Source organism: Pezoporus wallicus, unplaced genomic scaffold (genome assembly GCF_028554395.1).
Source record: "Pezoporus wallicus isolate ANWC-B61680 ecotype Strahan unplaced genomic scaffold, APGP_CSIRO_Pwel_v1 contig_13850, whole genome shotgun sequence".
Lineage (NCBI taxonomy): Eukaryota > Metazoa > Chordata > Aves > Psittaciformes > Psittacidae > Pezoporus > Pezoporus wallicus.
The window spans coordinates 1,556,536-1,627,852 of NW_026635243.1; the positions used below are offsets into that span (position 1 = coordinate 1,556,536).

Genomic DNA, 71,317 nt, shown 5'->3' on the forward strand with positions numbered 1-71,317 from the left:
TGCTCTACTTTCATGTATGTTGAAGTGCAGTTTAAACAACTCGTTACACAATCCTTACACCAGACCACAAACATGCTCCATGTCCAGCAGTGCTGGGGAGCTGGATCTCCATAGCTGTGGGCTGCACACGATCCACAAGCAGCCATCACCTGAAGGCCCTTTCCTTCCACCAGCCAGGCAGCAGCTCAGGGACCAGGAAAGCAACACCCCCCCCCAGCACATCATCACAGCCCCCCACGTCACCCAGTGCCAGCCTAGACCTTCATTGCCCACCCTCCTGGCAGGCTCTGGGCCATCAGCACCCAGACCTCAGGCAAAGGGAAGGCCTCCTGGAAACGCCTGCTTGTGCCAAGGATCATCACCAAATCCAGACATTACCCACAACCTGCACGACAAATAACACATCCTATGTACTTCCTTGCAGGCTGTGAACTCCTTGCCCAGAGACTCTGAAGGCGTCTCAGCTTCCTGTGCCAGCAGCATCCCACACACACCTCACACACGTTTGTTTCTTTCAGGTCAATCCGTATTCCCACCCATGAACAAGTGACAAGGGTCTCATTTGCCACCTTCACCCGACCGAGTCGGCCAAATCCCCAGTCAAAAGCCACATCACAGATTCAGTTATTTAGGATTCCTGACCAGCGCTGTTAGCTAAATCCCCAGCACAGTTAGTTATGTTTCCTATCGCCAATTTACAAAGCAACGCTATTGATCTTGCCCCCACTCTGCAAATTACAAAGAAATGACCAGAATTAAACACTAAACATGCAGGACAGAGATTTTCCCCCAGCAGAGAGGAGGCTGGCTCCTTTGCACAGAGCACCACGGCCAGGTCTGTCTGCAGACACCAGCTCCCACAGAGGCTGTCCCACCAGCAATGCAGAGCCAAGGAAGAGGCTGTGAAACTAAGCTGAGGCCAGCCAAGGAAACCTTTTATTTCCAACAAAAGGACTGCCCAGAAGAAACACAACCACTATTCCTGCTCCATGGAGGCTCCAGCCAGGCTCAGGACTGACACCTCAGCACCGCTGCTCTGCCGTAAGTCTCCCTGCAAGAACGGCTGCATGCTGCCATGTTCTATTCAGGCAATGAAGCAGAGGTCTAAAGAGCAATATATTTCTTAGCTGTGGTTATAGCTCGGAATTAATGATCTGCCCACAAGCACAAAGCTAACCTGAGCTAGAAGCCACATTTTCCATTATCTCATTGAGAGAAATACCACAGAAAACATCACTATAAATACCGGTGCAGGCAGGGAGCCTGGGAATACTGGGAAAATTAGAATGTTCAGACAAGTGTAAGAGTTTAATTTGAAAGTGGGAGATTTCCTCACTCCTCAAATGGGCAAATCCCCACAGCAATCTCCCCATGGCCCTTTAGGGACGCAGCAACACCCCCCGGGCAGGCAACGGGCTGCATGGCCAAGGTCAGCACCACTTCTGCTCCACTTCATGCCAGTCACAGCTCCATGCAGGACCAGGGCTGCAGACCTGGCTCTCACCAGCTCTGACCTAGGGCTGAGGCCAGCCCTAAAATCTATCACTTGCTCTGGTAGGAAAAGGCATTCTTTGTCATTAGCTCTATCAAACCCTCATGCATATCAATCTTATTACAGCCAGAAAGCTCATTTAGATCCTTAACACAGGGAATGAGCAGTGATTCTGAGCACAGCCCACCAGCAAATTACAAATCCTCTTACACTGAGGATACAGTTCCTGTTGCATCCAAGCAAGAAATCTAACAAGTCACTTCAATTCTCCTTCAAAACACTTGTGAGCAGACTGGAAAGGTTGCATCCCCTGCAGCAAAGGTGGCCAGTGGTGGTCACCAGCCTCAGGCAAAGCACTGCCAGCAGGCTGAGGGACAGCACTGCCATGTGGCTCACATTGCATCCCTGACAGGCAGCTGCTGGGCACATGGGCACATTCACACCTTGGTCTGTCATCACCTTGGCCACAGGGACCATTGCAGGCCAGTGAACACTGAAGGAAGGCAGAGGTTCTCCCATACATCTTACACTGGTGATGGCTGCAGGCACATGCTGGAGCAGAGCACACTGCACTTGGGAATACCTACAGAGGGTTGCTCTTCCCTTTACCAGACTGTACAGAAATTTGCCTAGAGTCCTGTCACTAGAAAAATATTTAGTATTTCCTCATCTACTTACAGCTGGAGGTTGCAAAACTTGTAGAGCACAAGAGAATCACTCACCCAGACTTTGGGAAGATGAACCCAACCAGAACAGGGGCAAAGCAACCAGGACTGACAAAGCACTGCAGAACCAGTCCCAGGAGAGACACTAGCACTGCCCAGTCACAAAAGACGAGTGTGTCTGGATGCTTCACTGACAGCACAGAGAAAAGAAACCACTGGGAAAGAGAACCCTTATGGAAGCTGAAAGGATGGGAAACTGCCATGGGAATACAGAGTGAGGGGCAGGCCAGGAAGAACCCAGGCTAGAAAGCAGCAGGAAGCTTCTAAAAACTGGGAAGAGCGCTCCAGACTGTTGTGCCCCTTCTCTCCACACGGCCTCCCTGCACTGCCAGCAGCCGTTGCCGGCCCACCGCAGCACGCAGCTCACGGACACGAGGGACCTCAGCAGCCCAAGGACCTGCGGACCCCGCCCTCCCACACGGCTCCATCCCACCCCGCGGCTCGCCGGGCTCGGCCGTGCCACAACCCCCTGCAAACACCCCCTCCCCGGCCCGCCTCAGCCCAGGGTCCCCACCGGGCACCGAGCTCCCCCCCCAGGGCAGGCTCAGGACCCGCAGCAGCCCCCGCCCCCGCCCATCGCCTCACGACCCCCAGCGCAGCGGCACTGCCCGGACCCGGGCCCGGGCCCTCCCCGCGCTCCCGCCGGGCACCGAGCGAGGCCTTACCGGGACGAGCAGGCCGGGAGCGGCGCCGGGCAACCACGTGAGAGCCTCGCTCAGGCCTTATATACCTGCGGGGGCAGGGCCAGCCGGGATTGGCCAGCGGGGAGCCAATGGAAGCCCAGGAGCCCCCTCCCACCTCCGCGCAGCTGCCTCTGCCTCGGGGCCGACATCCGGGAACGGGGGCGGGAGGGGGGGTCAGGGGCGGGGTCGGGAACGGGGTCAGGGTCGGGATTGGGGTCGGGAACGGGATCGGGGTCAGGGGCGGGAACGGGATCAGGGTTGGGATCAGGGTCAGGATCGGGATTGGGGTCAGGAACGGGAGCGGGATCGGGATCAGGGTCTCCGCGCTGGGGTCCCACTGTGGCAGAAGGCCTCAAGGTGCCAGGCGCGCCACACGTGCCCAGTCAGGGCCCACCCGCGCTCAGCAGGCGCCTCTGGAGCAGCCCTGGGCATGGTTCGTTGTCGGCCACAGCGGGAACCCGCAGCACCGGTGGCTTCACAAGGAGGCTTCCGATGGTCAGCGTGTCCGGACACGGGCCGTGCCCAGCACTGGCGTGTTCAAACTCCCAAGTGTCTCAAATGAGTCCCGACCCACGCCCGCGGGCAGACTAAGGGATACTGCACAGCAGGCCTGGGAGATGTCCTGCCAGGTTTTAGATACACAACTTTCCCAGATCCCCCGACACATCGATCCCCTCCCAGCTGCTGGCACATCCGTGCAGCATGGCAGCGGGCCCCAGGCTGCCCGCACACTCAGCCGGTTGGCTTTCCTTGCAAACCCACCCAGCACTTCATTACTGCCCATCACAAGGCCCCCAACACCAAGCTCGGATTCACTTAAGCAGTGTGAGCCTTGCGTTGTGCTCCCTAGTGCAGCTGGATTAATGGGAAAAACATCTTAGGGAGCACCTTCACCGAAACACAGAAAACAGGAACATTCCCTGACAGTTCTTAGGCAGCAAAGCACAGATCCCCAAAGGGAGAGAAGCTCAAAGAATCTCAAGACCTGATGGGGCAGGGACCTCATGAAGATCCTTCATGACCTGCCTTCCTCTCTGCGGAAAGGTGCCACAGTTCAAGCGCAGGACCAGGAGGTGCCTCCGGAAAGGTGCCACAGTTCAAGCGCAGGACCAGGAGGTGCCTCCGCTCTGCAGACAGGATTCCACATGAAAGGAAGATGGTAGGATATCAGACTCTCAGCATTGCAGAGTGAGAACTAAAGTAAGATGGGAAACAATACGAGTGTAAAATACAAATACAAGAACTAAATTACAGTAATTCACTGTGCTGGAGATTCTTGAGACACCTGTTAGCTGAAGCACAAATATTTACTGTCATTAAGAGAAGCACTCAAAACACAGATGAAAGAGACAGATTGCCATCAGTATGCTCCCATCTACCTTTACCTTAGCTTTCACAGTGCCACGGAAGGCACTCTAGGGGCTCAAGTCAGCTGTTAACCAGAAGAGATCCAGATTTGAAAGTTGTTGTCTTGACTCCCTGGGCACCTTCTGATAAAATAAAAAAAGAAATAATTAACTGATAAAGCAGAGGGTTTGCTGTTGATTCATGTCCCATTAAGTGCAATAAAGAGCACAACTGCTCATGAGTCAAACCTCAGAGAGGAAAGCAAGCCCTTCACACAATTAATAAAAGTTAGCAGCTGCCATTATAACTTCCTCCAGCACAGGGCCCCCATGTTTACAGGACAAAAACTTGTGCCAACACATTAAGAACAAGGTAAATATGTGCAACAGTGCTTGACTTCCATGAACCCTGGCCCTCTTCCAGGCAGAAGGTGGCTTCTCCAGATGCTGCTCTGTGAGGGCTGACGTGAGCAGAGAGGCTGCCACTGTCCCCAGGCATGTGTGTCTGTGGTGGGATGCAGCGTGCACATGAGCCAGCCCAGGCATGGCATGAGCCTGGGCCTCGGGCAGGTTCCCTGAGCTCCCAGGGGCGTTGGCTGGGCTTCCCCAGGAAGCAACAATGCTCCCAAGACTAATTCCTGTGGAGAACTTGCAAGCAGTGAGAGGACTTCATGCAAACTGCTGTCGGGTTAACCTGTGAGTGCCGTTAGTTTAGCTCTACCTGTTGGACACAGATCACTCTAAAGGAACGGGCTCACCAAACCCACAGGATAAAGTTGTGGTGGGAGCAGCTACTGACCAATGCAAAGGAAAAAAATCCAGCTTTATTCTCGCTGGTTCTCACAGTGCAGCCAAGGCCACTATGGTAACTTCCATGGCATCGGTGGATGCTGAGGATCTAGTTACACAACCCAACCTCACTGTGTAGTGAACCAGGACCTTTCCACTGAATTCATCAAATTCCCTCCTCAGCGGCTGCTCCTGAAAGGAACAAATTCCCTCATCTGCAGGAGGAGAGGTGCTGTGCCTAGCTGCACACTGAATGAGAATCAGACTGGGAGCTGTGTTGTACCCTCACTGCAGCTTGCCCAGCATCAGGGAAATGAGAACCTGGAGCTCCAAATGTACGCACAGCTCCTGAAACAGGAAGACATTGGAAAATCAGAATCTGGTCCCCTGCTTTGCCTTTCCCAAAACTAACAAATGATATTCTAAGTGTTACCTTTTACAGTGGAAGAATCAGGCATTAGGATGGCAAGCGATGGACTAGCAGCCTATGCATGAGGGTGTGATGGCACAGAGCACCACTGCTGTGGACAAGCCACCCAGGTGAGTCACCTCAGTTCCTCAGATCCAATGCAGCCGGTGCTGTGTGCCTCCCACATGCTTTCCAGATCAGTCTGAAATCTTTGGACCTTCCTATCAGCCACATGTTCCACCGGGTCTCGCTCGCAGGATGCAGCCAGGCTGCCTGCTGAGCCCTCCCCGGAGGAGGCATGACCCTGCCTGAGGGATGCAAAGCAGAGCGGTCACCGCACACGGTGGGAGCGCACCAAATCTGCTCCAAGGGTGGCAGCTCTGAAGGTGCATTTCCATAGCCTGCATTTCCATAGTGTCACGCTGGCAAAGAAAGGAGAGTGCTGGGGAAGGGCTGGCCTGGCGGGGCTGAGAAGAAGGAAGGTTCTTCTCCATCAGCCTTTCAGATACAGAGGTCGTGGGCTTGCAAGGGTCAGCAACCCCTCTTAATATTCACCAAAGTAGCAACAACAAAGGCAAGCTGGGGAAAGGGAAGCGTTCCTGTGGAGTCCCATCTTCACTCTGGATACCGCTCTACAATGAAGTTATTTCAAACCGCCCATAGGTTAAGCTACGGCTTTCATCCCAGTGGCAAAGTTCCTGCTGAGCTCTGCCTGCAAAGGCACATCAAGCAGAGACACTCCGATGACATCTAACCTCACCCAGCTCACTACAGCAGCCACCTTTCTCAGCCAGGCTGGTGATTTAGATAATAGGAGAGAGTGTCTCAAATGCATAACATTTAATAGGACCAGAAGAAGGTCAGCAGCCCTGCCTGAGCAGCACTTAAAAGCTCCCATCTGATATAAATGCTATCTTGGACATCTGCAGTGCTTGGTAAATAAAAAGACAAGTTCCACTTTCCAAAGCAAATTCCATGAATGATGCTTGGCTTTGGTGGTGATTCCTGGGAGGCAGCTCTCCTATTTCCCCTTCATACACCTGGGCATTAACCAGAAAGAGAAGGTCACTCACTGCTTTCTCATTCAAACAATCTGCGTTATGTTCGCCCTGAAATCGCTACCCGGCTGTGACAGCAGCTGGGAAGCCAGGGACGCACTTCCCTGCACTGGGCAGCTGCCAGCAGCGCTCCCGTGATCCCAGCAGCGGAGCAGCCGTGACCGCAACCAGCGCGCTGGCACACAGCGGCCGACACGGAGCAGAGGGGCTGAATCCTGTCCTTCAGGCCTGTTGTCTTCATGACACCAGAAGCTCTTCCAGGTCCTGACACCACCTAATGCTGCACTTTAGAGCCTGGGTGTCACCAAACCTGTAGAGGACTGGGTCCCAAGAGTATTCCCTTCCCAAACCATGCCTGTCCAACCAGAGATGTGGCTGCCACTGGAACAGGTCACCTCCCAGCTGTTTTCCCTTGGGTGCATCAATCACTGGAAGAGGGATGTGGCCAGGGCTCCACAGCCCCAACCCCTGCCAGCTCCACACCAGCTCCTCCACCGAGCCTCACATCCCCCCCACGGGCACTGCATTAGCAGCAGGGACTGGGCAGCAGTGTCCTGTCAGCCTCGTGCTTTGCCGAGGCAGTGGAGCTGGGAGAGCACACGAGGAGTTAAGCTTTTTCTCACAAAATGTGTAAAGCTGTGGTCTGCGCACTTGGTGAGCTGCAGCACTTGTGGCCAAAACATTCTGCTGCATATTTCTGAAATTATTTGTCAGAAAAGAACGTCAATGACATATAAAATGAGTTGCAGATGTAACCTTTTCGAGCATCAATAATAAGACATTTGAAACTAAATCTTAACTCACAAGTGACTGCATCACACAGGGTAGTTTGTGAGGCAAGGGCTAGCAGATCAGCTGCAGCACTGTAACAGATCCCAGCAGCGGTGCCCCCTCCAGCTCCCCTACTTAGCAAAGAACAATTACATTCCTGCATTTGCCAAAGCTGCTTCCCTTCCTGGGACCTTCCTTCCTGATTCCCAGGCTGCTCCTGGACCCAGTAGGCACTCTTGGGTGGGATAAGAGCTTTCCAGACCAGGTCCAGCAGCCAAGTCCCACAATGTGCTGAAATTGCTATGGCCAGAGCTCTTTCTCAGAGGCACTTCTCAAGAAAGGCTCATGTTTTAACCCTTCCTCATTCACACCACAGCAGCAAGTCTACACCCCAGATGCCTTGAGCTGCACGTGTGTCGCTCCTCAGACACATGAAAGCTGAGGACCCCACTAGAACACATGGACGTGCGCATTGCAGCATGCTCAACCAGCAAAGGACAGTGAAGGACAGTGCTGTGTTCCAGTACACACAGCAGCATCCCCAATTCTGTGCCCCAATGGTGTGAGCACCTCAGCAGCCTGCGGGAGCTTTCCCAATGGCTCAAAGTCCAATGGGACCATCACTGCTTCAGATCTCCTGACATGGCTGGAGGGCCAGCGCTGCCACCACACTGATATTTCTGTAAGGAGTGTCACCACCGTGTTCTCAGAGGCACATGCTTAAGGAATTTAACTACTTTAATACAATGGGCTCAAATTGCCAAGGAATGTTTGTGCATCAGTGTGAAATCAGAAATTCGGGGGGGGGGGGGGGGGGCTTTATCTGTCAAAGGCCAACATCAGGGGGCTGACAGAGCAGACAGTGGGAAGCTGGATTGCATTTGATACGCATCAGCCCATCAAACACAAACAGCCTTTAAAGTGCTGGGAGGCGGAGCCAGCCCCGTTACCGGCTGTAACTGCCCTGCCGGGTCCCATTGGGATCTCTCCCTGTGAGCCGAGCAGGACCACGGGGGCCTCCTGGCCTCATCTCACACCATAAATCATGGAAAAAGGGATACTTCTTAACAGCTGAAATTGAAATGAAAATGCCTTCCCTGTCAGGTCAGCAGCTCCCTGTGCTGTCCCCTGGCCATGTGTGACTGGGCGGGATGCTCTGCCCTGGGACGCGCCAGGCACACACATGTCAGACCTGCTGAGGCACAGTGGATGGGCCAGGCAGACCTCCCACCCAGCCAGCCCAGTTACCGTCAGTTAACGACTGTTCAGCTACAGCCTGCTCAGGATGGAGAGCAACAACACCCCAGCCCACACCATGCGCTGCCAGCACCAGCACCTGCTGCTGGCCCGTGAGGGAGGATGACCCGAAACTAAGATCCTGCCGGATTGGGCGGACGTCAGCCAAGCACAGGCATCACCTGGACGGGCAACGCTCCTGTGGCAGGAATGCTCCCACTGCCCCACAAGCATCCTCTGCTGGAGGGTTACTGGTGCCTTAAATTATCCCAGGGGACAAGGAACTCAAAGCCCTGCCTTCAGATTATCCCCAGACATCCCCGCTGAAACGACCCTTCCTGCAGCCCCCGGTGTGGAACTCTGGCCCCCAGCCCAGCCCTCAGGGCTTTCCCAAGGGGCTCCGGTGTCCTCAGAGCATGAGCACAGCGAGGAGAATAAATAACATAGCCCCACATGTGGAAAATGGGCTTTTCTTACAGTCTCAAATAGTAAGTGAAGGAAAAGGAACGGGGGGAACATGCCTGAGCAACCCCTCCTCACCACCTCCAGTGCGCGCAGCATCACTCAGCTGAGCAGGGTGCACGGCAAATGATACCCACTCTGCTGTCAGCCCTGCCCAGCTCCGAGACCCCACTCACCAGGGAATGCAGGGGAACAGATGGATTTTCCATGGCAAGGAGCTGCAACTGCTCCTTGCAGTCAAACACGTCAGCCCCACAGAGCCACGTGTGCAAACCATTAAACCCTTTGCTGGGACAGCAGCGCCGGGATAGGGCTTCTGGGGACGTTCAGAAGGAAGGAATTGCCTTCAGCCAGGCACAGGGTGGATGGGCAACAGCTCACAGGGAGCCATCATCCCCACGTGTCCAAACCTCCAGGATTTTGATCTTCCAGGGGCTTCTTGTCAACAAGATGGAGCAATGGTAGAATATTAAATTGCATCGAAGCAGCAGTAATCTCTCCACACAATGAGCCACCTTCACTAGGGCTTGTGAGCAAGAGCCTTGATAAGGTGTATCAGGCTTACAAGGCAAACACATTTAGGAGGTTATTCACACACAGCACAAGCCACCAGGGTTATTTCAGGCCGAACCCTGCACAGAGTTTTTGTGCCAGGCACAGGGAGATCTCAGAGCTGCAGGAATCAGCCATGGATTAGGGAAACCGGCAATTCCCAATCTCACTGCCTTGAGCTGAGAACCTGGATGGTCCGTGCAGTGAGATTGTTTGGTTTAATTACAAATACAACACACATCTCTATTAACCTTGGAAATTAAAATAGTTCAAAACAGGCTGAAAAGCAGCCGCTGCCATGCCTGCTCACTGATGCTGGGAGGGAAGGCCACAGCTTGCAGTGAAGGGTAGCTCACTCCTTGCTGTTTTCCCTAGGAAGGTTCAACCACTTTACATGCGAGGTGTTTCCTTGCATTGCCAAGAGGAGATGCAATGCTGATGGGCCAGGAGCACAGCCAGGGCCAGAGCACCTGCAGTTCCTGAAGGTAAATGAAATTACACCCCAAAAGAGCAGTGTTAGAAGGCAGCTCAGTCTGCAAGGTCCAAAGGTAGTGGGTGCCAGGGCTGATGCTGCCAGCAGCCTCCAGCCCTTGTGCAGATGTGCTGGATCCAGCACCTGTCAGGATGTGCCAGCTGGAGGGGTGGGCAGCAGAGCACAGCTGGGTCGGTGTGCCGGGTCCTTCCCAGAATACCTGGGTTTATTCCCCAGGGACAGGATTCACCTGCCTTGGGCAGGCGCTCAGCACATGGGCAGTCTCATGCAGTAGCAGGAAAGGCAGCAGGAACCTGATACAAACTCATTTTTCTGGGTTTCATCCCAAAACACATTTCTCTGGGCTGAGTTACACTGGAGTTGCTCTGGCAGCCCAAGGCTTTGGAGCACAAGCCGCAGACCTCAGACCACTTTAAAATGTAAATATTCTAATAAACACCCAGAAGACCTGGCTAGTATGGGAGGGAGGCACTGTGGGGCACAGGACTCCACAAAAGCACAGTGTGTATGTCCTCAGTAGTTTTTCCTCGCTGAAACAAGAACGAAGGAGGTTCCAAAGCCTGCAACACTGCAAGAGGCGCCGCTCGCCCTGTGGCCACAGCGCACGTGTCTCTGCAGCGCCTTTCTCCAGCGCGGCGTGCTGCGAAGAGGGGTGCAGGGCCGAGAGCTCAGCCGCGGCTGGGGGGCACGGCTCTGCCCTGCAAACGCACTGGAGACGAATGCGCGGACGAGCAGGGGCCCCGGAGCAAAGGGGCAGCCCCAGCGCAGGGACAACCGGCCGCAAGATTCCCAGGCGCTGCCGGGCCGGCAGCAGGGAGGAGAGGAGCGGGGCACCCCGCGGCTGCGGCAGGGAGCGGGACCCAGCGCGCACCCGGGCTGTGCCGCACCGGTTGTGTGCGCGGGGCAGCGCCGGGCCCGCACCGTGCCCGCGCCGAGCGCGTCCGGCGCTGCGGGCCCGGCCGTGCTGCACCGGCGGCTGTTTACTGGGAATCGTGTGCTTTCTGCCCTGGTCCGCGCTGCATTCAGAGCCGTTCCTTGGCTTCAATAAGCCCCTTGTTAAAGCCTTTTCCCTTCTGTAATCTCATCAAACTAACCAAAAGGAGTTTGTTCTGAAATAGAGTCCCGTTTTGTAACCTGGCTTCCTATAGGAGATCTCCCCGTGCGCGCTCGGCCCCTCCGCCACAAAAGGGCTCTGCTTGTCCTGGCGCGCACAAAAACACTGCGTCTGTTTGGGTTAGTCAGCAGGGGGTTAATGAAAAGCCCGGCCCTGGGGACTCCCACCTTATCTGCAATCATGAATTTATTGAAGAATGTGTTAATGTGCTGGATTTTATTCATCAGGGGTCAGGGCTTTTCAAATTCTTCCTCCCAGCTCCCCCCCCTTTCCATCCCTCCCCAGCAAGCTCACAATGCTGTTTAAACAAAGGACTTCCAACACAAAGAGCAAATTTACACAGTAAAGTTTTCTTGCAAGCCCAGAACAGAGTCTGGAAGAATTCCAGCTTTATAAAGAGAAAAGGGGGTGGGGGGAAGAAAGGGGGAAGGGAGAGAGGGGCATTTTGCAGAGGATAAAAGGAAATTGAGAAAAGTTCCCACCTCCTGAAGCTCAGCACTGAATATTCTCCACCACTTAACCCTGATGCCTTACAAACCCTCGGGGGTGTTGCAGCAGGACATGAGCCCTCCCAGCACCAAACTTTCAATATACAATTTAGGGTCGCATTTCAGCAGCTTCTTTATCTGTGCATTAGCCCCTAAAAGGACACAGTCAACACTAACCAGGGCTCACGGTTTGTCCCTTGTGCCAGTTTTACAGGTGGTGATATAAGAGAGATAGAACGGGGAATAAGGAGGCTAAGCAATGGCTTACAGATCCTGCAGTGACAGTGTGTCGTAGGCCAAGCAGGAACATGAAGGACCCTCCGTTCCCCCCCATCCATCCCATGAGCTATCCCAGGACCGAGTCCATGGGGCACTGTGGGACCATCCCCATGTGCCACCTGCCCAGGCTCCAAGAGGCGCAAACCCACCACTGCTGCGAGGGCAGGAACAGAGCTGGCTAACCCCAGCGCAGCCTGGCCGGCCGCGGGCTCTTCCCTTCCATCTCCTCCAGCGTTACCCCCACCCAACAGCAGGGATAAAGGGTGGGTTGGTTCTATTTTCTTAACTAAAAGCTTAAGACCCGCCAGATGCTCTGCCAGGTTTAGTGGTGCTGGTCAGAGCTCTGGGGTTAGAGAGCAGGGAGCAGCCCTGCTCTAACCGACCGAAGATGACCTCGATGGTTTTCTTCAGGTCTTCACACCTCCACTTTCTGCAACATCGTTACTGATCTCTGCAGTGCCTCAGAAAGCAGAGCTCAGAGCAGACACCACCTCCATGTCCAGCTCTGCCCAGCAGGCACGGTGTTACGAGTTCACCTGAGCAAGGAGCTTCCGGCCTCTTTACGAGCAAAAGATGCATGTTGTTGTTGGCCATAAAGCTAAAACTGCTGGGGAGGTGACGAGCTCTGCTCACCGGGCAGGAAAGTAGCTGCTCCAGGAATATAGCTTGGAGACTTTGGTAAATACTCAATTAACATTGAAAGAAACCCATTTCCTAACAATTTTCTAATGGTTTCATAAAGAAACCATTTTCTAACAGGTTTCTCAGCCAGAAGGATATCATTGACCCAAATTTTCATTCCTGTGATTATTCGCTTTGGTCCACAGGGAATGCAAAGCCTCCTGCCACACTCCCCCAGCCAGCAGCACCCTGTGAACAGCCAGCACAGACAAGCAGCCAAGGATACGGGAGTTTAAACAACTCTGGATCGCACGGACAGCCACGCCAGAGGTGAGGCTGTGTACCGCCACTGTGTGCCCTGCTCAGACACGGCCGAGAGCTTCACAGGGGAGGCTCCGCAGGGAAACAGCTCCTGGTGGCCAAACCGGCTGCAGAGGGACCAGGCAGATGTTGGCATGTGGGATCCAGCTGTGCTGGCGGTGGATCCTTGACTCTGAGCATGCCATACGTATTTATAGGGGCTCCTCCACGACAGGAACACCGAAAGCCTCAAAGGAATTAAATCAGCTAAATAGGTTGGGAAAAGAGACATGGCTACAACTCGGCAGAGTCACAGGGCGCATGGCACAACCATTAGGAAAGCAAGAACTACAAAAGCTCTCTGACCAACTACTTCCTTTTCTTTAGCTAATAAACCATATTCCCTGCTAACACTGACACACATCAGAAATGAGCCTCTGAGCACAGAGCACCAGGACAAAGGCAAGTGTTGGGTGTGAGCAAGCACTGTGCTGGCATCACCAGCGGTCACAAACGCTACCAGAGGACAAGTAAAGCCAGACAAGGAGGAGGAAAGCAAAAAGCAGTCAGTTATCCTCACCTGTTCACGTGATGAGGGTGAACACTGAGCTCCTGCTGGCTTCTGGGAGCCAGGAGCTTGGAGAGGAGCATTGCTGGTGCCATGCGGCAGCTTCACTGCTGGAGCAGCAACAGAAGCCTCTGCATGGAAGGAGATCTGTCCAACTATCAGCAGAGCTCGTGGCCAGTTTGGACCATGTACAGGGTTAGCATCCCTTGAGCAGCTCTGGGATGGGCTGGAGAGAGGTTGGGAGCCATCAGTGGGAATGAAGAACATCATAAGCTCCCTGTTGCCAGACCAGCACTGGTCCCACAGAGAACAGGCGACTGGATGAGGAGAGGGGAAGGTCTCATCTCCTGTGGATTTCCACTGCAAAGAAGGCACTGCACTGCCAGGAACGCTGCTTGTATTCCTCTCTCCAGATCAAAAAGAAGTCCAAACTTAAAAAAAACACCAATACTGAAACAGTAGTTTCAATAATTTCAGTGGGTTTGAGCTGAAAGTTAAGGGGGAAATGTGCACACTACTTACAGAGCGAGGAGCAAAGCGCTGTGACAAGATTCACTCCCCAGGAGGATTGCATGCAGAAGAAAAGCCAGCAAGTTGTGTATTTTTAAAGCTGGAGTTACAAAGCATCTAATATATAATTACCAGATTTAGCAAGAGAGAAAACAAACCAGCTTTTTATAGCCAAAGTTAACAAATTTCTGTCTATCCCCACACCAGCCAACATAAGGAGCGGTGAGATCACGTCTCTAAAGCAGATGATTACACTTCTCTTCCATACATTGTTTTGTCCCTTCAAGGATGTTGAAAGTATGGTTTGAAAATTAATCACAGCTTTCTCCCTCCACAGGCTTGAGATGGCTCAGATGAGTTTCACGCCCTCACTCCTGCTAGTGGAAGATGTCCCGGCCTGTGGCCTGGGGTGGAACTGGGTGAGCTTTAAGGTCCCTTCAACCCAAACCGCTCTATGGTTCTGTGGTACTTTTTCCACATGTGCTTTCAGTGTCACAACACGCTGTGGAGGGATCAGAGGGAGCACAGCGTCTCGGTGCCTCCTGATCCGATGCATCGTGTTTGTTCCTAGGTTGCAAGTGCTGCTGTTGAGGTGCAGGCACAGGCACAGCATCCCCTGGCTGCACAGGACACGCAGTGGCCCCATCTCACACTGGGAAGCACAGGGCAGCACCAGGGCTGCAGCTTTGGCACCTCACAGAAACGGGGAAACCCACAAGGAGAGCACTTGCGTGCTTCCCACAGGTATGAACCATACACAGGGGTGTTTCTTCAGCTCAAACCCGACGTGTTTGGACACTGCCTGGGCTATTGCATGGGGTTTTCTTGCTTTGGAAAACACCGTGCAGCATTTCCCGTGAAGGACTCCTTGGAAAGCTCACAGGAATGTGAAAGGATTCAGAGTTCGAAATCTGAATAACAGAGATGTAGGGGTTTGAAGAACCTTGATAAGAGCTCCGCCTGCTTACTTCTTGTTCACATAATTCAGCCCAAAAGTCTCTCCAGAAGTGCTGTGGCAGATCCAGGTCCCTGCTCACAGCGGGATCTGCCTCTTGTGCCAGGGATGCTTGAACCTGGGAGGAGCCTCCTCAGGGCTGGGGGTTTCTCTTTCCCTGCAGACAGGGCAGCTCAGCAGGGTCCTGGGTCTGGCATCTGTCGGATCAGCCCAACCAGGCCTCCCTGACACCCACCACCGCGGGGAGCCGGCGCCTGGCCAGGGGCTCCCCACACCACGGCCAGGACTGGTACCCACCACCGCGAGGCTCAGGGCTTACCTGTGTGTGACCAGATCCTTCACTTCTCCCATCTCAGGGGGAGAAGGACTTCAGACACAAACAAACATGGCATGAAATCTACAATAGCCACCATTAACATCATATTTATTGTTATTTAGTTGCTCAGTAAAACATATACAGATATGTACAATATGCATGAATACAGAAGACTGCACTTTACATATTTAAAAAAAAAAAAGAAAAATACCACTCAGTTTCATGAGCTATCGTCACAGTCTTCCAACCAAGCATTTAGGAAATGAATTTAACAAGAATCAAAAAAACAAAACAAACCAACCAAAAAACCCAAAAAAGAAAAAGAAAAAAGATTACAGGATTGCCTAACACACAGCAGAGTCAAGTTTTCGTATTTTACATGTGCAATAACATTTTCAGAAGAGTTTGCGATGCAGTACGGATTACCAGTGTTTTGAGGTGTTTTCTTCTTTTCCATGAACCAAATTCAGTACAAAGAAATAACATCCTTTTGCTTAAGGCTGTTTTAAAGCTGTAATATTTGTGGGTAGTGAATAGTGATAAAGTTCTAACAGCCGGAAATCACAGCCTGCAGTTTCATCGGTCAGAACCTACGAGCGGATGGACTCAAACCAACAATTTTAATAGAGAATTTCTGAGACAAAATTAGACTGTTTCCTCCATTAGCCACAAGCAATAAAGGAGAAACAACTCTATAAAAATGGGTTATGCTCTCACACACCACCCATTGGGCAGCCGTGAACCCAGTCCTGGAGGAAACCTCACACTGCAGCTTCACAGCAATAACCCAAATTCACCAGGTTTGTCCCTGTCTCCCCCGCTGTGTCCCACTGCCCTGTGCTCCCCTCACAGGAGGTGGGAACGTTCTGCCTCGTTGCTGGTGCCTGGAAGCCTGATCCGGGCTCAGGAAAGCCAAGCAGCCCCGAGGATGTACATGCAGGTGGACAGCACCCAACACAACCCCTAACTGGCCCAATGGCCCAATTCTGATGTTCATTCCCTTCCACCCTACCCCCACCACGGAACCCTTAACTAAATAAAATGAGTCTAAACCTTCTGCCAGTGCTGTTCTAACAACCGAGCTAGAAGAACATAGAACCAGTAGCCCTGGGAAAAAGGGATCCGGGGAAGAGTAACACGGGTATTTCATAAATAAGGCCTGTCCTCTCTCTTTCTGGCAGAGATACTTCATCCCTCCTCCCAGTTTAAACGCAAGAGACATTTTGCTCTGTTTGCTACTACATTTTAACTTGAAGACAAGGAGCCAGGGAGCTGGGCTGGGAGCTCAGGGAGGTTCAGGCTGCCCCTTCCCAGTGCCTGGAGAACCCAAACCACCGGGCAAGGCAGGGTCTCCAAAAGAAATGTGAAGCTGCATTTTATCTGTTGTTCACAATACAAATATCGGGCACAACTTAATAGGCCAGTCACCACGGGTCTTTGACTTTGTGTTGGCACAACCTGCCCCTCTTGGCACAACCTTTCCCCCATCTGGAAGCCCTGTGGGACGAGCAGGAGCCAGTTCACGTTGTCCTGGCTTTACCTGGTCACTTGGGGAACACATGGGCCGCTGCATCTGTGCCTCAGCTGCCCTCTCCATGAGAGTGCAACTTACCTCGTGCACCACAGGCTTTTTCCTACAGCTCTCGAATAATACTTCAGCTGGAGGTATTATTATTCAGAAAAGGAAATCATTTCAATTCTGTGGGGTTGTGCTGAGCCTTCATATGGTAAAAAAATATAAATCAGTGCATTCAGTGTCAAATTAATGGAGAAGATGAGTTCAATGACATGACTGCAGGCAACACAAGCTTTGCACAAAGCTCTAGCCTTCTGTGTGTGCCATTAGTACCAAATCATAGAATAGAATACACCAGGTCACAGAATCATAGAATAGAATACACCAGGTTGTGAGCATGAAGCGATGCTTATCCTGGTCAGTGATATGTACCGTTTCTGTTCTGACTCTTGGCAAGAAGCAGAGTCCCTGGCTTCAGCACAGCCCTCCTCACCTCACAGGACTGGAAACTGTCAGGATTCCAGGGGGGTTAAAGAATCACTCCCACTCTGTATTTCTATGAGCAAGTGAAGAAGTCAGTCCCAAGTGGATGAGGACAACTGCAGGAGAGGAGTACAAGCTGCAGAGAGCAAACCAGAAGAAAAGGGTGGGTGAAACCAACTAAGTCACCACATTTCTGCTTCAAGGAGGATTTCTCTTTAAAACAGATCTGAAATGCTGGATGCGTTCACGGAGAGGTCTCTTCCTGGTAGCAGGGTGTGCATCCCTGACCTCAGGAAGCCTGAAAAACCTGTTCTCCTGAATGCAGCAGGAAAAACTAAAAACAAAGAAGTTGGCCATGGGGCTGCACTCCATGCAGGAATGCCACTGGACCACGAACTCTTCCTAGATTTTCAGCTGTAAGCACTGAAATGCGGTATCATAGATCTAGGCAAGTGTTTTGCTGGGGTTCCTCCAAGACTCACCTGGCTGATATAGGCAGGAGCTGCCAGGATGGGGCAGGAGCCAAAGACCAAGCCCACCACAGCATCACTCCCGGCAGGCACAGCTTTGCCAGGCAGGATTTCAGGTTCAACACCATTTTGGGTGAACCAGGACTTAAATCACAGGCAAAGGGGCATCTTGCAGAGTGGGGGCTGGAAATTATTACCTACCAAGAGATATTTCAGTGGGATGGTGATGTTTTATTGCAGGTACAGAGAGGAGCTCTGAGCTTTCGGCAGCAAGCGTACACCTACAGAAGGCACAGAACTCAGAACCATCCCGTCCTTTTGTTCAAACCAAGTGGGTGTGAGGCAGCTCCAAGCCAATTGCTCCAGGATGGGCAAAAATCCTCATCCTTGTGGCAGCTCCAGCTTCAACAGAAAGTAAAATATTATTGAAAATCAAGGTTCAAAACTATCCAGATTTATCCAAAACCAAGTCACTGTCCAGACCCATAAGAGGAAATCAATCCATGCATGGTTAATAACAGCACATTCAAATAACACTTCCAAACACTGTGAGTCTCTCTGAAGCCCCATACGACCGAGTGAGGATTTCAGACCACCCCGTGCCACTGGTGTTTTAGGCAGAATTTCCTCTCTATTGGTGCCTACTGAGACCATTACTTCAAAATAATTAAAGTCCCAGCACAATCATCAAAGATAAACCACAAAACAGTCTTCACACTCTGTCCCTTGAGCAGGGACACATTCTGTGAATTCATGACAGAAGTAATAAATAACCCTAGAGGCCAACCTTTATTTCACAGCTAAAACCTAAATCTCCAGTGATGTTCTAAGGCTTCGGGGAGCAGAGGGAAGGGAGCTCCCTGAGCAGGGTGGTGCACGTTCCTGAGCGGAGGAACACAAAGAACAGGCAGCAGGAGGGTTGGATCATCACGTCAGTCGTGGTTTTATCTGGTTTGCTTCCAACTTCCTTCTCAAATGAGCATTATCTATCTCGAGCAGGAAAAGTATGGTTTTCCTTTAATTGTGTGCGTGCAGTAGCACTGTTCCTCAATGCGTGGCAGAAACGGGGCCTCGGATGAGTCTGGGGGGTCTAGCGTGGGGTCTCCCTGCCCTGGCAGGTTAGGAAATGCTGACCCTGGGCATGCAGCACCTGCATCCCCTGCATGGGCTGACCCTGACCACCACCACCGCACTAGGACAGCTGCAGCAGGAGCCGGGCACCCACAGACAAGGGCATGGGACACTGCACCCCGCTTTGACCAACAGCGTCTTCTTCCTTCAGCTAAAATGGGCTCTGGGAACACAGGGCACACTGGTGACAGCCCCAGCTCTGGGGGTAATTTCTCCATCAGAGATGAAGTGGGAGCTGCGGGAGCACCACCAGGACCAGAAGCTGCGGCCCCGCTGCCCCTCACAGCAGAGGGGTGCTGGGCACTCGAAGGAGGTGATGATGGCTCCGAACTTCCAGCAAACTTCCTGACTCATTCAGAAAAACTTCTCTCTCCCTTCCCTGGCCGCGCCAGGGCCAGACCGCTCCTGACAGCTCCATCCCTGGGCTGCACCAGGGGACACACAGGAGCGCGCCCTCGCCCCGCCGGGGCGGTGGAACGGTACCAGTGGCAGCACATCGCTGTCTCGGGAAAGGGCAGGCTCCTTGCCTGAATGTTCACCAGAGCGTTTGGCCTGTATGTGACTGGCAAAAGCTGGGTGTCAATATAATATATAATATAATGATGACCATTTCACTTTAACCGGCGTTTATTCCTGAACTGCTGTTCTTCAGGATCACCATTGTAATAAGCACTGAACAAAGCAAAACAAAACAAAAAAAAAGGAAAAACAAAGCAAATGAGGAGGAGGAGCTTTGTCTTATTATGACATACATGACTTGGACATACGCTGAGATGAAAAAGGAAAAGGCCTCATCTATGAATGTATGCCAAGGTTACAGAATAATGGGAGAAAGTGGTCTAGCAGGAAAATCTTAAGCAAAAGTGTGCTAACTGCAGAAGGGTTAACACTGGTAACATACTGTGGCAGACGATTAAAAAAAACTTGAGGTTTACTTTAAATTAACCCTTTCCAGTCCATATGCCACTAAGCAGGTACCAACCTAGAAAAATAGTCCACCTAGCAGTAGCGGCCCTTTGAAATTAAAAAGAGAAAAAAAATAATTTCTTTTGTTCAAGTCAGGGCGGCCACGAAAGTTCCAAATCTGTTGGAGATGTCCGAGTGCAGGGACCTCCACGTCGGCACCGCAGTCCGGCCCTTCGCCTCGCCCACGTCGTCCGTGCAGTGGACCGAGAGGCACTGCAAGTGGCTGCCCGTCTGCGCCGCCGACGTCTTGCTCGGGGGAAGGTCGTGGGCTGAAAGGGTTCAGAGAGAGCATTAGGAGAACTGCAACGCAACACATCCACAGGCACAACCCATCAATGGAACCCACCAACACGCACAACCCCATCCACGCAACACAACCACAGCATTCAGGGAACTCCTCAAGCTTTGCTTCACATCATCCTTCTTGTGCTTCACAAAGCCAAGCAGTGCAGGTTGACCACCCTCCATGGGGCAAGTTGTATTCCTTTCACTCAAGCAGTTGCTACACCAGACACCAAACAGGAACTGAACAGCTCATTACACAATCACAGTGATATTAAAAAAATAAACTAGTCTAGAAGTCCCTGGTTTAAACTAGAAAATGCTTTTAATGCTTGGTTATATGCTCGCATCCAAAACAGTATTATAACACCAGAGAGAAACTTTAGAGCCTGGGGACACAATGCTGTAAATGACAGGAGAAGGAACACGGTTCCAGAGCAGCACTGCTGCTGCTCCACCACACGCTGCATTAGTGCAACCGTGCGCAAACCCCACACAAAGCTCCATCACACACCTCAGCCTGGCACAGCCATGCTCTGGGCTTGCACTTCTGCAAGATGCCCTCACCCACTGCTTGGACAAAGGATCCAACACCAGCAGGTCAAAGATGCTCACGTTCCCTAAATCCCAAAGTGCATTACAGTTCCCTGTGGTTGGCATTGGTTTCTTAGTTTTGATAAATAAGCAGCACCAAGGAGCAGAGTTCATCACATAATACCCCAAAGCAGAGTTTAAGCAGGCAGAGATGAATTAACACAGCCTGCCCTTGCCCAGCACAAGGAGCTTCTACTCTTCCCTCCCATTCCCCCTGAGCCCCATCACGCCCCAGACCCTCCCTGCACAGCCTGTGCTTGCCTCTGAGGGGTAACAAGCAGCTTTTCCTCCCTGAGGATGTTTCCAGCTTGGCCCTTGACATGAGGGACACATCTGTGCTGCGGAGCTGGTCCACTGCAGTCCATGCCCCGTGGGCATGGCAGCCTCGGCCACTGCATCCCAGGCTGATGTTAGGATGCCACTTCGGGAAAATCACAGGGGAAAAAAAAGACTCCCTAAATAGATGCTATTTGATGAGATGTTAAATTTAAACTCACTACCCTGAATGTAAATATACCTGAATAACTTTCTATTTATAAAACATTAAAAACTCAAATGGGATCGTGCAGAGAACTGAGGAAGGGAAACGGCTTTTCTTATTTGTATTTGTTCACAAATACAGATAGCGAACACTCAGAGTGCACACAGTACCCAGCACTTCTTATTCTTAGGTCTCCCTGACTGTACAGGACATGCTGGTCTTGGTACAGGAAAAGCCAGCGCCTTGAGATTAGTCTTTGTGACAGCAGCTTTCTTCCTCTGCTGCAGAGAAAGAGGAAAGAGTCCCACTGCTGATCTGCTGTCACAAGGGGCCCCGGGATCGCGGTGGGGTTTCTGCAGGAGCATTTGCTGCAGGCTCCAGGGACCGGCCTCTCAACAGCACGTCCCCAGAGCGGGACCCAGCACTCAGCTCTGCGTGCCTGGTGCTGGGCCGGGATCAGAGCCAGGCCTGAGCTGCACTGCACCGGCAGCAATGCCTGCATCAGCCATGCCCACACCACCAACACCCAGAATGGAGCAGGTTCTCGCCAGTAATTAAGTGAGGAAGCTCACATGGTACAAACATCTAAAGAACAAAAAAATATCCTTATTTACTCACAAACCAGCATATTCAGAAGCAAATTACTGATAAAGGAATCAATGCAAAAAGCTGTCCCCAGTGATGAACAGGACTTGCTGGCCTCAGAGGAAAACCCAAGGAAATGAAGTGAATTAATATCATCCTAAGTTTGCAAAGTCAATACCAATTGCCACTGTCCACATGATGCCACATGCTGTGGGGGAGCTCAAGATCTCTTGGTCTGTTGTTAAAGAGCACAGAAAATGGTCATTCAAACCCAAAACACACAGGGGATGAGAGCCTGCAGTAAGTCTTGCATCTGCACAGGTCTTCTCAAAGCCAATCTGAAGGGACAAATTCAGCCCAATTTACTTTTTTGCAGTATTTCCATCTTGACAAAGCTATGATGCTTTTCTGGAGGAAAAAAAAAAAAAATAGCAAACCCAAACCCCTTTGTATTAAAAACCTAAAGTTGTGCTGATCCACCTGATGAGAATCATGTTCTTAAGCAGGAGATACTGCCCAGTGCTTGTCCAAACTCTCCCAGCAGACCAGTCTCACCGGCCTTCCTCACTGCCTCTGCCTCCTTCAAAGCAGCAGTGCCCAGCACTTGCCTTCTGCAGCGCACACAGACCTGGGGGTATTGCTAGTGGAGACTGATGGGACTCAGCAGGTTAAAATTAGTCGGGTAATGCAAAACGGTGTCATCACATCACTACCTCGTGGCTGCCAAGTTTCAGATAAATCACTGTCAGTCATGATGCACACCTAATTGAAACCAAGGAATTTTCAAACAAATTATGTTTAAACGTAAGCGTGACCAGCAGGTCGAAGGAGGTGATCCTGCCCCCCTACTTTGCTCTCGTAAGACCTCACCTGGAGCACTGTGTGCAGTTCTGGTGTCCTCCACATAAAAAGGACATGGAGCTGTTGGAACAAGTCCAGAGGAGGTCACGAGGATGATCAGGGCCTGGAGCACCTCCTGTGTGAAGACAGGCTGAGGAAGATGGGGCTGTTCAGCCTGGAGAAGAGAAGGCTGCCTAGATTAGAGAGAATAGAGGGATGCGAAGGATGGTGTGGAGGGACTCTTCATTAGGGACTGTAGTGATAGGACAAGGGGCAATGGATTAAAACTTAAACAGGGGAAGTTTAGACTGGATATAAGGAGGAAGTTTTTCACTGTAAGGGTGGTAAGGGACTGGAATGGGTTGCCCAGGGAGGTTGTGAATGCTCCATCTCTGGCACTGTTCAAGACCAGGTTGGACGAGGCCTTGGGTGCCATGGTTTAGTGTGAGGTGTCCCTGCCCACGGCAGGGGGGTTGGAACAAGATGATCTCAAGGTCCTTTCCAACCCTAACTATTCTGTGATTCTATGAAACTGCACAACTGCCTCTATTAGCAACTACTGCAAGAAACTTGTGCTATTAGCAAAAGCAATACCCTTCTAATAAGAGCCCTCCTCCATGCCCGGGATCTCGAGATGGTCTGGGTGGAGACTTCCTCTCCAAACCAAAGGACATGACACAACAGAACCTGGGACAGACACAAGTAGAACCAGCTGGTGCTGCCTGAAAATGGCAAATGTTAAAGTAGAGATAAGAGATAAACCGCCACATGCAAGCACCAACGTGTTCACATGGAAGGCACGAAAGCAAGGAAGTGACCAAGGACCAGCAGCAGCCCGGGAACAGCTCAGCTGTGACAGTGTCCTCAATCCAAAGCACCAGCCTCAGCGCACGCCCCAGCAGCCCCCCATAGGTGATGGTGGGGTCACTCCAGGGAGGACAGTCCCCTGCAGAGCAAAAGCCACCAACTGCCTGCGACCACCGCGGGTTCCTCCGCCCAGCGCCCACAGCAGTGGCACCTCCTCAACCCCACAGTGGGGTGACGTCGGCTGGTCCCAAAAGCCAGTTCCTGCATGGATCGAGCTCAAATTCCAGCACTGGAAACTTTCTTCCTTTTTAATTCTAATGGCCCATCCTACCATTACCCTGCCCAGAGCAGCAACCCATACTCCGTATTTCAGAGGCAGACAAAGAGAGGCAAACCCAGCACGGTTCATCCCAACCAAGTGTGCAAAATTGCTCACTGCAGAGAAAATTCCTGCGATAATGACTGAATGCCCTGGAAGTTAACATGAGGTTTGATTAATATTATTAGCTCAGCTTGTGCACAGGCGCTTCCAAGAGGCAGCCACAACATCTGGAAGAGCTGGGTGGCTACAGCGAAGAAATATTTGCAAACATTCATTGGAACATGAAAGTGAATTAAGTCCGGCCATTTTCACAGCCCTTGCATGTTCATGCTCAGCAAATACTCCAGCAGGTTTGTTTATTGCAGTTCAAACCGTATGTTTTAGGTAAATATTTCCAAGCAATCTCTGCACAGTTTGCTAACATTCATCAGTTACAACAACAAACAGCAGCAATGGTAAGGATTGTAACAAGCCTCTGGGACAAACACACGGGGCTGCTCTCCTGCAGAGGCAGATGAACACTCGGACACTTTCCGTTCCCAAAGGACCAAAACGGTTTTAAAAAATACAACATTAAATTTTGTTTCTAGGTAAGCGCTGCCCATTGAGCTCCTGAGCAGGCTTTACCCACACACACGTTTCCGTCGCCAAGGCATGGGGCATGAGCAGAGTACGGGAAGGCTCGGGAGCCTCCTCCCGCCCCAGCTCCTGCTCTGACCTGCACGTTTGGGAAGCTCTCTCCTGCCCTGCTCTACTCCCAAAGCCATGAGTGCCTCCAGAAAGCCATTGGGTGCTGTTTGTGTGTGCAGCGGTGACGGCAGCACGGTAAGAATGCAGGAGCCTCCCCAGGAGCATGGGCACCCACAGCTGGGACACAGGGAGATGAGGAATCCTGCTCCACCACCAAATTCAATACACACACTACAGCTGCTCTTTCACATCAACACAGGAAAAACGTATTTCTCTCTGGCAAGATTAGATCCCGTCACTCTCCTCACTCCTGAAGACACCATGTCCTGAAGACACTTCCAATCCTTCCAGCTTCCTTCTCTCCCTCTTTCCTCAGCCCACATTAAGCTGCTCTGTAAAGCCTCTTCCCTCAGGTAGCATCTTCTCAGGAATTCTTTAAAAATAACATGTTCTCCTACCCATGACGACCCCACCAAGCACTGCAAATCCAGATGTGCCCCCATTTTTAGGTAACCTAATCCCATTAAAACCGAGTTCACCTGCATTGCTAGCATGCATTATGTGCATCGTCTGGTGAGAGAAGAGATTAATGGAGGGAGGGATGGGGTGTAGCCAAGGCAACCACGGATGCTACACAGCAGCACTGGCAGTTTCTGATGCTTTTCAGGTGCTGCTCATGCCATTCCTCTCATTTTTGCCAAACCCACCACCACCAAAAGGAACAAGCAGGCGTGAGCGTGCAGCCACAGTCTGGTAGGGGTCTGGTTGGGAATGGGTTCCACTCCACATTTCAGTGTCCCTGCAAGATTGAAGTGACAAACAGGAGGTGAAGATCCCTGGAATGGCTCCTCGCCCCAGGGCTCATCCCTTACACTTCTTCACCGGCTCTGACAAAGCCACGGCCGCCCGCGCTGCCCAGGCTCCGGCCGCCCGCCCCGCTCAGCCCCACCGCTGCCGCCCTCGATGGCCAGCGGAGCGTGAAGCCCTGCACTGCTACTGATCTTGTTAAAGCTAAATCGCAGGATCTGGCCAAAACTGCTCTATTCCTTCACCAGTGATCAGGTTCCCCTCTACCATCTGATAACCACTCTTAAAGGATGCGTTAATAGGCTTCTGTTCACCCTGTGTCTGTTAAGCAGACGCTGAGCTACTGTAAGAGGGAATAGATTTGAGTAAAGATCTCTTATGAGGCAGCAAACCTACATATAGTGTTTAAAATTATTCCCTTAGGACAAGATGTTTTTCACCAAATCTCCCACATGACAGTTTGACATATTGGTTCAGGCACATAGCTCTGTATTTGTACACAGCACAGAATCATCTTTTTCAGTTTTCAAGAAAAATAAGGTCTGAAAACGTTTCATGTTTCCCTGCACACTGGACCAAGTCTCCACAGATTAATTTAGTTCCAAACTCGTATTTCTAAACACAACTAGCTCATTTGTGTTGATAAACAAATGAACTATCTCCTCCCTCGCCACCGTAGCACCAACAAAATCCTGGACAAAGGCATTTTCTTGACCAGGAAGTGCACGTCTTCCATTTGATTATAAGCACAAACATGGCACCAGCCACACGCTTATTCCATGAACTTGCACTACTTCTGGTCTCCACCCAGGGAACCTGTACCCTGCTTTGGACTGGATCAGCCTCTTCTGTTGGTAATGCCTGGCTTTGGACTCTGCAGCACCAAGCATGCTGCTGGTGCTCAATGCAAAGCCCCCTCTGCTCTGTTACCAAAATCCTTGATGTGTTTTCTGTAACCTGGGCAATTTTTAAAGCCTGTAAGGTGCTTAAAGGTGCCACCTTCCCCAATATTGTAATAAAAAAATAAAGGAAGTCAGAAGTGTTTGTAGTTAATATGAACAACTGATCCCAAGGACTCGTAATGAACAGCACAGCCAAAACAGGACCAGGCAATTCCCCTCTTCGCTGGCCAGGAGAACTGTGCAGAGATACCCCAACGCCAGGGTATCGGCCACATCTCACTCATTAACATTTCAAGAAGTCATTTGGCTTGGTCAGCCCATAGATTTATTGCTGAGATGGAGCCAGCTGAGCCTCACTGTAAAAGCCTTTCTCACAAAGGAGAGAAGGCTCTCCAGCGAAAAATGCATGCACAGCACTGAGCACTGTCCCACACCACTAAGATATCCCTCGAACCAGGATTAAATCTGACTTTGCTGGACGCAGATGAGACACCTCTCACCTGAAGGCATGGCACAGCCGGCCCTGCTGGCCAGGGCTGGGAACACAGCCCGTTTGCCCTCAACACCGAGCAGTGCCCTCCCCTCCATCAGCCCATCAGGTCTGGCAATGTCCTCTAATCCTCAAAGCCTCTTCCTCCACAGACAGCATGATTAATTGGAGGTGCCTTTGACTCTAAAGGGAGCATGTATCAGCCCATGCTGCAGAGATGTTTATTTTGCTTTCCATGGCCTCAGAGCTGGCACAGAGCTCCAGCCCCGCTTGCTGCTTGCACGGAACTCAGATAACAGGAGACACAGAGTGCTTGCTGAGAATACGTATTTTTACTTTTTCTCCCTTGACCTCTTTTCACGCTCCTGTTTTCACCAGGAGCAATGGGAGGATGCACGCACCACGACAGGGAGGCTGCCCAGACCCACAGCAGCGTTAAGGGTTTGTTGTTACGGCTGTAGGGCTACAGTCAGACAGCAGTGTCCTACCCTACAGCGCCAGCAGCCAGCCAGGGCAGATATGACTTGAGGACAAACTCAGACTGTTGGCCACATTCTGCGGCCTGAAGAAACTGGTGAAAACACCAGTAAGCAGGAAACATGCCAACCCCCTTGGCGGAAAAAATGGCATTCACCTTGCGCGCAGCATGACCTTGAAGACACAGAACGAACAATGTGTGGATAAGAACAACATTGCTCTTTTAAAACATGTGTTCCCTCCACGCTGACTGAGACGACAAAGGGGGAACCCACAGTTCCCCACTTTGCTGCCCACTGCCCAGCCTAGAGCAATATGTGCCCAGGGCTTTATAGGAAAGTGTGAAACTCCCTACACCTTTTATTTCTCTGGAGGCTACTGTTAAATTACTGCTTTCCAGCTCTATGACTCTGAGAAGAAACCTGAGCTCTGTGTCAGAGAGGGGAGCCAGAAGCTCCGTACTTGGGGACAGTACTAACTCCTCCTAGACAGCCACAGGGACAACGGACTGTTTTTAACTCATATCCTTCCTCTCTCCTGGATATTTTCAGTTCCTCTTTTCAGTTTAACACATTCACTCTCGGTCTGGCTTTCTGCAAGATACACAAGCCACAGAGGGGTTCTGCCTGGCCCCCTTGTGAAGAAGCGAGGTTGGGGTTTTGCATCTCATGTAACAGAAGACCATTCTTGCAAACCAAGTCCCATCACAGCCACTGCTGCTTCCTGCTAGTACAGGCCTGCCTTCTCCCATGCAGGCAAACCACAGCTGTGTCTAACAGCCACTGAAAGCTGATGGCCAGATCTTCAACCATGCTCTAAGTCAATGCAACCCAACCACATGTCTCTGAACTGCTGGTCAGGCTCCTCAGTGCCATCACCAACACCATGCTCTCCTAAGCTCTGCCTGTTATGAGATGCTATAGCCCTGCCCAAGTGAGGGAAGATGGCTTTAAAAATCGAATCAAACCAGCTGCCACCAACAGTCAAACCATTCCTGGATGCTTCCAAGAGAAAACAAATGGGAGTCTGGCAACTCTAACTCATCCCAGCATAACCGATTCAATGCTCCCAGCATTCATACGCTGCCATCCGAGACCAGCAAATCCTCTGGGAGCTCTGAGCACTTCTGCTCATCTTGGAAAGGAGTTAACTGCCTAAATCCTGCCCGCCGGCTCCACCGCATTTACACTCAGACCCAGCACTGGGATGAAGGCTACAAACAGCTTCTCCTACCCCACCCTCCAAAGTGCTGCAGCTGCCTCAGCCCTGTCCCTACCTCTGCATCCATCCAGCACATAACATGAAAAGGAGAACTCCACGGTAGGAGTGAATATTGGCTGACTGATCCCATGTTTTCTCTGCTGTTGGCGTACATCACTCACTTGCACTAACTAAATGCTTTGAGCCTATTTTCACCGAGGGTAACAACCCACACATCCGTGATGAGTAAGGAAGTGCTGTTTTTTTATCCAATACTTTCACATTTATTTCATATGTACGCAAATTATCACACGGCAGCATTACGCCCCACTCCAGCCTCTGGGAACCCAGCTCTCGACAGCCAGAATGCACGAGCAAAGAAAAAGTTGGTCATAAAACCCAAGGTGGAATTTTCTGCCTGCACGGAAGTCAGATGCAATTGTTAAATACACCCCAGTGCATTGAGGTACCAGTATCGCCTTCAGCCTAATGCAGGTTTCAATGCACAGAGCAAGCCTCCAAAAATAGCAGGAAAATGCCCACTCACCCTGGCAAGGGAAGTGGGTGCATGAGCGGGTTTGTAAAGGCAGTGAATTGATGGTGATTATGCACAGAGCGCAACAGAGGAGGAAACATGTAAATTCCAGCTCTCTCTCGTCAGATTTGTGCAAGAGCTTCTACATAATTGCTGGGGAAAAAATAGAAATGCCAACAATAAGTAGGATATTTAAGCCCTGCACATTATACACTATTTTCCTTAAATGAAGTGAAAACAGAGTGAAAGAAGAAGTTCCCTTCAAAGAACTTTTGATCACTTAGTTTCAGGATGCAAATTAAATGAGTAAAAAGCCAAGTATAAAAAAGGGCATTTGTCACTGAAATATCACTAGTCTCTTGTGAAGTAAAGGCCTGGGTACAGCTGGCCAAACACTTTGATGTATTTAGTTGCCTTGTTCCCAAAGAAATCAACAGAGTCCATGTCCTCATTTCCCAAAGCCAGATCTGCACCCAGCTTGGTGGTCAAGGCCAGGACCAAGGGTCCTCCAGCTCCCATCCCTCCAGGCTCCTCCCAGCTCCTCCCACAGCTCCTGGAGCTGCCTCTGCCCCATCTATAACTCACAATTATGAGAGACCGTAATACAAAACTGCCACAGGCAAAGTCAATCTCTCCCAGGGGCCTCACACATCTGAGGCTCTTGCACACCAAGAAATGGTGATCATGTGCATTAATGCTCCAGGTTAAGCCACATGAGTTCAAGGATATTCATGAAAATACAACTGGAGTTTACCAAAGGCTGACAGTAAGAGAGAAGAAACAGCATCCAGGATCTTCAGCTCTTTCATCCCATTCATTTATAGTGTTACCTTGAAATACATCCCATTCCTCTTTAGGAGATCTCTAACTGCAGTTGATGCGTTAGAAGTAGCAGCTTATATGAGGGGACCATGGGCCTCCGTGAAATCAAAAAGAGCTCAAACAATTTCACCACTCACAGTGTAAGAGACCAGCAAGAGCGAAGACCCCAGAGCAAAGCCGGGTCTCACCAGGGCACCTGCAGAGATGCAGTTCACAGATTCTGGTACAACCCCAGATTTGCTATCCCTCAGATTTTATCTTGGCCACAGAAAGATGGAAATGTTGTTGCCAAATAGTGGATTTGGTGCATTCAGAAACAACCCCTAAAGCAGCAGGAAGGTGTGGTGATTCAGCTGGGGGTCACAAAGCTGATGGAGGACCAGCATCTGTTTGAACAGCACATTTTCTAATTAAATCTATCTGAAGAAAAAGCAAACCACTCATTAGAGAGAAGAAATCCACAACCATGTGAAGGAGGAATGGCAGCAAGGGAAATCCACCTTAAAAAAATCACACAAAGAAACTCGGCTTTCTGAGTTACGTCTGTAAGTGCCACTATTAGGGTAAGAAAATATAAGCTCATCTTTTTCTTCCAATTGTCACATCACTGTGGAGAGACTTCACGAAATTCTCAGAATAGCAACGAATCAGGAGCAAACAGCTGCTGAGGCAGGGAAGTCACCGGCACACCCTGCACTGCTCCAGAGCAAAATTAACTCTAAACCAGAAAATCAACAAAATGTGCCAGTGCAACATGGAATGGACAAGTCGCGTTTTCAAACCCAGCGCTGAAATAGGGGCTCCCTTTCCAGCCACATGCTCACGGGATTCATGACCCACAACGATGTCAATGTTCCTGGAAGATGTAAGAAGGGATGACGTTCAGCTCCACCTGTGCACGTTCCACACAAGGCCCCTCACTGCTGAAATAAAGCCAACTATGAAAAAGCTATGATGCGATGGCGATGGCGTAAGGACTACCTTGTCATCACCTGCTCAACTGCCCCAAGAAGGGCACTGTCTGCACTCGGAGCTCTGTCAAACCAGGCCAAAAGAAGCACCTGCTTCTCCACCGCAACACAAATGCAAAGGCAGCACCAAACAAACAATCTCCTCCATGCCAGCGCCGAATCTCGTCGCTGCTGCGCACAGGCGGGGCGATGCCGGGAGCACAGCCCGAGTCACGCAGCCACATCTCTCACTGAGCCCCAGCTGTGAGCCCCAGCCACTGCTTCTGCACCAGCCAGGGCTGCTGCGCACGTGAACCACCACACTGCCCACACCTTAAAGCCTGTAAGATACCGAGGCAGTTGGCCCAACACCAAACCTGGTTATTCTGAAGGCAAAGGCATTCAGACTGGTCTCCAGGTACCTTCTGAGCGCAAACCCGAGTCACACTTCTGCCCAAAGACGTGTTTCCCAACAGCAGCATCCCACCCTTCACGGACGAGTGCTCTGTTTACTGGAAATACAGGTATAGATGATAGCAATTGCAACAGATTATGCTACCCTTCATCCTTTTCCAAGGTTTGGATCCTCGCAGCCTTACCTCCCAGCTGCACAGCTGCCAAGGCAGATGAAATGTTGGGCCTGCTGGGCTTAGATAAGAGGGTGAGTGAAATGACAGCAGGCACACCCATAACAAAGGGGACCAGAGGATTCATGGATGAACAGAGAGGAAGTCAGTGTCTTTACATAGCCACCTTGCCTTCAGTCCTCCAGGTCTTCCTGGGCAGAAGGCAGCTGTGCGGAAAGAGTTAACCTTGCCTGGGACAAATGCATCTCCTGTTTCTCAGAAAGTCAGAGGCTGGAGCTAGGCTGCCTGCTCCCTGCCTGCAGCCTGACCCCTGACATTTCCACTCTGCTTCTCCCTGGCATGAAGAACTTAACCATAGACAAACAAACAGGTTGGGAGGGCAGATAAATGGAAGACAGAGGAGAAGAAAGGGAAAATTTCTCAGATTCCTTGTCATAGCCCTGATTAAATAATAGCAGCCACCACCAGCCATGGGTGAGGGGCTGGCGTTTATCAGTAAACCCTGAAGTCTACAGCAAGACATCTCTAATTAATCCTGAAAGGGTCCCTTCCCCCTTCGACTTCCCAGGGAGGATTTCATGCTTTAAAGATACAGTGAGTCCATTTTAGCTCTTTTCCTCACAAAACACAAGGGCAGAAAGCGCCTGTTCAAAACCACAGCCAGGATTTACAAACTACGGCAGATTTCCATCACGTGCAACCACGCAGGCAAACCCCAGCGAGAGGGTGTCTTGATTTAGTCATGCTTAACCTTCTGAAGTGATACACCCAGCAAGTAATAGTCTTACAATGACCTGCTGGAAGCACGCACACGCGTAATCATAACCAGGAGCAAGTGTGCAGATTTTACCTGCGTCTCCCACCATTCCATCTTCGCCTATTTTCCAAGGGATAATCTGTTCAGTGCTTGATGCAGTTCTATTGTCCCCCACTTATGTCCAGTTTTCCCATCACTATGGTGGCACCAACATCACTCAGTGATGAAAGAGACTGCACATACACCCAGAGTGAGACAGTTACAAACACTCTAGCCCTGGTCTTTCACTTAGCTCGGAGAGGCTTCTGAAATCCATTTCAGAAGGTCTCCTGCCCTTTGATCCAAGGCGAACATTGTACTAGTGCAGAGCATCACAATTTAAGCCATGAACCATGAACAGCCACAAATTGGTACGTCTCTCCACACCTCAGCAGAAGTGCGAGAGGAGCTCTGCTTCCAAGGCACCTTCATCCTATCACTCCTATTGGGGAGCTGCTACATGCCAGTGAGCGCCCATCACAGCACCGATGGAAACTCGTGTCTCTGGAAAGCAGACAGAGCACAACCAGTACACGTCACATAAGCCAAAACACAGTTTCCAATGGAAGCTGCTCTCAACAAGCAGCATGGCAGGGAGGGTCTGACAGCAGAGCACTCGGTCCCCCAGGTTGCCAGCCACCACAGCCAGCCAGCAGCCCAAGCAGCCAACAGCCCTCCACACACATATATACTTTTTAAAAGCTGGCCATGAGAGCTCATCCTTCCCTCTCTTCCTTTTGCTTCTAACCATAAAAACAAGTGTTACTGTTTATTTAATCACTTACCTCCCCATTTTTCTTTTCCAACATTTCTAAAGCCTTCCCAGCTTCAGAAAACAGCGACACACAAAATGGAAAAATCTAGTATTTCACATTCTTTTTTTTTGGTAAAAGAATAAGCATTATTTAATTTCCTACGCCCCCTTTTCCATTCTCTATTTTATTTTTTCCCAAAACTTGTCTAAAGCTGAATAAACCGGCGTTAGAATTACAGAGATTTATTCTTTTTGGGTGGTGTAAGTTGCAAAAACAGCAAATGAGAAAGTGGAAGAAAATCTTTGAAATCACGATCTCTGGTGCCATCAAAAGCAAAGAGAAGAGTGGGGGGAAAAGGGAAATTTTGAAAGTCTAAGTTCAAATTGTAAAAGAAAGCTCTATTTCACATCAGCTTCATGAAATTCCCAGGAAAATAAGAAGTCAAACCCAGTTATTTTCTTGAAGATCTATATTCTTAAATACCTGTTTTCAGCATAGTCTCTTTTTTAAAGCAGCACTGGGATGGGGATGAACTGAAAAATGTTTCCGTCTACCAAAAAAACCCCAAACCTTTCTGCAATGACAAGAGACAATCCAGTGTGCAATCAAAGACAGAATCCTGACACGTTCAAAGAGAAAATTATTGTAACAGCTGCGACTTTGAAGATGAGAAGTGGGTTTTTTTGATAGAAACAATAGCCATCAAAATTTCTACTGTAGCAACCAATACTTAAATGCACAACTTGGTATGCAGCGTGCCTGCAGGTACAGCGAGCACCACAGCAAAGTAATTAATAAACCAGTGACGCATAAGAAATCCCTACCTAGCGTGGAACGGAGCAGCGCTCTGGGTGAGTACCACCCACCCAGGGCAGCAAATGCTTCCCGTGACAGCCTCCCTGCTCCTGCGGCATAAACCAGCGCAGGAGTGTGAGAGCAGCCCGCAGCCAGGCTGGCTGTACCGCTCTCCTGTCTCGGACACCGAGGTTTATGTCTCCTGACAGGATGAGGGATGCACGGGACCCGGGCACCTGGGTCAGCAGCATCTCTGCACCCACGGGGCAGGGGCAGTGCTGATCTTGCACAGTGATGTGTCCTGCCCAGCTGGTGACAGCCCGGTGGCAGAGCTCCACACCTGCCCTTGGCTCTGCCCTGCGGGGCTCGGTGCTCACCAGCACTGCAGAGCCCTTCTGGGGCATGATAAACCCAGCTCTCGCAGGAACTCTACACACCAGAGCACCCATTTTCAAGCCCTACAGTTGAAAACGCTGCTGCAACTCTTCAGAACCGTTTCCCTCCCAGAGTTACTCCAGACAATGGTTTCCGTGGGGTTTTTTTGATTTCATTTTGCACAAAACCCCTCAAGAACTGATGTCCCCAACACAAACCTTGAAAGTCACAGAGGGCCACCCGGAAACATTTAAATTTCTGATGTTACTGCCATGGAAGCGCACGTTCGCTGCACAGTGTGAGCCGCAATCTGCTCTGAACTGCCATGATTCACAAAAAGTGAGTCACAAAAGGGAAATTTTGTGACTGAATAAATAGCTATTGTGTAACCCACCTAATGAGGAGTGTAGTATTTTTCTGTTCTTGGATTGGAAGATTATTGGAAGACAACTCTGAGTAGTCAAAGCCCCATTGCCTATAAATACCCCTTTCAAAACCAGATTTTGGATTAAACTCAGTGTTAGTTCGGAGCAAGAGAAAGAAAACAAACAGATGCCAAGTCTTGAGTAAGGTACCCACCACCCAAACACAGAGTCACAAACACAGAGTCCCCTGAAGTGTAATTTCTCACAAAAATGATGCACAAGGCTACTAGCATTACTGCCAAAGTGATTTTTAGTTTGTACATGGAGACTTTGAGTTGTATCAAATCCTATCCATGTCTCCATCATCACAAGTAGCACTTATGCAGGGGAGCCATTTTACAAACACTAAGAAACACCAAGCAATTTATTTAGTATAGCATTTTCCCCACTGCAGCTCAGCAGTGAATAGCTGCTTAAAGCAGGAACCTTCCCATTAGCCCTATTCCTACAGTACAGTTTTGTTCTCACCGTAAAACCCTTTAATTGAAAAGGAAACCATTAAAAAGCACTAATATATGATTTGGTTTTCTGGTGCCTGGGACAGGCTGCTCCTGGCTGTGGCACACTTACTGGGAAGGCTGGGATAACTCCAACACACTCACCTGTCTCGCAAAGGAAGGATGAGCAGATCTGCCACAGCATCCTCTGGCAAGCCAGGTCTCCAGGGGCACCTTCCCTGCCGTTTCACTGCACCACCAAGAAGGATTCCTTCTTTTATTTAGGCATTTATTTGCCTTCTAGAGAAAAGGGATGTATTAAAAATAGTGCCTGTGTGTTTGCAAGGGGCTGCGTTGATGCTGCCCAGTCACACCACGTTCAGGCTCATCACCTCTGCTCCAGATGTGCAGGGACGAACCCACACCGGGTGACACTGGCAAAGGCCACAATGGGCTTTGCCGTTCTCCCTTTGGGACTGCTTCTGGCAGAAGTGACATACTCGTGTCTCCATTGCATGGTGGCCACAGGCCCGGTAAGAGCACAGCTCTTGTGTACACCACAAACCACCCTGCCAGCAAGCACAAATCTGGAAGTGGTCACACGGGTTAAGAGGTGCCCCGTGACACATGCCCTGCAAAGGGACTACAGTCAAATGGTGACACTGGCCTCTAAACCCAACATCTATTCTCCATAGTGTATGCAGGCAGCCCAGAGTAGTCCTTCCAGTGAGATTTAACTAAAGGGGGGGAGCACTGAGGATAAAGACAGACCAAGTTTGCTCTAAAATTTAAAATTAAACACTCCTGTTTTGGAAAGAATTTCATTAAGGTGAAAATATAATATAGAAGTACCCATTTAGGAAGAATGTGCTATTAATTCTTAGCAGCGTATGCAGAAGGGAAAATTGCATTTTTATCTAAATGGGTTTTTCTGCATAACCCATTTACAGTATTTTTTTACAGCTCAGTAATGGGAACTTTTCACATTTCTATTTGGGCCAGACCACTGTGGAAGGAAGGCAGCTTTCAAGAACACTTCAAATATAACCCCTTGAAACAGATTCCAAGAGAAGCTTCACAAAAAGGCCAGTACAGCACATCCTAAAAGATGGTAGGGAAAAGGAATGGAAAAAAAACCCCATCTTAAAGATGTAAACCAGATTCTGAGGGGGAGAGGAAAAACCACATGGTTTAGATTTTTATTTTCCTAGGGGACAATAAAAGGTTTGGTCTTCCCCCTGTTTCCTTTACGTGAAGCAGCAACAGTTCCTCAGTGCAGTGCATAGGCCCAAACACACGCAAGGAGCAAAATGGTGCCATGTAATCACTGTGAAGAACTGCACAGGGATGTTCTGAGCTGTAAAGTTCCTATTACATACAGTGAAAAACAATGTAGGCTACAAAAAACTATTTTTTTCATCGTAAGTAAATGCTCATTTCTCACCAGTTTCATACAATCTGAAACTGAACATAATCTAAACAACAGTGTCAAACAATCGACCCCACGATCCAAGTTTGCTGATGTATTGCCATCAGGCAGCAACAATCAAAAAAGCAGGCTTGGCACTGAGCGAGCTGTGTTTTACCAGGTTTGCCCAACCCAGGACAAATAAAAGCAGACATTAAATGCAATGTTTTTAGAACTCTTCAGTTTATCATCAACTCTCTCAAACCCAAATAAACACAAACCCAAAGTTTACTGGCCTCGTGTTTCATAAACACATCAACTGGTTCTGCAAACAATGCAGCGGGGCTCACAAAAGCACTCAGCTGTGTGCTTTCTAAGCATTGTTCATTTGACATTCCTCACCTCTTCCCCCCCCCCCCCCATTGTTTTTTCTCAGCTTACTTCTGAAAATCAATATAACAAAAAATTTCATCTTTCAAACCAGACATTTAAAAGTGCAGTAGTTACGGAAATGCAATTGGACAATGAGTAGTTGTTATTCCCTTTACCTCACTCACCATACTCCTCACTGCAAAGCAGTAATTACAGGCATCTACTTCTGCTTTAAGCTTTACAGTAAGCTTTTCCCAAATTTAAGGCCAGCAACCAACCCTTCATTATGCTTAATAGGTAGACATAAAAACGTAATTGTATCACAGTCTCTCCAACTGCGTGTTCCTCTAGCTCCTGCAGCTCACACTTGCCTGGTTCAAGAGAGAGATTTTTAATCTCTTCTGTAACTCTAACATTTCAGCACCATTGGCATAAACCACCTCAGAAAAGAGTACAGGAAAATACAGGAGGATTTGGAAAATCAGCTGGAGCAAAACTTTTGCTCTGTTAAACCCCATGTTTCCAATGTGGCATTTGCCAGCCCACAGTGGCCAGGCATCCATCAGCACCTTGGGGTGCCCGGAGCATGGCACCCTCCTGGGAACCTGGAGCATCCCAGAACGTGGAGCACCCCAGAGCTGACAGCTGCAAGTGGCAAATCTGTTCCTGCAATTCCCACAACGCCTCAGCTGAAGTAAGCGAAAACAGGACGGAGCACATGAACTGGAGTCGTCCACAGGACAGACCCCTTCACCATGTAATGTATAATGCTACTTTGCATGCACAAAGTGCAAAAGCAAAGACAAACCAAACAACCACGGCTGCCCTGAGCTCCCTGTGGCTTCTCCAACCGTCCCATTGCCAGCATTTAGAGCCATCACGACTCACACCCGATCCGCAGACAGCTACAAGGAATTAACGACGGTGGTTCGGAACTTCCCAGTTGCGGCAAGTAACAATAAAAAAGAACCAGAACGATGAAGTGTTTTGCTGTTCTCTCTTTTCTGTTATCTGCCGATCTCAAAATAGCTCCTATCAATTTTAATTACACTTGAGACAGTCTTATTTTTTCCTCTGCCTCTAGAATGACGGCATGGTAGAGAGCACAGGGAGCTGGGCTGTGAGCTGTTCCACCCAGCAGAAAAAGAACAGCATGTGCCTATATTTAGAGGTAGAGAAGGGAACTACAGCATCCAGGGAAAAAAATCATACTGATTTTATCTTCAAAAAAGCACTTATGTTTCTGGTTTGTTTAAATCAAGAATGTGTTGCAAGTGTTTGACCCTATATCCAGCAACAATAAAATCTGTTCCATCATAAAATACCAGCTGCTTTGCACTGTGAAAGATAATACTATTTTTGAAGTGTTTCAGAATTATTGTCTTGTAGATCATGGTAATTTTTATTATGATTACTGGGGAATTCCTTCTTTTTTTTTGTAGAATACAAACAATAGGCACACTTATAATTTCTTGCTTTTAAAACTGTGTTTGGTCTGAAATTTTAGCTACTTTTCAGACTAGGCAAAAAATAATCTTTTAGCCCAACGCGTTGGCACCAATAAGAATTAACGAAACAAGTGAGTCCAATCAAAACTACCAGACGTGAACAGTTACCTGATTGCCTGACACCTCCAAGGGACACCCTGTGCGCAGCACTATTACATCCAGACCATCTAGGTTGGAGTCTCACCAGAGTATGGGCAGCTCAGAGCTCACTCAGGTCCTGCTGGGGGTGGACCCTCCTCTCCCCTTGCCCGGAGGAGAACAGCCGAGCAGAGGAGCCCACCCATGGTGATGCTCCATCCCCAGGCACCTGGAGGAGGAATGAAAACCCACCTTGCATCATTTCAATTTCTTTTCCTGTTGCTCAGACTGAGGAATTCATTTAGAAATCCACTCACACACTGGATCACCAGTGCTGTAACTGTGGGCTTTTGGTGCTTTTCCAGGAGAGGAGAAATGCTGTCCTGGGGGCAGCACAACTGCACCATCCCCACCAGACACACTGGCAGAAGTAATCGATGCAGAAAGAAGGTTACCAAGTGGAACAAGACACACTCAGCTCTACATTCCCACCTGCACACACAGCTCATTCCCACCCTGAGCACCGCAGCCAGAGCCCAGTGGCACACTCCATCCAGCACTGTTCAGCCCTGAGTGCCAGCCTCTGATGGGCACCCAAGTGCCCTGACTCATTCCCGGGGTTCCTCCAGCTCTGCCAGTGTGGGAGCCCATCACAACCCTCCCGGCATCCTCTGCCAACGTGCCGGTGGCACCGTGGTCGTCGGTTTCCCAGGCACTGGCAAGGTTCCTCCAGCCACCGCGCGACCAAACACCACCTGGTTTCTCTCATTTGGACTGTAAATCTTTAGCAGTGGGAACGTCTCCCGGGTTTCTAAAGCATTGTGTCAATTTATGGTGCAATAAATATGATCTTAATAAAAATAATAATAGAGTGGGACCTGAATATGGACTGCACAGCGATCTAAATCAAACATAAACCCAAGTATCCATAACTGCAATGGGAATGACTTGACCAACTGTGCCACCTAGCCAGGAGCCAGGAACACTCAGGCAGACGCTCCCTCCCGCCTGCTCTCACCAGACAGACAATTCCAGCATCACCTCCAGCAGCAGAGGGGAGGGAGCGCTTAGCCCTGCTCCCCAGGGACATCCCTGCTCGCAGTGCATCTGCATCTGCGCCTCTCAGACACCCTTCATCTCCAGCATCCCCGTTTCCCAGCACCTCTCACCTCTCACCTGCACCTTTTAGAGCACAAAAGGCTCTAAAATGTCATCACGGAGGAACATCACAATGGCCCCAAAAAAATTAGTGAACGATTTTTCTAGGAAAGAGATGCAAAAATTCTGACCAGGTAATAACCCCAGCCCACCCTTCACTCCCTGAGGGAATATGGGAATATGGGAACAGAGCATTTACATCTTTCTAGCAAAATGGTTTCAGGCTACAGTAAAAAAAAAAAAAAAAAAAATAGAAAAGAAAAAGTGGTGCCTTTCTCAAACTGCATTTTGGGAGAGGATCAAGGGGAGGCAGGAAGGATGTGACTGTTTCCAGGGGGTTGTGGTGTATTTGCTTCACACAGAGAATTAATATTCTCAATTTTAAATCAGGAATATATTCTTAATTAGGGTATGAAATGTTTTAAAATCTTCCTCACTTTACAAATGGCTGCTTTTTCAATTAACTGTGCTTCCTCAGCCTCAGGATGATCTTTCTATTAGCAATACAAATGATTTCTAATATTTTCTGAATACTAATTCACAAAATTAATTAAATGCAGACTTAACTCCGAAAACATATATTTTACTACAAAAAACTGCTGTCTCCCAGCTCCTGACTGATTCCAGGCTTCTCTGCGATAAAGAGTATCAAGTCCTAAAGGCCCAGCAGTCAGAAAGGAAGGTAAGAAAGTGAAAAGAAAACAGAGGTAGCAACTCGGTTCCCTCATCTCACCTTTTAAAAGCTCAGGATGGGGGGAAGTAAAGACAAATATCCACAAGTTCAAGCAAAGCGGCCACGAGAGCGGGGCCAAAGCACTGTCCCCAGCAGCATGCTCTGCTGGGGAGACCCCGTCAGGGCTCACACATGTGCTCTTTGTGTTTAAACTCAAATAAACTGTATTTATTTTAACGTAAAAAAATCTATCAAAGCAATTCTTAAATGCAACCAGATTCTGCTGACCAAAATTAAAAAAAAAAAAAAAAAAAAAAAGCTTCTTTAGACAAATCTTCAAAGCTAGTAAGAACATAGACGGCACGGTGTCGTGCACAGCGCTGTTCTGTTAAATACTGAGCAGACACAAATACATCTCCTCAAATTGAAACCAAACAGCGAAGGCTCCCAGCAGAAGGTGAGCGTGCAGAAGGGGCACATTTCATCTCAGGAGCTTTCCATGAGTGACAGACACGTGCATCTCAGGGAGGGAGAGCATAAGGTGTGACAGAACAGCTACTGTCCAACGGGGCAAGACAGGACGTGGGAAAACTCCATATAAAAATGGCCAGCGTGGATCAGACCCAACCCCATGGGAGAGGGATGTACTCTGTCAGACGCAGGTGTCTCGCAAGGGCATGAGCCCAGAACACATGGCTGCTGATCACAAACACTCTTACCATGACGCTTGTACCGTCACACAAAATAACCCAAGTACGGGGGAGAAGACCATGAGAAAAGCAGCAACCAAAGTATTTTTGCATCAGTATATAGATAAAAAGAGCCACACTAAGAGGGTGCATTTCTAGATCTTACCACCCATTACAGCAACTAAGGAAAACGCATTTCCCACATGCCTGTGCTTTTGTCATTTGCCAGGAGATGAGCAGAACGTGAAGACTTAGAAGGGAGGGCGTGGGGGGAGACGAGGAGAGGGGGTGCTGGAGGGGAGCAGCAGAGCAAAATCATCTAAGATGTTCGCTTTGAAGTATTAAGGAAGCTTGTAAAAATTAATGGATTAGACCTCCAGCTGTTCCATTCTCAGCTTTAAATTTAAAAGGTATTTTACTTTGGAACATTGGCACATAATCCATAAAACATATTTTTTAAAAAAGAAATAATATCTTTGCATTTAAAAAGGTCACTAATAATTCATAATGTTTTAACTGCACCAACGCAAAAGTGTTTTGCAAAACAGAAGCAGCTAACTACAAAGAGTATCAGTATTTTTACGCAAGCTAGTCATGGTCTCACTGTGCAAACTGGGTCCGTCTACAGAGCAGCAAAAATTCAGATTTACATTTTAAAAGTTGAGAAATCCAACCACGATCAGAAGGTCAGGACAGACCTTGAGTTTCCTGAACATTCCACAGCTTCACCTACTTGATTTCCATGGGGTTCCCTGCCTTGCGTTCCTTACCCAAGGAGTGGTGCTGAGGAAGTACACAAGAAACCCATGTTCTAAATATACCTCATCAACGGAAGCGCTGGCTTCTAAAACACCCCTCAAATAAATGAAACCAGAATAATTCTGTATCTAAAAACCCAACGCATCAATCTTTAAAATGTCCTGCAAACTGTTAGCACGTATTTACAGGCACAGACTCTGCTCTTTCCAAGGGAAAAGCCAGGACAGTTTGCCCGACAGCGCTGGAGCCAGGTGGCTTTGGGCACCCGCTGCGGAGTGTCCGTGCCGCCTGCACACAGAGCACTCCAGCCGGAGCACAGGAAGGATGATCTGCTTGATGCTGGTGATAAAACAGCGAAGGATCCCACTACCCACAGTCTGGCTGCTCTCTCCCGATATCCTCAATGTGCTCTAGGAATTAAGTAATTAAACTGTTTATGGTATTTCAGTGAATTTAGCATTAAAAAAGCATATGTGTTGGGCCACCTGAAGATTCATTTAGAGCTGCCTCTACACGTTCTGTGGAAATTCCACTCACACTTGTATTTAACAGAAATACACGAGCAACCACAGACTGAAAACGCACAGTAATTTGTCTAGTAGTAAAATTTTATATGGCCACATAAAGACATTTTGCTGCAGCAAAACCTCTCCCTCTCACAGAACATTGCAGAAGCTCGAGTCAGCTGTTACAAATAAAAGCAGCCTATATACTTTAGGGTTAGACTTTTGTTTAATGCCGTATCTTTTGCTCTATACAAGTAACAACAAACCGCATCTGTAGGTTTTGCTCATGAATAACATCTTTTCGCAAAAAGCTATTCGCAGTTTTATGGCAGAGCATTCCACTAGCTCAAGGGTAAAAACACAGGTATCGCACGTTAAAAATTAAGAGCAGACATGGTGTAATACATCACAGATCAGAATAAATCTGCGCTGTCATCTAAGCTCATATATAAATATTAAGTCTAATTCATTTCCTTTAACATTGTATGTAAAGATCTGAAGCACACTCACACACCAATTTCAAGAAATAAACCCCCAAAGTCAGTCTCATGCACTCGCTCACACTCGGTGTGCACAAAACAGCCCAGTGAAGACTAACCTCACCGTTGAACGTGCCGGCATGAAATAGCACACTTTGGTATATGACAGCACTCACTTGGTCATCTGCAATAATTTAGTGCAATCCACTAAAATAAGCAGAACAGGTAAATATAAAGACCAAAAATTAGTGGACAGACAGACAGACGGATGGATGCAAAGGCAAACAGGGTGGCTATGGTCGTTACTGAAATGCCAGTATATTCACACATTTCCTGCATTAAATATCTCAGTGCATTACAGCAGCAACAGCAAATACTATTGAGAACTCTGCCCCTTGCCTCTCTAATGTATGCCATAAAGGTCTACAAGCACTCTCCTGCAGAGTGTTTATAAAACAAAGGAAAACGTTTCCAAACAGGACCATTTTCTATTAGAAAACATTAAAAATGACAGTTGCTCAAAGTAAACAATAGAGTGTTCCTGTCATCCATGGGAAGCCAGGCAGGGGCAACCTCTCCATTTTTATTAACAGGTCAGAAGAGTTCAAAAGATCATATTAAACCCAAACCTCAGGCACACTGAACTCTCTCCTGTGATATGCAACGGGAATATTCCTTCCCCATAAATCTGCATGCTAATCCGGAGCGTTTATTAAAGATGTGTATTTCATTTCTGTGGAGTAGATCACGTAACTTCTTGGCAAAGGCAACGGCATTTTTTTTTTCACTAACTGTTAAAATTCCTTGTGTAAGTTTAAACAGCCCTTTCGAGCAAACAAAGCAGTGTCAGGAATCACAGATCCATCGCTGCAAAGTGCGCTGAGCCCCATCCCTGTGAACTCATTTCAACACCCTCACTACATAAAACCCGTTCCAATCACACGCTGCCTGCAATGATATTTACGTGTTTGAAATGCCTCACAAGGGGTCCAACAAACTCAGTCTCAGTAACACAACCAGTCCCTTGGTAAAGCCTCCAACAGAATGTAGCAGTATTTAAAATAAAAGCACACAGCTTTTATTAACTGCAAACATACTACGAACATAGTAGGAAGAGAAAGAAAACAAAGGCTCCTCGCTGCATCTGGACCAAACCTGACCTTTGTTAATGTATTTGGTGGTAATTTACAGACATTCCACAATGGCCTGTGGGCTCATTCAAGGGGTAGGTTCAGTGTTACAATGAAATATTAAAAAAACCTCAGAGATGGAAACTAACTGTGCTGCACACTGCCCGTGCCCATCAGACTCGGACAGACGAGCCCCATGGCCACCAAGGTACTGAACACATTCTGATCTTTTCCAATCGGCACCTGCATGGCTCTGGGTTACACAGGGACATCTTCACCTGACATCTGCAGTATGGGACCATTAAAATTTCAATTGAAAAACTATAAACACCCCCCCCACATACACACTTGATTACTGGGCTTCTAGAGAACACTGATCAACACTGCACTGAAGGGGAAATTGTTCTGGTTCAGTCAAATCAGGCAAAGCAAAAACCCATTAAATTGGCCCTGGGTTTTTAAGTGAATTTGATCTGGTTATTCTTTGTCAGCTAGAGCTGCGATTCTGAAGTCAACACAACCTCTCTGGACTCAGTGTTATTGTACCTCACTCCCAGCTCTGGCTGCACAGCAGAGGAAGACCTGAAATCCTAGAAAGCATCTTTCTTGGGGGGGGAGGGAACACGACGACAACAACAACGACAAAAACAACAAACAACCCAAAACCAAAACAACCCAAACTGTCAGCCACTTCACATAAAACCGTTAGTGCGAGTTGTGTATCCGAGAGAACTCCTCATGGAAAATTCACATTTTAGCAAAGACCAACATCCAGCCAGCATTAATAACGTTAAATTCAGACACAAAATGTGCACACTCACACACACAGCTCGCTAAATGGTGTCAGTGTGGACACATAACACAGACACCTACAGCACGGTGCCTGCTTCCAGCCACCTTCCAACCCCACAGCTGGCACAGGTTGCCAGGTATGAGCAAACCCTGTTAATGCCAGCAGGAGAAAAAAAAGACGAGCTGTAAGGAACGTGAGCAGCCACTACCCAACTCAGACAGGTTGTATCCCCCGTAATCCGGGCAACAGCCGAGTATTTGGAAAGCTCCCGATCCGCCGTGGTCTGGGAGCTTCCCGTGCCAGCTGCCCCCCCCCACCGGCACCGCACCGGTTCCCGTCTCCGGCTCCACGGAGGAGCGCGGTGGGAATGGGGCCGGACGCGCACGGAGCGCTCCGCCGAGGGACGCCGCTCGCCGCCGCCCGTGCCTGCGTGCCCCGAGCCGCCGGTGCGCGGCAGGGCCCCACCAGGAGCCAATGGCCCCGCGCGTTCCTCCGCCACGGCAGGTGGGACTGAGCACCCGCCGCCAGCGGCTGCGTGAACCTGGGGCTAACGACCAGCCTCACCCTCCGTAACAGCGCACAGCGCGGCGAGCGGGGAGCAGCTCTGAGCGCGGTCAGGAGCTGCTGGGGATTAGGGGAAGTGCTGCCCGCTGCCTGCGTTCACCCTGCCCGTGTACACCGGGGAGCTGCTGGACGCAAATCCCCGCCGGCCAAAACGCCTTAAAACCTAGGTCACTGGATAAATAAAGCCTTGCCTGCAACGCACTTTCAAATACATAGGGGCACAGCAACGTGAAGTTAAATTATTCCTACCAGCAGCCTGTTCTTTTTCACCTATTGTATCTTTATCACTTCCAAAACCAGTTAATTATCTGCTGGTCGTTATGAAATTCCTCATCCGAAGAACCAGCCCATTCAAATCCTTCAAGTGACTAAAGTGTGAAAGAAAATGAGTGCCTCTCTGCATTGTTGTAAAACTGGTTGCTATTTTATGTTAAGCCTCCGAAACACTAAAACATATCCTTATATAGGAACACTGATTAAATGGTTTTCCTTCCAAGTGATGAACTATTTTAACAGCAACACTGTGGTTATCGTGACCAGAAAGCAATTACTTATTTCACTAGATGTTACTAAGAATAGTGGTGATCAAAGTGAATGTAGGAGTGCTGCTAAAGATGTTAAAGAAAGCATCACTCCATATGACACACATACACAAAATATACATGATTTTAAGCCAAATTACATATTTAATAAACGTGCTGCTCAGGATTAAATCACTTCTCAGGATTATTTTTTTTTTACCCGAAGTTACTCTTTAAAAATCTATTTCTAAACAGAGCACGGTGTGCGGCTCTGCAGATCTGTATGCGTGTGTGAGTGCACACATAACGGGGTGTGTATGTATTGTGAGAGAACGTATATATGTGTTCGAGTCTGCCAAGGTAGAAGTGACAGGAACTGTGATTTGTGCTAACTAGCTATTGATCCAGTCAGATCTAGATGTTGTGTACAAGAAACAATAAAAGAGAAGGGGCCAGGAAGGATGCTGTGTGCAACTCCATTTAAAAATGGAAAAGAAGGGCCCCAAACAAACCAATTTATGTCCTTGCCTGGGTGAAGCATGGAGAATGCTGATGGGCTTCCCAGAGTCTGCTGTGCATGCTAAACACTCCCGCTTGAAATGAGAGGCTCCTGCACTGGGCATTAAGCATGAACAAAGAGACAAACCGTGGGGGCTAGGATTCACGCTTCAGACAGCCAAAGCTGGAAAGCCAACCAGAACCGGGGGTAGGGAATCGCCCAGTTTTCAAACCAGCTCCCTCCTGATTTTCCCAACACCTTCCTTAGCAAAATTACTAAACGCAGAGGACTGTAAAATTCAGTCTGTGCCACCAGCTGTAATGAAAACCATTTCAAACTACCCGAGCGGCACCAAACCAGCAACTTTCCTAGGCACAAATAATGAGTTTATATCGCGTAAATTACACACGTGTACCTAGAGCACATCAGAAATTGCCGCCGTGTGTCCACGCAGCAGCACGTGCACTTGCACCTATTGTAATATTCACCCACATGGTCAGGCAGTTGGGAAAATAGGGCTTTGATAAGATAAAATAGAAGCCAATTGAATCTATAAGAATCTTTTATCTCAAACAGCTTTTCTAATAGAGGACTTTCCATTAAAATATTTTTTTTTTCCTGAGCGTGGGGAATTATGATGCCCTCTGGACACGGGGAAGGATCAAAAATGACAACTAATGTTGAAATTAAACATCTGTCAACTAAGCAAGTTTTCTACCAGCAGAGCCAGAGCCTTGTTTTAAATTGCCTTTCTATTAAAGAAAAAGAAATTATTATGTTAAGAGCCTTTCAGCTCAGTATTGCACTGCTGGAAGGCTTCTACTGCAAGCAGGGAAATACCTGGAACCGGGGGGGACAGCACCACTCCCAGCATGGCTGCACAGCTCAGGAAAAGCCCTCTGACAGATTGGGGGAACTGGCTGGAAGGCTTGGCCAGTGTGGGGCTTGAGGAGCTCCCCCCCACAGCACCCCACACCCACATGACTCTGTGGGGAGCCCCCTCTTCGGTGCCCCATGAGCGGGAGCATGGCTGGGTCTTCACCCGGAGCCCCCTGCTCAGCACCCTGAGACCCCACGCCAGCCCCTCGGGGGGAGAGGGGGTATCTGCTCCCCAGAAGGTGTGATGGGGATGATGATGGCAGAGACATCAGAGGCAAGCATCACCGGGTGCTGGTTGAGCAGCAGGCACTTCATCCCTGCCGCTGCCCCCCCCAGTACAGCCACCAGCATCCCATGCCCCAGCCTGGTGCAGGAATGCGCCTAGCACCCACTGAGGTCCCCACCATGGGTCTGGGGCTAGCATGTGCCCAGCATTCCAGGGCCAGAGCTCTACCATCTACCACCTCCCCTTCCCCGAGCAGCACACTATCCCCCCTCTGTGGGCCAGCACCCGTATGGGATGACGGATACCTTCTTTGCTGGGATTCGGGGGCTTGGGCTTCTCCCAGGGCACCATGGGCTTGTCCTCCTCCTGCCCTTCCATCAGGGCCTTCTCACCAGGCAGGTACCAGGTGGAGTTGTGCTCCGCCATGAGGGAGTCCAGGTCGATGGTGCTCATGGGGCCCTTGACGCCCTCTGAGCAGCAGCTGCCCAGGTCGCTGTCCCCGTTCTGCCCTGCGCACTCCCCCTTCTTGCTCTTCAGCCCCAAGGGCTGGTCTTCCGAGATGCTGAACTGCTGCCGCTGGAGCTGGATCTGCGCCTGCAGGATCTCCAGGGGGTGGATCTCATCCTGGGCCGAGGTGCTGGTGGGGGTCCGCACCTGCTCCATGCTCGGCGTGCCAGGGTGTGCGCCCGCTGTGGTGCTGAGCCCATAGCTGTCAGGGGTCGAGGTAGACGTACTGAGGAGGCCAAGGGCCAGGGGCTTCTGTCCGTTGAGAAGTGCGTGCTCCCCACGGGGCAGCTTGGGCGAGCCGCCCAGCAGCGGGCTGCGGGTGGGCTTGGAGGCGGCGTTGTCGGAGCTGGAGGACACCTCGTCCTCATTGCCGTAGCTGGTGCTGACCTCGTCGGGAAAGTCCACGTGCGGGGAGCTGCCGTCCGACTTGGTCACGCTCTGGATGCCGCTGTCCAGGGAGGACATCAGGTCGGGCTGCTCCGCCAGCAGCAGCTCGCCGCCCTTGCCCCAGGATGGCGAGGTCAGGGGCTTGTCATGGGGGGTGCCCCCACCACGCTCTGTGCCCGCGGCCCCCGGCGGGCCCCCCGCGGCCGCCGGCTGCCCCGGGCTGACACCGGCCCCGCTGCCCTCGGTGGCCGAGAACTTCTCGAAGAAGGTGCCGGGGCTGACGTGCCCGCTGTCCCGTTTCCGGCGGCCCCGCCCCCGCCCACCACCCGCCTTCCCCTCGCCGCCAGCCGCCGGCTCCAGCGCGAAGCCGGGCGAGAGGCTGCTCTCGGCGGGCAGCAGCGGGGCCGTGCCCGGCGCCTTGCCTGCGGCTCCCCCACCAGCTGGCGGCCCTGGTGGGAAGTAGTCCTGGGCGGCAGGCGGCGGCGGGTCGGGCTCGGCCTGGCTGAGCTTGCGCTTGGCCTCGGCCGGGCTCTTCTTGTTGAAGGTGACGTTGAGGTTGGGGGCACCCAGGCTGGCGATCATGTTCTGGCAGGCGGTGGAGAGGGCGGCCAGGCAGCTCTGCCCGAAGACGTTGTCCTTGCTGGCCGGCTTGCTGAAGGAGCCCAGGGAGAGGGCGCCCAGCTTGCTGGCGGCGGGCCGCGGCGGCGGTGGTGGGGGGAACTCGGACGGGGCTGGCGGGTACGCGCCTGGCGAGGCGCTGAGCGCGGGCCCAGCCCCGTGGGCCGCTGGCTGCCGTGCCGCTGCCGCGAAGGGGAAGCCGGGCTGGGCAGCGAAGTCAGCAGGGCCACGGCGCTCGGCAGGTGCACTGGGCAGTGCCACGCCACCGCCCGGCGACTGCAGCTGCGAGAGGCCACCCATGGCAGGCGCGAAGGGCTGGTGGACGCCAGGAGAGGGCAGGGCCTGTGCTGGTCCCTCGCCTGCCATCCGCAGCGGCTCCTGCAGCCCCAGCCCGCTGGCGCCCGGCCGGAACAGCACGGCAGTGCTGCCCGGCTGTAGACCCAGCTCGTGGGGGGCCGCCTCGGCCGGCAGCCCCGGTGCCGCCATGCGCCGCGGCAGCAGCTCCCCGGGTGGCGGCGGCCCCGCAAACCAGGCGCTGTCGGGGGCCAGATGCGGTGCTGGCGGGTCGAAGCCACGGCCGCTGCTGGCCTCGCGCTCGAAGGCAGGCGGGGGCAGGCCGCTGGGCGGGCCCACCTCACCGTGGTGCCCCAGCTGCTGCAGGCTGGGCGGCCGCAGGCGCTGCTGGCTGCGTGAGGCCATCTGCTTCATCACCAGCGCCGCGTTCTGGCGCTGCGCCAGGGCCGGGTGCTCGGGGCCACCATGTGGCAGCGGCCCCCCGAAGGCCTCGGGTGCCGGCGGAGTGAAGTCGCCAGGCAGGCCGGGGTAGGCCGTTGGGGAGAGGTGGCTCTCCATGGCTGGGCCATGCATGCCGCTGCCCCAGGAGGTGCAGCGCTCGACGCCAGGGTTGCCAGGGAAGTCGAACCGCGGCCTCTTGGCGACGCTCACGTAAGGGGCATCGAAGTGCTGCAGTCTTTGATTTGGTGGCTGTGGCGGAGGAGGGTGCTGCATATTAAACACGGGGTCGGTGTAGGGATGCATATTCCTGTTCTCCAGTCTGTGAATAGGGTATTCAAACTGTGCATGCTGGTTCTGCATTATGGGCCCATTGTCCTGCAGGTTGGGGTTGGGAGCGTTGGCTTCTGTTTGCTGTTGCCTAGGGATGGCTGGCGGGCAGGAGTTCTGTCTGGCCAGCAAGCCCGGCGGCGGCTGCTGCGGCGGTTGCGGTGGCTGCTGCTGCTGCTGCATCAGCGGGTGCCTGGCGCTGGCCCCCGGCTCCAGGCTTGCGGACATCTTCCGCGTCCCCCCAAAGCGCTCGAAGAAGACGCCGTGCTGCTGTGGCGGGTGCGCCTTGGCCACGGCCATGCCCGGTGCTCGAGGCAGGGCGGGTGCTCCGGCGAAGTTGCCGCCCGCTGGCACCTGCCGCCCGCCACCATAGTGCGGCAGCTGCCCCTCGGGCTCCGACGGTGAGAACACGGGCAGCTCGAAGTGGCCGGCGGGGCCGTCGCCAGGGTAATTGTATTCCAGCGAGTCCACGCTGCCCTGCGCGGGCAACCGCCGCTGCTCCAGGCCGTGGGGCTCGGAGGAGCCGGCCGCCGGCAGCCCGTGGAAAGAGGCTGCGCGGTTGGGGGACTGGTCGAGGGGCAGGCAGGGAGCCGGCACTGCGTGGCTGGAGCCGCCGGCGCTGTGGTGCTGGAAGTCGGGCAGGTTCCCGGGGCGCTGCTGCCCGAAGCCCTCGCCTCCCTGGCCGTCGGCCATGTGCTCGTAGCCGTCGGCGAACGCCGTCTGCCCGCCCAGCGCGCCGCTGTAGCCCAGGAGCCGGCCGCCGTGCACGCAGGAGGCGCCAGGGTCGGGCCCGAAGTTACCGCCGAAGTGCGGGGGGTGCTGGTGCGGGTGGTGGCCGCCACCGTGGCCGCCGTGCGCCGTCTGCCCGCCGAAGAAGCCGTGCACCGGCGGCTGCATGCCGCCGCCGTGCAGCTCGGCGGGGCCGCGGCCCGGGAACCCGTAGGCGTCCGCGGGCAGGCTCATGTTCATGCCCAGGAGGGGCGGCTCTCCCAGCGCGCCCAGGGCCGGGTCCACCGCCGCCGCTGCCGCCGGGCCGCCACCGGGGAAGGCCGGCGCCTTGAAGTGCGCGCTCATGCTCAGTCCGGGCTGGCCGAAGCCCCGCTCCGCCTGTCCGCCGCTCCGGCTGCTGCTCTGCGGCTCGAACTGCTCCAGCCCGAACATCCTGCGCGGCTCCTCAGCAGGGCATGGCTGCTCCGCTCCGCCGCCCCGCTCACATCCTGCCGCGCCTCCGCGCCGCTGGCATCGGCCGCCCGCCCGCGCTCGCCCCGGCGGCTCTCCGCTAGCTGCCCCCCCTGCGCTGCGCTGCCCGAGAGCCGACGGGGCGGCGTGCCGCCGCTCATAGGCTCCGGCGTCCGGGAGCTGTGCGCCGCATCGCCGGCCCGCCGTGCGCTGCCCGCGGTTCGCAGGGCTCCGGCAGCGGCAGCGGGGCCGTGGCGGCGGGGCCGGCGCTGCGTGCGGGCGCTGGGAGGGCTGCGCCGCGCTCCCCGCCGCGCTCCCTCGCTCTCAGCCGGCGCTGGCGGAGCAGCAACAAGTTTTGCATTTCAGCGATGAATTTCAGCCATCGGGGCTGCGCCAATGAGCGCGCGCCGCCCGGGGCGGGGCTCGCCGTTAAGGTGGCTCCGCCGCCGGCCCGGCCCCGCGCCCCGCCCAGTGCCGCCGCCGCCGCCGCTGCTCCCGCGGAGCCCTGGGAGCGGGAGGCGCAGTGGCCGGAACCGACCGGCGGGACCCGGCCCGGGGCGCTCAGTGCCGCCCTCCCCTCCCCGCCAGCCCGGGGCAAGGAGCGGTTCAAGCGGCCCCGGCACTGCCCGCGAGCCCCCGGCTCGCCCCGTCGGGCCGGCCCGGGCCGGCAGCCGGAGGGGAGCCGGGAGTTAGTGGCAGCGGGGAAGTCCGAGCCCAGGGTACCCGTGGGGACAAACCCCCCTCAGGTCCGGGGCACCGAACCTGCCGGCGGGATGAGGAGCGGCTCGCACAAGCGGTGGCGTAAAAAAAAAAAAAAAATGCCAAAAATGAAAATTACTGCCACCAAAAAAAACCCGGGATCTATAAATAAGCGCCCGCCCGGTGTTTGTATATGGCAGGAGAGTTTTAAGGGGATTTTTTTTCTGCAGGATCAGGATGCTGCGCTGTGATTAAATATTGATTTTGTGTAATTAGTTTTCATGTGAACTATCCTCCTTGCTGATGGCTTGGAGATTTCAGAACTCGAGAAGAAATGGAATTGGACACGGAAATTATTACTTAGCAAAGTGACGGGGGGGCCGCGGGGTGCGGGGCTGGCAGCGGGGCACGGAGCGGAGAGCGCGCCGCCCGACAGCGGCACAAAGGAACGGGGGCTGGAGGGGGGATGTCCCGCTCCATCGCAGAGGGAACGGCGGCCACGGGGGCGAGGGGGGGAGAGTAGGGAAGGAGAACGGGGGGGAGAGAGGAGGAGGGAAGAGGAGGGGGGAGAGGGCCGCCGGCCCCTCTGCCCATTTCCCCGCAGCGCCGCCGCGCCCCGCACCGACCGCGGCCCCGCGCCCAGCTCTGCGCCTGCGTGCGCGCCGTCGGAGCCAGCTGTTCCGAACGGGCACAGCGCCCCCTGGCGCCCGCCGCACCCTGCGCGGGCAGGCGGCTGCCAGTGACCCGGGGAGCCTCGACGGCGGAGGCACCGGGACCAGGCTGGTTTGGGTTTGGAAGGGACCTTAAAGCTCCTCCAGTTCCGTCCCCCTGCCACGGGCAGGGACCCCTTCCACTGGAGCAGCTTGCTCCAAGCCCCTGTGTCCAACCTGGCCTCGAACACTGCCAGGGATGGGGCACCAGCTTGCTTCTGAAAAGACAGATATTTACTGATTTAGATTTACCTTGCATTTCATGGAAGATTCAGAATCTGCCTGTTCCTTGAGCAGAGCCAGCACAGTCTCTCTGTAAGAGCAGAATAATACCGTGAAGGAGAGTGCAGTTAGCAGGATGGAGACATCCACAGGCTGACCGTCTCGGGTGCTTCTGGGCAAGCGCAATCACTCCTCTCTCCTTTGTTCTGGTCCTTGCCAGGACCAACAGCATGCTCCTTCACCGGAGAGCTTTTCTGCTCCTCTGCTGTGGGCTGAGGCTATGCTGCCTTCCAGGGGCAAATTTTAAGGCTGGAAGTTCCAGCACTGTAACACACCAGCAGCTGAGATGAGTGAAGTGATAAGGTCCTCCACCAGACCAGCTCTGTACAGGCTCCATTACTATCTGGTAACATTTCTAAACATTCATGATTTGTTAATGTCGCTAACGTTTGTAAACGTTCACTATTCATAAGCATTCACTGTTTGTTACTGTCCAAGGGTGCTCTGGACTAAACACACCCCGGGGCCACGGACCTCCTATGTCCTTCTCAGCCTTCAGCACAGAGCTGGGGAGCCCTAGGATGGGACGAGCACCATGGGAGCACTTTGGTCCAAAGGGTCACTCTCACCCAGCCAACAGAAGGAAACCTCTCAATTGTAGTGAGTAGTGAAAAGCCCATTTTACAAAACATTTTTACTTTCAGTCTTTGGGTTCTGGTCATCCTGGGAAGCAGGGAAAGGCATTATTTAAATAGTTGTAGCCGCAGGGGATCATTTTCTAAATTAACAATAGTAATTGCCTCTGCCAAATCGAGAGTTGAGGGGGTTCATTTCTTTCAGCCCTCAAGACAATAGCACTATTCGGGGTTTCATATTGCAAGCTCTGAAAACCAAACGGTGATGTTCTAAAAAAATAATAATGCAAACGGCACCAATTGCTGAGCTGGACCCTGCTCCCGCCACCGGGGGCCCGGGGACCTCGCACCCCGGAAAGGCTGCTCAGCAAAAAACTCCTTTTTAACAGAATGAATGCATCATACATAAAACATGGCGGAGCGCACAATTAGTAAGCAAATGTAAGAGTTCAGCTCAGTTCATAATTATTCAGCAAACCTATTCAGAATTATTTTTTTCTCCCTGCAGCAATCAACTGTGTGGGCTCATTACCACTGAGGATCTAAGGAAGAAACCACCACATAAACTGCACAAAACAAGCCCAGATGCTGGAAAAGCTTCAGCCCAGCTCACCATTAGCAAAGGGCCTTTTAAACCCATCCATCGAGCAAAACCACATCTTACTTCTCAGTGGTGTTTATACCCCTGCTCTATAAAGACACCATTTCATTAATGTGTCAGGCCTCAGGTATATAAATTTGAGCTCCTAAATAACCTCTGCAGTGCTGGGGAGCGCAGCCATCTGGAACAACACAAAAAAGCCTTTGGTTGCCACTACCTGTCGCACAGCTGCCGAGGCGATGAGTCCTGCCTTCAGAGCACGGGCTCCCACCAGTTACTTTGCAGGAAAGCCAATGGGTTTTTCCTTGCAGGGATTTTCAGTGAACGGAGACTGAACGTTCTGAAGGACAGGTTCCCGAGGCTGGCGGCTGGCATTATGGGGAAGGTGCTCAACATTCCTGCCTGGAACAGTTCAGGAAGCTATCGCCCCTTCTCCCTCTCAAAACTACAGCAGACACAGCGGCCGGACTGACTCAGAAGGCAAATCTGCAACACCATCACATGAGCTGGACAGTGCAGTGAGCACAGAGCCGGGTCAGGCAGCAGATCAGATGTTCCTCCCGAGGACAAGGGGTCTATTTGCATGCTCCTGCTCACTTCCTGAGAATGGTGCAGAGCTTTGGTTGTGGAATTGCTCTGCTCCGGCAGGGTGCAGGCCCCCGGGGTCTGACCTGCTCCACTGCTTCTTGTCCTTCCCCATGCGAGTGGCTGGGGGCGGCTGATATTGAACTGAGATTGAAGACAATTTCACCTGTAAAACTGATTAGTGCCCATACAAGGTCACCATACTGATGTAAATATTCCCCTCTCAGTCTCGCCACCAATGTTCTGGAAATTTCTGGGAACTTCGACCCAAATTCCTTCAGGCACTCGACTGCTTCCCATTTTGAAAAAATGCATGACTGAATAATAAGAGTTAAGGCACTAAAACTGTTCCAGTTGTTTCCCGCAGAGACCACCAGTGGTTTCGGAGCTTGGCCCTTCACAAGGGTTTTCCGGGCTGTTCTTCTGCAAGGCTGATTGCCTGCTTCACTTCCTTCACAACTCTGAAGCGGTGTATTTCCCTGTTGGGGTTTCCAGGTGCCCCAGTATGGACCATGGTATTTCCACAATATCAGTATGCTTTTCCATTGCTGCAAAGAGCATCTTTGTATCACGTGAGTACACCGGGTCCCACTTACGTCAGTTCAGTGGAAACCCTTAGGGCATACGCAGCACTCAGGTGTACATGTAGAACACACTGATCTTTTTCTAATTTAGATCACAAAACCCAAGATAGTGCTAAAGTAACACAACACTGGATTGTCCAGTTAGGAAAAATGCTAGGAAATGCTGAAGCAAATTTTCCCATCTATAACAACTGTGTAACAGAATATACTTCCTGGGCTTTTTGCTCCCCTTCAAATTCCCATCTCTAAAACACACACTGTAGGGCTACACACAGGGCGGGGGTGGCAGAAATTAGGTCATATTTACAGCACAAAAGAAAAAGTTTGGCTGCAGGAACAGTAGAAGTTTTATATTTCCTAAAATAACTCTGTGAAACCTAAATAAAAGAAGTGCCTCTGTCAGGATAATCTGCATTTAACTCTCCTCGGCATTTTACGAGGGGGTTTGTATGACTGACTTTGTTCTGTTGTTTTCTTAAACTTGAACCAGGTGGGAATTTAGGTAAGTGTGGTGGAGCAGGAATGATCTTTGAGCATCTGGAAAGTCTGGCTCCCAGTGGGCAATGCCAGCAAACCACTAGTGTTAATTCATTCTTCTTCATCTTATAAATTAAACTATTGTGAAGGGAGAGAACCAGGGGGTATTTTGTAGGGTCCTGATGACTTCATTTTCCCTCAGTGTTAGCTTCATGAGGGCATTCATTCACCTTAGCACTTCCTTTCTACATCCTGACGTCCTGTGACATCCACAAGCAGCGTTTCCAAGTCCTTCCCAGCATTTGAAGCCTCCGGGCAAACAGATACTCCTGTATTTATTATTGGTCATGCTACCTCATGAGATTTACAGAGAAACTCATGTTTCTGAGCAATTGGTGAACCTTGGCTCATAGCTCCGATTTGTCAAGTTCAAAAACCAGTGCCTCTGCCCATGGGAGCTGGTGAAGTGCATCCCAAAGACAGCAATGCTGGGTCTGGCAGCATCCGGGGTGCAGTGCTGAACCCCACAGCCAAAGGTGCCCGTGCACCTCTGCCAGGGACCCCAGCTCCTCTCTAGGTCTTCTCACAGGGCTGCATTTCATCCATAGAGGTTGCTGTTTGCTTTTCCAACAGGAATCACACCAGTGATGGGTACACCACTGATGCTGCAGTCCTGGGTACCCCAGCACAGCGCTGGCTGCTGACAGGCCTACAAACACCCCCGGTTCCCCACCACAGGTACAAAGGGTTAAACACCTCCTGCCATCGTAACCCAGCTTCTCCATCGCATGGCCCCTCAACATCTCCTACAAAAGCCTGATTTAATCCCCGCTGCAGACGACTCACATTGTATTCACAGACTTCTAGCGATGTCAGGCTATCGGGTTTCCAACTAATATCCAAGGCACAGCCCAAGCCCGGAGCAGGAACAAAGGCTTCTTTGTTACTGGGGAAAAAAAATCCCCCAAAGATACGAGCAGTGCAGTAGAGTTCAAACTGTTAAATGGTTCAAATATTATTTAATGAATACATTTGAAATGAGGTCTCACAACCCAGAACACTTTTTAGATCATCATTTACAAAGAGCCTGCCTCTTCGTTTACTCCTGCATGAAGTTGTTGCTTTCAGGTTTTCATTATTGCCATTCTCCTTCCAGGCTGTTGCAGGCACTTCACTTGCTGGAGTAGCTCTGTTCTTTTTGTGATTGGGTTTAGCTGGTGACTACTGGATCTTTTGTAAGTCCTTAGAATCACATCCCCATTATTTACCTTGGATGGCATTTCTGTGGCTGTAAAAGACCTGGGAGACAGAGAGCACGTAGTAGAAGCACCAGCACTAGGTGCTGTTCTACAGGGTGCTAAAAGCAAGCTTTTAAAATTAGGAAATTTGTTAAATTAGATTCTCAAGGTTTTAACTAGGATTGGAGAAGCTCTGCAAAGGTCAAATCCAACAGGTACTTTGAGTTCTTGTTCAAGTCTTGGATGTGCAATTCTAAACCAGAAAGCTGTGTAATTTTAGGGAGAAAAACAAAATTAAAGAAACAAGATCACAACCAACGTGTCTGGGCTGGGACATGAGGTTCTAAAATTAAACCTGACTTTACTGTGCTACAGCAGCACGAATCCCACGGCTGCTGCGAGGCGCAGAGGGCACCTGCGGGCTGGGGAAATCCAGAGCATCCAGGCAAAGGGGGGGAAAGAGCAACGGAGCAGAGGAAGTACAAGAACAATGTCAGAACAGGCAGGAGAACGAGGACCAGAAAACAAGGCACAGAGCAAAAGCAGAGCTACTTCCAGTCCTGTCAGCAGAGTGCATCGCAAAGCAGAACATCAAACACGAAACACCCCTGTCCCCGGCACAGCAAAACCACCTGGGCTCTATTGCTGGGGGGTTTATACATTCACACAGCCATTTCAGGGACACCCCTATGGAGGGAAGGGGAGGAACACTAGGACCATAACCCACCATGTACTCCATCTATATGAATTTCACTCAAGCCAAGCTGAGCTTGCCCTCAGGTGGGCAATGCCACAGGTGGGAGTCACTGAATACATGTCTCCAACAGCAGATAAAACATCCCCATGGGCTCAATGCCCGGGTGACAGGCACAGCAGTCACTCTCCTCTGGATCATCTCCATTTCATTTCCCACAAAGAACTTCTCATGTAAAGGAAGACCCTCCTTGCTTTGGCAAGCTCCTTTAAAACTGCTCCTTTCCAGCCTAAGCATGAATGAGGCTGAGCCCAGTCTTGCAGGACAGCACTGTATGCCTGACAACTGGGGCCTGCATAGGAACACTGTAAAAAGGGATAGGAAGGCTTGGACTTCCACAACCCATCATCATTTGGTAAAGCTAATGTTAAATTTGGGAGACACCATTATCTACAAATATGTGGAAAGCGAAAATAAATGTCTGCTTTAGCCAATTGCCCAGCACAAATAGTGCACAATAGAGCAAAAGGCACCACAGATAAGACTTTATTTGAATTTGAAGACTGTGGAACAAACCCTCCCTTATTTCCCCTCATCAAGCAGAGGCTGCAGAGTTACAGCCCACATCTCGTTTTGTCAGCCCTATATTTGGAGGCACTGGAGCCTGTCCCCACAAGATACTTGTTCCTGAAGCCTACACCTGAAAGGGATTTTAAATGTTTTCTAGCTATTAGAAACATATCACGTGCAGTGAGCAGGTATTTCCTGGTTACAATTTACATGCTTTCAAGATGAGCATTCACTCAATTACTACATCTCTTTGTATATCTATTGTGCTAAATGTCTATGGTGCAGACCCACAGTAGGGAAAGCCGCCTGACTTCTGCCTGCTCTGACCTCTGATACAGACACAGGCAGCGGGAAAGTTACAACAAAAAACTAGGGACAAACACCATGTTAATACATGTAACTTAGGGAAAAACACATGAAGGAGAGAAAAACAGTGAGCAACATCCCTGCACGGTGCTATAGACACACACACGCACCCTGTTTTCGTAAGTCTGTGTCAGCAAATGCATTGCACCCAATTCTAACCATTTCTTCTTAAACAAAATAAAAAAGGCAGGTCTCTTTTCAGAAGGAATGTTAATGCCAATGGGATGTCAGAACAAACAGATAATGCTTGTTTACCTGCAAGAGATGCATCGAATCCCGAGACACTCAAACGTATCTGTCACATATGACAGTTTCAGCAGTCGTATTAGGAAATCGCTTAACGCTTACCTTGACATCTCACTTCTTTCATTTGCTGGAAACCCCTGGAATACATCAGGCTCATTCCTACCTCCACTGGAGCAACAGAAATAATTGGTTTTACATAAAGAGGAAAGCATAAATTGAAGAAAATATTGTAAATATTGATTCTGCCACCAAGGGCTTTACATTAGAGACTGAGTGCTGGTAAGGAGCTTCAGGAACCAAATCTTTAAAAAGAAAGGGTGCATTAAGGTGCATGACAAAATGAAGACAGGCTACAGAAGCTCATGGGAGCAGCCCACCACTGCATGCTGCTGCTCCCAAGCAGCTTCAACTAGAAATCTGGCTTTGCTTTTGCTTCGTCAGCCATCTGTATTTTAAAGCACAGGCAATTAGCAAACATTCCACCCCAGTAATGTGGGCTACAGATCCCGAGGAAAAGCTTCTGCTGATGGGTTTCAGGTGAGCAGAGACTGTTCTGGTTTCCTCCTACCACCCTATTCCAGCTGCAGTCGTCAGCAGCATGTAGGAGCCATGGGACCAGGATGAAGTTCAAATTGTACATGAGTGATACACGGTAAAAACGTTGCTCTTTTTAGCCAGTTGCCCCACTGAGGCTGGGTCTGGAGTACACTGCGTGTAACAGGGTGTTTTGTGTGGCAGAGATTCTGGTGCCGCAGGAACAAGGCCAGGACAGCCCTGTCCCCACGAGCAGGGGTTGCCAGGGAGCACGGGGACCTGCAGACCCATGGGGCTCCGCAGCTGCAGCGCTGCCATTAGCGCTGTGGTCACACAGCAAGAGCGAGGGGACCTGGGTGGCATCTGCCCAGGAGGAAGGCGGGGGGGGGGGGTCACATCTGCCAAACAGCAGGGGTGCTTTAGGAGGAAATGCTATTAAAGATCTCATGAGCATTGCATACCCAGTTAATGGAGGGATAAACAACCCCAGAGCGCGTCAGGCTTCACCTTCATGTACCACAGACTCGATAGGGAAGAGCAAATAGAAGCCATTGGAACCTTCAGCTGAATAAAACAGTTTTAACATTGCGAGGCTTTCCCAGGCATCCCCTGGGCCCAAACCCTCCCGTGCCTCCATGGAGGTGAACACCAGCCACAGCAGAGAGGTGCTGCTCACCGGCGTAACCAACGTGGGCATTGATTTGCAATGTTCAACCGCTTCCTACCGCGCGATCACGGATTAACGTCAGCTGCTGCACCGCTGTCAGCTCCTCCTCTCTGCCACACGAAGTGGTGCAGGAGGTGCAGGAGGGAAAAGCCCCCCGGGGCTGGCCCCGGCCCCGGCCCCCTCGCACTGTGTGCTCCGGCCATGTGCGGCATTCCCGACTTGTGGCAAAACTGTGGGGCCCGCACTGCCCCTGCCCACCCACAGCCCAGGGCTCTGCAGAGCCCTCTGCGCCCGTGGTGGCCAGGACACACAAAATGAGGCTTTTAGGGTCTGGTCAGAAGGGGAGCAAAAAGAGGGCAGAGACCCCAGGAACCGGCTGGAAGAGAAGATGCTGAAATCAGTTGAACAGTGACAGCAAACAAAAGGAACCGCAGCCAGAGGAGTGTGGCACCAGCTAAGGACCCATTACTGGTGCTCGTGGTGGATGGACCCTGGCTGGCAGCCACGGGCACCACCACCCACCCGGTGCACAAACCCGCCCCACACACCGGCCCTTCTCTGAAATCACAGCTGCCAAGTGAGGACGACAGCATCAGCTCCAGCACGTGGTGGTCAGTGTCACCCCAGGCCAGCTTGGATTGCTCCTACATCCTCTGGGTAGCGGTGCTGCAGTGTCCGTGTGTGCCAGCAGCTCGTGGTGCCAGTTCATGTGGCAGACAACGGAGCTCTCCTCACGCCTCCCAACACAAACAAGGCATTGTTCCCATGCATCCTCCGCAGCAACTCATTCTGCAGGAGCCCATCCTCCTGCCAACCAGTGCTCCTGGGGCTGCAGCTCCACAGGGACCTCTCCGCTCAGCCCCAGGCACCTGCTCCCCATCAGGGGGACCTGCAGACCTCAGACTTTAGTCAGCATCCAGTGTCCTGTCTTGACCCGCCCTGAGCAAGACCTGCTCCTCCTCTCCCACTGCATCACCTCAGGAGAGCCCAGGGATCTGGTGTGTGTCACAGCAGTGCCTGCAGAGCCAAGCTGTGGCAAACGGGTTGCAGCTTCGTGTAAGTCACAAAGCTATTTATTCCTCCTGACAAGTGTAATCATACTATTTCAATATTTAAAGTGAAGCACTTGCTCAGTCCAGCTCTCTGAGGAGAAGTCACAATGTTAAAATCGGTCTGTCGGGCACGGTTTAAAACAAAGCAGCAATAAGGCCTCAAGGCAACACTGTGCAGCAGCTCTGGGCTTCAAAGGATGCAGAGCAAAGAGACAGAACATCACCACTGTCACCACCAGAGCCGACACAGGTTTACGTGCCTGTCAGACACGCTGTGACCATTGTGCAGTGCATCAGTGCCATCCTGCTGCCGGTCACAAGTTCAGGTGCTGCAAACATGAAGGTTTGAGTGACAGGAGCAGGATAAATCTGTGCTTTCGCGGGTGGGTGCTGGCAGATGACAGCAGCGCTCTGAGGCGCTGCACGTGCCAGGGTGACGGCTCAGACCGATGCCGTCCACGGCTGCTGGAGCAGCCCCAGGGCAGGAGCAGGGCTGGCTGCTGCCCACAGGACCTTCACCCCAGTCCCCTCTGCCGGTCCTCTCTGTGCTTTACTGAACACAGGCCAGGCTTTGAACACCTCTGTCCCAGCCGTTGAGGCATGCTCCAGCCCAGACCCTTTTTGCCCCAGCATCAAACCCAACAGCTCCTGGTTTCCTCCAGCTCGTTTGCTGAAGCTGCCACCAACATGGGGCACAAACAATCCAGCACGGTCCCCAGTAGTGAAGGGAACTACATGGAGCTCTCTGGAGAAGCTGTTCCGCTCCCCTCTGTGGGATGGGGCAGGGTTTGTTTGCTCAGTCCTGCTTTGGAGCAGGATCTGCCCGTGGAGCAGCAGTGGAAGCACAACAGGAACCAGATTCACGTCAGTTTTCAGAAGTGCTGTGGGAATACAACACAAAACCCTACACAGCTCCTTCCCCACCTGGTCACGAGGGTTTCACATGGCCCGGGAGGGTCCAGCCAGAACAGTTTGGGCAGGTGGTTAAACAATCCTTGTTAAATCACTGCAGAGTAACAGCCAGGCCACATCCCTCTGCAATTCCAGCATCCCCTGGGCGCGGGCTCCCAGGCTGGCACGTGCCCACACACAGAAACCTCCTCCCCTCTCCCTTCTCTGTTGTGTGTCCCCCAGATGTGTTTATACTCTTTAGTGTGCAGCTGCTCTAAACAGGCACCTTGTGGGTTATTTTCAGTCCTTTTGGCATGTTTCCATTTTTTCCTCGTAGCCAAAATGAACACAAAGTTAAGGGACAGTTAAAAGCATTTACAGTTGCTTAAAGACTCTGTTCCTGGTTCAGGAGATAGGGGAGAGGTCCTTTAACACCAGCAGATGAATAGACAAAGAAAGAAAAGGGCTCACAAGTCCCTTTTAGACCATACTCATATGCAGCCAAGTGATGGATTTAAAAGGTTACTGCTGGAATACGGTTCACAGCAGTCTATTGCAGTGAATAAATATCATGTTTACATATCCATTATAACAAAACAACGCTGCACTTCCAGTATTTCACGTTGGTTTGCCATCTGGAAGCTAAACAAGCTATGTAGTAAAAAGAAGAATTCGATTTTGCATTTACTAAAAGGAGCCACGCAAGTTTCGGTTTATGGCAGGCTATTTCCCAGCCTTCACAAGCAGAAACCTGCCCACAGGAGAACTGACTTCACCGGGCGGTATCAGCCCATGGGGGAGGCACACAAGCCAGCTCATCAGCCACCTGCAGACACCAGCACCTCAGACAAGAGACAGAGCACTTCATGATCAGATTTATTTAATTAAAGTCCATTGGCTGGTTCACTGCAGGTCACACCCGAGGCTGCCAAAGCAATCTGAACATGTTACAGTCACTACAAGATGCTCACAGATTTTCCCAACTAGTCCCAGCCCACAGAAGCCACAAGGTCCCTTCCTTCACCTGGCACCAGGACTCACATTAAGGGCAGCAGGACTCAAGTTGCAGCACCGAGCTGAACTGAGGCCCCGGACCCCGGTGCCAGAGCCCTGGCGCCTCTAAAACCATCCCTGTGTGTGCACGTCCTTGCATTTACAAACCCACCCTCCTGGTGCAGGGGACAAACACCAGCTTCACTGCTAACCCAGAAAGGAGAAACAATCAGTTCTGCAGGGGGGTGGGCAGTGACAAGGAGAGGTCCCAGCGCCGCTGGCCCCAGCACACAGACAGCCCAGCTGGAAGTAGAGGAAAATTCAATCACTGCCCATCACTGGAAATCGGATCATTCCTTGGGTAAAGCCAAGTAGGTCCAAATGACTCCAAAATACTTGGATGGATGTGGGGTTATGAAAGTGAAGCTTAAGCAAGGCTCAGCCCCACCAAGGTTTGTGGGGACACTGGAGGAAGTGAGGCATTAATAGAGCTTTATCTAACTCTGTCTTTAAAATAACCTGTTTCTGGCCTAGCAAGCATTTTGATAATATATCTATGACATGCTTTGAATATTTCCTTAAAAAATGCTGAAGACATTTTCCCTACTTGAGAGTTATCTACAGGAGGTCTCTATGACACCATCTCCTTTTACAAGTCTACCCCTAACAAACATCAGGGAAATACGTCAGATGCTACAGGTTAAACTTTCATCATATCTGAAAGTATACAACTCTTTTAAAGTGTATTTTCAACATGAAAAGAGCTAAAATCACAATTGTATCCCATTGCGCAGTGTGTGTGAAATCAAGACCATCTGCACAGCTTCCAAAGTGGAACTCTGGAGAACAGTGACGGCAGGGAAGGGGCTGCCACCCCTCTCCTTCAGAGCACGGAACTTTCTGCGCTACTGTCAGCATCTTCGGCTGAGAAGCCAGCTCTTGGAGAATTTCAGGTTGCAATCACTTTAAAAATCACAAGCCATTTGTCCTTAATTTGCCAATTTTAATGAAGAAAAACCATTAATCAGCATTTCCATGTACAAAAGTCCAATAAAACATGATTTTTTTTCCTTTAAATCAGTGAATGGGAAAAGTTCAAGTTAAACTTATTCAACAGTAAAAATCTTCCAATTTCCACTAATAGAAATTTTTTGCTGATGTGACTATAGGATAATGACTATCCAGAAATAAATAGCTATAAATACATTCATTGTTCCTATTCCAAAAATAATCACATAGGGAAGACACAAAACTGAAATTAACTTATTTGAACCTCTTTCTTTACAATGAGATATGGGCAAGTTATAGCAGAGGGACTCAAGACAGGAAAAAAAAACCCAAGTAGGGAATAAATTGGTCCAGTATTGACATTCATGAAACATACCAGTTAGCATAGTTCATCCTTTAAATGACACTACTCAGTCAATTTTTATTTGCTTCGGGTATACATAATGAAAGCACTTTCCTTTGAATCTTTGCTGAGGACAGGTATAGTACCCTGGAGACACTGTAACAACCCCTTCGGTATGCATGTGCGTATATATAATTATATATAAATAATCATGCATCCACACACACATTTGTATATCAACACTGCATGTGACCGTTAAATCCATCATCATTCATCATTGGCAGCACTTGTTCCTCTGACTTGGCCTTGATTACGTAACTGCAGAGAAAGAAAACACACCATTAAGCATCAACAGTTCCCCCTAACCACAACTTCCAAAGAGGCAGTTTCATTAAACGCCAAGGAAAATAGGGCAGGGTGGTCAAAACATCACCAGGGCTGAGCACGTCACACCAAAGCAATGCAGGACCTGGCAGGGAACCTCAGTTTGGGCGCTGTCCTCTCGGGGCAGCAGCTCCAGTCTCTGAGGACTTAAAAACTGCTTTGGCTGGGGATCCACCTGCAGCATTAACACAGCCACAGCGGGAGACACCAGCGCTGGAGTCCTGGCACAAGGGCTCAAAGCTGCTCCTGTGCAGCTCCGGGACAACCCACTTCCCGCAGGAACCAGTTTAACACAATTTACTGTTTGTAGCTATCTGTGTGGAACTCTATTTCCAAAACTTGTTGTGCTTTCAAGATGACAGGCCACAGCTGCCCTAAGTTCAGTGGACTAAGCCCACACATCACTTTGCTACTGAGCACATTGCAAACAATGCTCACGGCTTTTCTGATTTGCATCCCAAAAGCTCCCTGCAGGCTTCAGAGCTCAGTGATGAACAGGTCGGCACTTTGGTTTTCTGCACTAGATAAGCACAAAGAACCAGGTTATGTGGCCAGCACCGCAGGGATCCTGCCACGGCACTGGGCGCCGGCCCAGCCTCACACAGTGCCCATCCCTGAGGCACCTGGACACCAAGGGTCACCCCTGGCTGTTGATCACCACAAGGTTATCACACAGGAGGGAGCCCAGGCCTGGAAGCGTTATCTGGATACGCGTCCGTTTGGGCAATTTCTGCCATCAACTCCCATCCATCAGAACATTACTCATTTTTCTCCCTTTCCATCCAGCAGTTGACTTACACAGCTTGATTTGCCTCAGAACCTACAGAGAACTCCTCTAGACGTCAGCAGCCAAAGTGCCTCGAACGGAACCCTTCTTACGCATCTAAACGTAAAATAAAACTGTGAGCTCCCACATAAAGAACCTGTCGCACGAGTGTTAGTAAGAGAAGTAATGCTCAACATGACCAGGACTGCTTTCCCGTGGACAGCACCAGAACCAGCCCCAGCTACAGCTGAGGGGGTTGGAGATGGGGTATACACTGTTTCTTTTTGGTGAGGAAGCATGGGCAGCAGCTTTATAAATGATGCTTCTTAAACGTTTGACAGCCCATGATGCTTCAGCATGGAGCCACCGTGCTTGAAATACCCAGTGTGGCATTTCCACCCTCACAACAGGGTGTCGTTTAAACCACAAGGGGTCAGATATATAAACCACTAAATGAGAAATAAACAGTGAGAAAAGGATGGGTTGGGACAGAGAAACTCTGGAAGAACACTGATGAGGATTCAGAAAGGAACAAAAACGTAACAAAAGCAGAGATCCTGACTACAAAAATCGACTTTAGATGAAGAACAGGACCAACAAAAGAAACAAAATGTGCACAAAATCCAAAGAGAAAGATTAGTTCAAACCAGGAAGAAGAAAGGGTGTTAATAAGAAAGGGAATAATGACAGGAAGCGATGCAAGAAAACGTAATGCTGCCAGTATCATCAGGCTTGCCTCCTGCAGTTGTTTGGGTTTAAGCATCATAGAACTGCACAGTGCAACACTCATAAAAGCTGACTGCTCCTCTGCAGGGATGGAAGCTTGAAGGTATTCCTGTCGTATAAAGCACCTTACCACTGAGTGCTCACTTCCCAGAGGTCCAGGGCATAAACCCAACGTTTTGTGGTGTACTTGGGATTTAATGAAGCTTACTGCTTAGCACACTTGCTGAAGTAGTTGAATATGAAACATAAACCCAAATTATTTGGGATAAAATCAGCATTCATGTTTATTTGGCATCATATATAGGTGTTAGTAGATATTCCTATTATAATAGTTGAGAAAACAAAATGTTTTAACAGCAGGTCCCCACTCCTCTCCCATTTCACAATACACATAGAAAAGGTGTGTTAGTGGAACTAGTCAATAAATTTTTCTTGTGAAAAACTTCAGTTCCTGATGCTAACGTCTTACACAACAAACTATTTGAAATGAACTATTTGCACTGCTTTGCAAAACAAGAGATAGTAAATAAATACATTCAATATTTAAGCACAAGTGTCACACCCAGAAACATGTACCCCAGCTTTTGCTGTAGAACTAAAAAGCAGCAAACATTTTGCAAAACATATTTAAAAGCCATTACTTACCAGCGAGAACTGGAAACAACTTTCTCTACAAGATGCCACATCCACAGTCCAGAAGGGAAATTCTCTCATGCAGAGAGATGTGTCTCTGCTGCTCACTCTCTCCAAGACATGCCCTCCCCACACTGCCACTAGCCTTTCTCAGAGAAATGGGATGAAGTTGATCTCACTCCAGATAAAGAACTACGGGTGTGCAAAAGAACCCTTCTGACAAAAATCAGTTGCAGAGAGGAAAGTGGTTATTCTTCCTCCTTCACAGACACCCAGGAACAGGTGACTCTAGGAACAGGTTCTGGCATAAAGTAGAACTAAAGAAGAAATCCTCATGACCTGAGAGAACACCTGCTATAACCAAAACCAGCCGAATGCCACCGAGAGAACCCCATGTTTGCAAGTGAGTGAGCAGCATTCTTTTCAAAGCATATTCTGGGAACTGCCAAAGCAGCCAAGCCCTTCAGCCTATCTGGAAAGGGAGTTTGGTTTTGCCAACATCTACCTACCAACACTCGGAATAGTGAAGAAACTTCTTCCAAATCCAGAAGACATCTCTACACAATGTAAGACCATTCCACACAGATCGTCCAAACATGGAGAGCAGAACAAGTGGGGATGGAGAAGCTACTGCTAGTTTTGATACTATTAGATGTGGTAGGCACAAACCAAAAAACGCCCTTCAGAACTGCTGTCTGTGAGACTAAACCACCAGGCAATCACTTTAAAGATGTCTGGCAGCTGAAATGAGTTAAACCACACAAAAAAGCAAGTTACAGCTGAAGACACATTGTGTTTTGAAAGAACCAAGACAACTGAAGGAAGGTAACAATCCGAATGGGTTTGGGGCATAAAGCCATTGGGAAAATGGGAAGGAAATTGAATTGCAAATCCACAGACTGCAAAGAACCTAAAAACCCTACAAGATTTAAAATGAGAAAGGTTCAGGCCAAAGATTGTACTCTACAAAGACACTACAGAAAAGGCTTCCTGCCTAGTCTGTGATGTTCCTCCATCTCTTAAGGGAAAGAGTAGAGAAAGTAGCCTATGGATGAGTTTCCTTCTAGGCATGAGCCCAAACACAGACCACGCTATACATGTTTGGTCCTCACAGACACAAAAGCGTGACAAGCAACACTCTCTCAAGCCCATTGATTTTACTGACTTCCTCTGTTCAAGTACCATTCTAAGTTTCGGTGTGCTCCTCAGGATGAGTGAACAACTGTAATGTGACATATAGCAGCTTGCTAGGAGACATGTTTGAAGAGAAAAGGTAATCAGATCTAATGATGATTAGGAGGACACATGATGGAAAAGCAAGAGGACAGCCCTTAATCCTAACTGACAAGTGGTAAAAAAGCACCAAATGGGACTTTGTGCAATGGGTATGGTGCCAGAAAGAAAGGTGCTCAGGGCAGATATTCTGAATTCAGTGACAACAGAAATATTTACCTTACAGCCACTTCCAGCTTGACACACACAATATTCAGAAGCTTGACGTACATGGATCTGCACAGGACAACCACTAAAGGGGCTGTATTGCTCATCAGCAATTGCCCAAACACACACAAGGGGAGGAGCACAACATAATTTCTGTCAACTCCAAAACAGATAAATCTACAGATAGAGGGCACACACCCCCAAACTGCAAAAAAGCATTCTTACCGCTTCCAGCTCCTTTTGGGTTTCATCCTCCATTCTCCTAATGTCTTCCATGGTCAGGTCAATCCACTTGTCAATCCAACAGAACAGCTGGCGATGAAAGTTGGTAAATATCCTTTTTTCTTGCTTTAAGAAGATAAACAAGCATTAGATAACAGGCCTCATTTCGCAAAAGCTTGCTGAAGTGACTGCAGCTGCTCCATGGGAAAGGCTCTAATCCTCAGGAGTAGCTGTCTCCCACTGCACAGGCTCAGCTTCCCCCAGCGCTGGACCCACAGACCCACCTGCCTGCCCACCCCAACCCACCCACCCCCAGCAACACCCAGCAAGACAGCACTTACCTTCTGAATGAAGTTTTCCACTTTGTTCTGCAGTCCCCACCATTTAAATTTGATAGTCACCAACTTGTAAGCACACATTTTTGGACACTCTTCATCAGTTGCCAGCTCCTTCTGTTCAGGGATAATGGGAAGGAACTTTCACTTTTTTAAAATTTTTACTTCAGTCGAATGAAATATAATTATTAGAAACTATAACTCTATTATATTATTTATATTTATATTCATATTAATCATATTATTATTTCATGGTAAATAAAAAAACACTATCTTACTATAATTATGAATTAGATTCTAAGTATTATTAAAGCTATAACAATATTTAGAATTTTAAGCACTAGTAAATACCTAGCACTGTACTGTGAACATAGAGCAATAGAGATTAACAATCAGGTTAAATCTGCAAGGCAGTTCCATCCATGTTGCGAACATACACTATCAGTCTCAGTCCTTAGGGAAAGAACCAAGCAATCAACCAAGGAAAGCCAATAGTATTTGAAAAAAAAGGTAAAAAATTGTGTATTTGGCTTAAATAAGCAGCAGTTGCCATCAGAAATCCACAGTTTCTTATTCTTTAGATCTGCAATAAACTAGTAGAAAGTAGAAATGCTTTACAGCTTTTTTTAAGCTTGATTTCTTCTAACCATCAAATGGACAACTCCAGTTGGACATGCACACAGTGAGCAGACTGATCTGGTCACAGAAAAATCTGATGTACAAATATCTGGGTGAATAACATGTATTTAACACAGAACTTTTAGCACAAATACTCATCACCAAAGACCACTCCAATGAAAACCAATTATCCTCAGAAGACTGATGTTCTATTCATGAGCAAAAAAAGAAAGTGCTGTTGTTGTTTGCTATTCCCAAACAGTACAAGTCTATGTCCAGGCATTAGCAAACGGCAGAACTAAATGGAACACCCAAGTTCAGTGCCACCAGTTCCAGGCATTCAAAGTTTTCCTGCTCATTCTACAGCTGTTTATAAAAAACACACCAGTCACTCCCCACTTTCTTTGCGTCACGCAGGCTCAACCAGGCCATTCCTGCATCAGCCTCCTGCTTCCTTCCTGAGCAGGAACAGCAAACTCCCAAGGCAGGATGCACATTTTCAGCAGCGTACAAAAATAATCCCTGCGACACTTTTACCCTGCCAGGAGGAACACTCGGCCCAGGTAGAAGGAGCATTCCAACAACAGGAGGTGGAATAAAAGCCTCCCCTCATCATCACCTTTAAACACACAATATGCTTATTCTTCCATGAGACTAAGCTAACACTCAGGCCTAGGACAAACCCATCAGCCAGAACTAAGATCCACCTGCCTCAGTATTCAACAGTAGCTAATGGAAGAAACCCATGGGAAAATATGAAACCCAAGGGAGACAATCTTGGTAATTCACTTACAAACTCTACCAACTTCCAGCTTTTTATAAGCTGTGAAACTTTGTGCAGCAGAACTACTTTCTGTCCTTGGACACAAAGGGAAGAATTAAGGCCATGTAGGTATGTGTAGATTGGGCACTACAGGGCAAAATTAGGGCACTGCGGAGGCTGGAGGGGATGTTCCCTGACCCCTGGCGCAGGAGCCTGTTCCAGTGTTTGACCATCCCCACAGCAAAAAAAAGTGTTTTCTGGTGTTCAGGTGGAATTTCGTGTTATTTCTGTGTCTGTACAAAGGTGGAACATTTTCTGCCTACTGCTTGCAAAACCACGTTTTAGGATAGGGTATTAGAGACTGAGAGCTTGCTGGTGCAACACATCCTGTTCTACGATCTGACGCCTGCCTTGCTGCTTTGCAAAAAGTAGTAGCAAAATAACTGTGACATCTAAATAACAAACTAGAAGAAAATTCACACCTCTCAGAGTAAGTCCTTCACACTGTATTTTGACAGAAACATTCATGCTGTATTTAGAACTTGTTTGGAAAATGAAAGACTGAATGTGTTTACAAGAAAATTTAAGAAAGAGGGGCACCAGTTGAAATGCATTCAAACTCCTCAGCAATTCAGTGTAATTCATCACAGCACACACTAAACACGAGTAAAAATATGCTACTGGCAATGACATTTCACTTACGGTAAAGAAAAAAGTGAAAAATAATATTCTAATTGGTAACTAGGGGCCTGTTTCTGACAGGCGGTATCCACTCTGTGTATCCACTGTAGCATACAGCAGTTTTCTTCTCAGTTTCTATGAGGTTATCTGGTGTAACAGAGAAAGTTTATTTGGCTTTAGCAGAGATGTTGAACAAGTAGCAGACAGTACCTTTGCTTACTAACACACTTGGAATTTTCACTCAATACAAAGAAAATTATTCAATTTCTGCTCTCTTCTGAGACTAACATTGCTGGTGCTATGGTTCTCCAAGGAACCTTGAACTTCTTTTTTTCTGCTGATAAAGACTTTGTAACGCCAGCTCTCAGTACCTTCCAATTTGGCCCCAAAGGTCCTCTCTTCGTCTTAACTGACTGGAATAACGCAGGGTCTTCATCAGCTTTGTAGTCCTGTAACATAAAAAATCCCCACAAGAGTCAGAAAAACTCCAACCCCACTCTATTAAGGTCCTGTTCAAGCCTAACAGATTGTTGGAAACACTGTAAAACCCCTCCTGAGTTACCTACAAGTAAAATGTACAAGTGAAAACAAAAAAATCCAAAGAAAACAGATGAGTCGTAGTAAAGTTTCCTGTGCTAGAGCCTACATACAGAACCTTTGAACCAAGATCTGTAAGGACTCAGTTAAACTAAATCCTGTTATGAACATTAAACACCCCCCCCCCCATCTAAATGAATGTCTGGATGGACAAGAGGGTATTGTAGGAACTTGTCTCAATGCACAAACCCTACCAGCATGTGAGGAAGATGACTGGACTAGAGCCAAAGTACAAATAAACAAGAGTTCTTTGCAGAGTTTAAGGAAAATATCAGTGCAGTGGGAGCTTAACTCCTGACAGCAGCAAGTCCTTCTTAGGAAGAAAAACAGGCGGCTGTTGGAACAAATATTACAG

General features: G+C 50.1%; 2 protein-coding genes across 4 annotated transcripts in view; both read right to left on the reverse strand.

Annotated features, from left to right (window-relative positions):
* Nucleotides 1–17,077: 17,077 nt before the first annotated feature.
* MN1 (MN1 proto-oncogene, transcriptional regulator) lies at nucleotides 17,078–50,860 on the reverse strand. 3 transcript variants are annotated; one of them, XM_057413386.1, is made up of 4 exons: nucleotides 47,235–50,709; nucleotides 19,750–20,002; nucleotides 17,838–18,038; nucleotides 17,078–17,302 (listed from the first exon to the last, which is right to left on the reverse strand). In XM_057413386.1, exons 1-2 carry the CDS (start codon nucleotides 50,662–50,664, stop codon nucleotides 19,821–19,823), a joined length of 3,612 nt encoding a protein of 1,203 aa, XP_057269369.1. In that variant the 5' UTR covers nucleotides 50,665–50,709; the 3' UTR covers nucleotides 17,078–17,302; nucleotides 17,838–18,038; nucleotides 19,750–19,820. The 3 variants fall into 3 exon arrangements, with proteins under 3 accessions (XP_057269369.1, XP_057269377.1, XP_057269358.1); XM_057413394.1 differs by having other exon boundaries at nucleotides 17,078–18,038; nucleotides 47,235–50,860; XM_057413375.1 differs by lacking the exons at nucleotides 17,078–17,302; nucleotides 17,838–18,038 and having other exon boundaries at nucleotides 19,377–20,002.
* A 12,568-nt stretch (nucleotides 50,861–63,428) lies between these two features.
* The window catches only part of PITPNB (phosphatidylinositol transfer protein beta), a gene marked incomplete at its 5' end in the record, with an annotated part of 17,313 nt that continues 9,424 nt past the window's right edge, over nucleotides 63,429–71,317 (reverse strand). The window contains 4 exons of the mRNA XM_057412439.1: nucleotides 63,429–64,115; nucleotides 67,972–68,094; nucleotides 68,310–68,420; nucleotides 70,737–70,814. Of these exons, the coding sequence (XP_057268422.1) occupies nucleotides 64,065–64,115; nucleotides 67,972–68,094; nucleotides 68,310–68,420; nucleotides 70,737–70,814 (363 nt within the window). The remainder of the gene's footprint in view (nucleotides 64,116–67,971; nucleotides 68,095–68,309; nucleotides 68,421–70,736; nucleotides 70,815–71,317) is intronic.

What these genes read in the sequence shown, in the direction of transcription:
- MN1 (XM_057413394.1), bottom strand. Translation starts at nt 50,664, where the DNA reads ATGTTCGGGCTGGAGCAGTTCGAGCCGCAGAGCAGCAGCCGGAGCGGC. An exon ending in CCCGAATCCCAGCAAAGAAG is followed by an intron (nt 20,003 to 47,234) that starts GTATCCGTCATC and finishes GAACCCTTTCAG; the next exon opens with CCCACGACCTTCCCCCGAGC.